Here is a 63,586-nt window from a genome sequence, read left to right on the forward strand (position 1 = left end):
ACCAGTTCGTATCTGAAAGCGTTTTTTCTTCTTCTTTCTTTCAAATCGTGATGAATTATGCAATCATAAACCACATGTTGTTGAGTGAGTCCCAGAATTCATATTCGGTCAATGCTAAGCCAGATTTAAGTTAGGAGCACCCGTTCGAGGACCTTTTCCGTGCAATTCTGTAATCGGCCGCCCACGCCTGCAGGCATTACTTCTAGTCCAACTTCATTTCAAAAGTCTATCGTTTTCTGACAGTCCCATGTAGTACAGTAGCATTTAATTCAATGATCCACAGTCGGCAATGCAGGTGTTAGTTGGAATAATCCACGGTCCTAACGAGGTGATTAACCGTCCATCTTCGTTTGCTGGATCCAAATTAATTAATTAACCGGCCAAAACCTGCCAGGAGTATCACCAATTAGTCTTCTCCCCACGTGGCGCCGCCTCATTGGCTGCAACGAGGACGCTTATCACGCGCATTCCCCGCTCTTGATTCCTCCCGAAGCATCCGCGTGAACAGAAGCCGCCCACCGGCCGTTGCCTATATAACGGACACAAATTTTGAACTGCATCTCAATTCAAACTTAATCCCCATTGCTTCGCTCTTCTTCTTCCTTCGATCCCTTTTACTCCTGCTAGCAACAGTACAACTCCTTCCCCGAACGATCAGAGAGATCACAGATTCGACATTTCTCGAGCCGATTCGACCAATCAATGTCTTTTTCTCCGTCTCTCTCGTTCCCGGCGACGCTGCTGCCGGTGAGGAGGCCTGCGGCGCCGGCGGCGGCCCGGAGTCGGACCCGGTGCGGCGCGGCGCCCGGGCCGCGGGACAGCCGGTACCACGGCGGCGCGCTGGTGGACTCGGGCATGGCGGTGCTGCGGCGGCGGATCCGGGAGGCGCGGATGGCGGAGACCAACTACGAGGCGCCGCCCGGGTGGGCCGGATGGGAGAAGCGCTACTACCCGGCTTACGTCTCCGACGTCTCCGCACTCGCCGGCGCGCTGCAGCTGCTCGCCATGGGCACCCGCCCCACCGTCGCCGCCGCCGTTGTCGCCGTACTGCTCGCCGGCGTCCCGGTCTCTGCTGCGGTCTTGCTGCATCATCTAGCGGTGGCGGCGGAGGCCGCTCTGCACCACGTTTCTTGACTGACTGGTTCGTTGATTTATTTATTCGCCGGCGATGTGTGCGGCTAATTCAATGCCTGCAATGTGTGTATAGTGTGACTGGTTCATTTGTTGGATATGTAATTCTTTGTGTTTTAGCTAATTCGGTTTAGTTCTTACACATTGTATAGAAAGGAATACTTATAATTTATCTTTGGAGCAGCAGTCGTCTGAAGTTGATGGCCAACATGTTTCATTTTGTTCTCCTGACAATCTTGTGCAAAATTAATCTATACAGACAAATTCGAGAAATTGTATTTGGCGCTGATCAGCGTGCTTGCGATATTTATTTCGCATTTTAGCTGCAAATGTTAATTTCAGTGGACTACTGAGTCCGGGGATTAAGGAGTAGCACCAAACAGTTGGTCATCTCAATTGACAATTCTCGTGCCACTTCAACAGAAGCAAACTGGATATTTTGTCAAAAGGTTTTAAGTAGCACCCGAGAATTGGATGACCAAACACTGGCAATCAGGGACCGAGAATACTTTCACAGACAAATAATTTGATGTATGGGATCAAGCCTAAAATACGAACAGGAACATAGCAGGTACTGCCAAGCCCCATACTTAAATTGGTACTGATTCCTTATTGGAAAAGGGGCATGTTTTGACGCTCCAGACGCAGAAAAAGAAAATTGATTACAAAAAAGGCGGGCTCAAACAAGTGTTCTGACTAAATATGGTACGTGGATTTAGTGCGATCTGTTGGCAAATCAGGACGCTTATTCAACTTGCTCCTTATTTTGATCTTCCTCGGAGGGCGGCAGGAGCTGCTGGTATTTTGGTCTGTTTTTCTTCAGAAGAAGGTAGGTCAGCCAGTACCAAAACATCAGGATCCTGCCCTGCGCAGCTAGTGTGTCGGCGATGCAAATTCCTCCCAGCGAAAATCTCTCCAGGGCCTGACACAAAGAAGGGTGGATCAAAACAAGGCCATTTTGTTCCAGCAGAAAGATATGAGAATGTGCATTAGCCTGACATACAGAAGTATCATTCTATTATCCTTAAGAGTATGATATGAGCCATTTCTTCATTTGCATACATCATTATTCAAATATCAACCATGATTAAACAATATTTCCTGATACTTGACGAGGTTCAATCATTCAAGGTCGTAAAACTGCCTTTTCACATGAATGGCCATACCTGTTCACCAGTTTGAATGTCGTAAGAATGCTGTTGCTCGAATTGCAGACCCTTGAACTCATTGATGCTAAGTCCTTGAAAGGCCCTGAAAATCAATGCCAAAGTACATTCAGATGTTAGCAGCCCCATAACCCTAGGAGCTAACTGTAGTATCACAAGAGTATTACCATCTGATAAGAGATGCCTTTGGGATCCAGCGAAATATGACAGGGGTATTATCAGGGTTAACATAGTATCCTCCAAAGACAATAAATACCGTCATAAGGGATGGCCCAAGAGCCATTGCAGCTTCAGTTGTAGGAGCGATTGCTCCAACAGTAAGACCCATGGCTGATGCCGCAAATGATTCAACAGTCACAATGCCACAGAACTTCGCAAATCTGAATATGTAGCATGAAACATTTGTTTAGATCACACATACGCGAAACAGTTTAAAATAATACCTTGTGGCATGCAATTGGTGCGACACAGCATCGCAAAATTTGATTTGAAGACAATACAGACCTAGAAATTGTAGGATGAAGTTTTGCCATTGGATAGAGAATGGATCCAAATATCAATGGAAATGCTGCTCCAATGGGAATCTCGGCCAACAACTTAGATGAGAGATATGGTCCTAGTGCATAAGAACCTTTTGCTCGTTCTCTGTCAACTATAGCTCGTTCTTTCGGGAAGACCCCCACTGTCTTTGTCAGCGCAGCCATTGCAGTGTTTATGGCAGCAACCTAACTCATAAGTTGCAAAGGAGAAAACCAACATCAGGAAATGCTCAAAGATTATTTAGAGAAGTTGCTTCTCGAGACAAAAATGGAAACAGTAACAAGGAAAATCAAATATCAGAAGAAAATGAGGGTGTTCCACAGATCGAGAATCTGAAGCGTGTATAATGTAGCAATTCAACTCAAGGAGTCATTACAGATGGACATATGGCCTAGTGGTGGGAGACGCACACTCATGCATGTTTAGTGGGATAGCACTAATGCCTACATTTAGCAGGGTCATGGTTACTCCAATATTTTCCTACTGGCCTGCGTTTAGCGTCGCAATGCTGACCCCAATATTTTTCCTAGCGTCTGTTGGGACTTGCACATATGTGTAGCTCTGTGCACATTGTGTATAGGTTGTCCCATGTCCGTCTTGTACTCCCAAAAGAAAAGAACTCAATGAATCATCAAAGATCCAATATATTGTACCTGAAGAAGTCCCATCCGGTCTTGTATGGAAGTTTGGGTTTTGCCCATTCGCCAGAACACTGATCCAAATATAATTGCTGATGCAACAGACATTCTTGCTCTCACTTTGTTTGTTGGTCCATCACGGAATGCCTGAAATACTTACCAGAATCAACCAATGACAGAGTGATAGTCAATCTTCAGCTATGCAACATTTAAATTTAGGCTCCCGCAATTTTTAATTTTAATTTTAGGCAACTAAGCACAGATATCTTGCATATACCCAAGCTAAGATGTGAACATATGCCAAATAACTAACCTAGCAGTTTTGAATTTTTGTTAGAATCAAGATCTTTATTTCTTGTTTACTTGTATGCTTCACAGAGCAGTTAGACATATTCACAATTTTTTTTTTGCTTGAAGCCGGAAGAACACAGTCAAACAAGCTTTAGTGACAAACCTGCATCCAAGCTCTCTTAAACAGCAGATGAAACTGTCTCCACCAACCACGTCTTCGCTTGGCAATGGATTTCTGAACAGGTTTGGCAGAAATTTCAGAGTCGTCTGCTTTTATGACTGGACTGTTGAATTCAGTAATCAAAACTTTATTAGTAAATTCATCAATGAGGTTCTCAATCCTTTTCTGTGATGACTGCACACTTTCTGCTGAGCTATAATCAGTGGAAATGAGATCAGCCAAGAACTCAGCAGGGTTCTCGTGATCTGGGCAGCGGTACCTGATGGAGTAATCAAACTCAAATTATTAGTAGTAATTGTACATGTACAGGTGCAAAATAAGCAGGACGAGATCTGGCTCAAAACTTAAGCAGTTAAAACTGGCATGGTAAATTATTCTAGCAAACAGAACCCAGTGTCCATTATTTCTAGCCTGGCAAATTTTGGATTTTAGGGCTGCACTAACAAGGATGAATATATGTGCACCAAGAACCTGAGTATGTAAACGACTAACCTATGCCTACTTATGTAACACTTATGATTAATAACTTGACGTAGTAACTTGTTACCACATAATGCTCACATGTTACCATATGTTACACTCCAGATAAATAATGCTAAAATTGTGATGCATTACCATAGCATGTTTATGACAAGGTGATCATGACACATTACTGTATCAAATACAAAGTGAGGGAGCTGCTTTGTTGTTACCAACTCCAATCCATGTCTAGGTTCAAATTAGCTCTGATCATCATACTACAGATTAAACAAGTTTAGTATACATCCAGTATATGAGAAATCACAATTCAGAGAACATCAAATGCTAAGAGTTAACAGAAATGATAATAGAATAACAACCCTAATGATGCAAAGTATGTTAGAGGTTCTTCCTTCGCAGGCCCCATGTATACGACTTCACCCTCTGACAATAGTACAATGTCATCAAACTTGCCGTAGACTGAACCTCTAGGCTGGTGTATAGAGCATATCACAGTGTGCCCATCTTCTGCAAGCTGTCTAAGAGTCTCCATGACCTTCTCTGCCTGGAATGCATCAAGGCCTAAAATAAAGTCACAAGCATATCCAAAGTTCAATAGTGTAATTTTTGGGAAATTACCGCAGCAACCCCTTAACCTTTATAAAATCAGGTAAATAAAAGAAACTGTAAAATCAGGTAAAGTACCAGTTGTAGGTTCATCCGCAAAGATGACTGAAGGACTAGCAATCAGTTCGCATGCAAGCGAGAGGCGCTTCTTTTCGCCACCACTTATTCCACGTACTTTTGCATCACCCACAATAGAATCAGCAGAGTTGACCTTTGAGCATTTGCAACAAAAAGAATAAATATACGATAATGGTACTATAGGAAGTAAATAAAATTGAATAGGGTGGCATATCAATCATGTAGATTCCCCACATCATCTGAAAAATCAGAACACATTTCTCACAAAAAATAAAAACTTAACACCCCACCCTTCTATTGATAAATCATCAATGGGTTCATGCCTAACATGTTCATTCAACTGATTTTCAGCAACACCAGTGCTTAAAAGCTCAAGTTGAGATCAAGCCAATAATGCATTGCACTAAAATCATCTGTTTAGTTTCCTCAGAACATTAAACTAAATGGTAGAACTTACCAACCCAAGGCGAAACAGAAGATCATCAACATATTTCTCCTTACTCTCGGGAGACATCGTGTCAGGAAGCTGAAGTTCAGCAGCGAGTGAGAGCGTTTCCCGCACCGTCAGCTGCGAAAAGAAAATGTCCTCTTGCCTCACAAAAGCAATCCTACAGAAGGAAACAATCATCAGATGTTGCTCTGCAAACCAGAGTAAAAATGTAATTAGACCCCATCTGGAACGATTATAGCTTACTTGTAACCGCTCTGCGACATAGGCCGGCCATTGACGTACAGATACCCAGAAAGGTGCAAGGAAGGCGATGCTGCAAGCTGCCCTGCTAGCACATTGAGCAGCGTTGTCTTGCCGGAGCCGGATGGCCCCATGAGTGCCAGCAGCCTTCCCGGTTTCGCCTCACCGGACAAATTCGACAGCAAAAACCTCGCCTGGTACAATCATGCAGCAAGTCATACACATCATCGAGTGTGGGTACTCTAAACGATTCAGACAAACTACTCTGTGCGCTAACTTAGACGACACAGAATTACGCAGCCTGTTCTGCAGTGTGCACTCACTGTCTGTCGAGTTCCACTGCCACATCGCGGGGTCAACCAGTCAATGGCCCCGGCAGGCTCCGTGTCAGTCACTCAGACTAGAAGTGCTAATTCACCAACATTCATGTATAACAAGAGAAACGAGAGGAATGCGAGGCTTCTCCGGACTCCGGGCTCGTGGCTCCGGCGAGAAAAGCAAAAGGTGACTGAAGATCGATTGACTCACCATGTCCCCGCGCTTGTTTCTGAGGGCGCAGGTGACGCGGTCCCACCGGATGGTCACCGGCCTCACGCCACCACTTCCCTCTCCGGCCTCCGCGTCGGTGCCGTCCTCGTCCTCCGCCGGCGGGAGCAGGGCGGGGCCGGGCCCCGCGACGGCGCGCACGAACAGCGCCGCGGCGAGCGCCGCCAGCAGCTGCCCCAGCCCCTTGACCTCCATCACCCGCCCGGCCGAGGAAGCCGATCGCTCCAGAAACCTTCGAGAAGGACGCGGAGTCAGTCCGGCGACGAGGAGTGAGGAGGGGGTTTAGGCTTAAGCCTTCTTCGTCTTCTTCCAGCTGGAGCTGTGTGGTGGTGGTTAGTTTGTTCACTTGTTGCGGCATCAGATGGGGGAAGAGAGCGTTGCAGACTAAAGTAGGCTACCGGGCCTCTTATCCATGGAGCCCAATACCGTATGTATCCATCCCATCGGGCCTTTGCATATATGTGGCTTGGGCCTAGGCCCACGTGGCGGCTCAGTAGCGAGAGCCCGTGACAGACAGAAACGGAAATGGGCAGTTCCGGATTGCGCGAGGCGAAGAGACAAGGCGCGTGATTCTGTGACGTCGATTTGAGGATAGCTTCAGAGACGTGGCCGTAGTGCTACGTATTAATGGCGCTTTGTCCCTTTGCCATGATCCAATTTTTAAAAAACATGCTAGTGCTACGGAAAAGGGGTGACGTGACGTAACGAAATTGGCCTGATAAAGAAAACTACTCCATGCTGCTAGGATTTGGTAGGAAAAGAAGAAACAGGATGGTCCAGTTTAGTGCTGCGCTGTGCTGAGAGAGCTGAGAGCAGTGGCAGCCAATGAAATATCAGATGGTTGGTACTAGTAGTACAGGTACTTGGTGGTGCAGGAGTTCTTTCCTCAGCTAATCTCCTAGCAAGTGCAAGAGAGAAGGGGTAGGCAGCAATGAAGGCGTATTGGTTACACTAAGCTAAGCTAAGTGACAAACACCAGCAGTTTAGAAGAACCAAGTGACACCGAAACCACCAGCAGTTCAAAAGTGATCCTTCGCTGACATTAGGGCCCAACGGAGGATAATCTCCCGAGTCCGAAACTGACACGTGGGCTAACCCCGTCCCACCTACCTACGCACCCATCTATCTTACCGCGTTCACTGACATCCATGGCCCAAAAGTCAGCGACGTGGTTCGTGGGTTAACCCATCCGACAAGTCCCCCTCTCCCCCTGACCAACGGGACCCACCCATCTCCTCCCACGCCCATCCTTCCCGCACTCTGTAGTATCTACCAACATCCCGCTGACTCTTGGGGTCCAGACTTCGTGGGGAAACATGTCAGCGGGAGCAGAATATCCCTCGTCGAGTTTTTAACCCCGCCCTGTGTTCCCGCTGGTACAAAGCGACAGGCGCTTCACGCTCTCTTCTTTCTCTCTCCGGAAATCCCCCTCTCCTCCGTGAAGGCGAGAGAGAGAGACAGAGAAACGTACCCGACGAGACAGTGCTGCTGCGCCTGCCTACCCCCACCCCCGATCTCGCCATTCCCCCGATGCGATCTCGCCTCCAAACCCTAATCCCCCCGCCGCTGCTGCTGCCCTCGCCGGATTCCCCCTAGCACGCGCGCCGGATGCGGCGCCGCTGACTGACCACGCGATCCCGTGGGGTGTGGCTAATCAAGCTCTTCGCTCCTGCTTGCTTGCTGCTGCTGTGCCCGAGCGTCCTGCTTGCTTTGCTGCTGCTGCTTGCGGAGGCCGGCGGGGAGGAGGCGATGGGGGCTGCGGACAAGTGGCTGCTCCCGCTCGTATCCGTCTCCTTCGTCTCGCTGATGCTCTTCCTCTCCGCGCTCTCGGGCTTCACGGCCTCCTCCGCGCTCTTCGCGCGCCTCCCGCCGCCCTCCTACGTGCGCCGGGGAGCCGCGGCGCCGCCGTCCTTCGCCTACCTCCTCGCGGGCGGGCGCGGGGACGGGCGGAGGCTCCTGCGGCTGCTGCTGGCCGTCTACCACCCCAGGAACCAGTACCTGCTCCACCTCTCCGCCGACGCGCCCGACTCCGAGCGCGCCGAGCTCGCCGCCGCCGTCGCGCGCTCCGCCCCCGCCGTGCGCGCCTTCGGGAACGTCGACGTCGTCGGCCGCCCCGCCGCGGGCACCCCGATGGGGTCCTCCGGCCTCGCCGCCACCCTCCGCGCCGCCGCCGCGCTGCTCCGGTTGGATTCCGAGTGGGACTGGTTCGTCACGCTCAACGCCGCCGATTACCCCCTTGTCACCCAGGACGGTAAGATTTCGAAATGTTTTGTCCCGTCCCCCCAAAATTAGCACGAAATTACTTTGGGGAAGATGCGTGGTCTTCTGCACTTCTCTGTCCGGATCTAACACAAATCTCTGCCGCATTTAATTTTGGTGTTTCCCGAAATCGCGTCTGGCTGTTTGGGAAGCGTTTTTTTGCTTCATTTGTCAAGTTGCAGAGAACCATCTTCGGTAGTTCGGTTCAGCTGTTGCTGTAGCCCCGAAACTAAAATCGTCTTCTGATGTTGATTTTTGTTTGTTTGTTTTCAAGTGTGTGTTGCTCAGTACTGTACTTCCTGTCCATTGTACATTTAGATGCATAATTATACTTGAGAGGACCGAGGCAAGGGGAAATTACCTTGTGTTTCTGCTGGTAGATTTAGTTGACTTGTGAGAGCCTGTTTGGAATGTTTTTAGCCACTAGGTACGAAAGCTGCCTTGACAGAAATATAGTAGTACTATACTAGTATATGGTTTGGTATCTTGCTGCCATCTTGTTTTCTTCAATTTCAGCAGTCCTGCCCCCTGTTGCCAAGCTCAAACCCACTGAATGACCTATCTATGTTCTTCTCGTCATATCTAATCTCCTCAATTCTGTCAACCATGAGCTATACAACTCTAGCTGTAGCTTTAATTGTTTCTGACATGTAGAAATCGGGGATTGTAGATGACATGTGACCAAATGCTAATTGACAACACCTAGCTGCACTTATATTTCATTTATGCCAAGTGTCTGGGGAAGTTATTTCTTGCAAATATGGGTGATCTTTTGGTGAAAATAGTTTAGTCATCAGACATTGCACATGATCAAATTCAATAAGCCATCAGTACAAGCCAGCTGACCACTTATGCTATCAGCTTTGTTTCCTGGGTGATGTTCATCTATGGCCTCTACCTTTAAGTCTCTTGTACCAATATGAGGAGCTTTCTCATGAAACTGCTTGCTGGGTTAGTTGAGTACCATGTTGTTACCTCTGTAATGGACTTGTCAGATCAAAAAAATACAAAATCTGCAGAAGCATAACATCGTCCAGTTGAGAAATGAATCTTGTGTGTTTCCTTGTGTCCAGAAATCCATGACTTGTGCATGAGGAAACCTTAAATTGTAAGCAAACATGACTGAGGGATCGGACAAAGAGACAACAGCCTAATTGAGTCCAGATAATACCCCCTTCTCATTTTGCTTTCGCTCAAACTTTCCAGGTCTTCCTCCCCATTTCCTAGCCTGAAATCCTCCCCCAAATCTTTGCATAAATGAACAGTCAATTGAAAGTGAAAATCATCTCTCATAGATTCATGACACACTGATGTGCAGGATTGTGCTGCTGTCACTCTACTTCTTTCCTTTTTCTTTTATTTTTATAAATAGGAGGCCTCACCCCTGGCAGTGAGAAAATTTTCGCAGCCTGTTGCTCTCTACTGACATATTTGTTCCTTAGCTTGATGTACTTAATACACTTTACCCTGTTATCTTTGCCGTAGTACAGCAAGTACCAAGTAGAATATATAATCACTATTTTCTTCATATACTCTGTTAGATCTAACGTTTTTTGTCCTGCTGAAAACGTGCGTAACATGCTACTCCCAATATCCATCTGTAGTCGTCAGATCTTGTTCCACTTGTCCTTCTTTCAATCTTTCTCTCCTAAGGGGGGCCACATTATTGATCTGTCTTTGGTTTTGATTATGTTCATGAAGTGGTTTCAACTTTCAAGAAACACCACATCGTCAATTTGGAGTTATTATAGTTTGACTCATAATGTTTACCTTTCCATTTGATGCTTTTCTCATGTGTATATGTATCTCAACCGACGAAGCTTGAGAGTTCTTGACTTTTCAGATACTTATGGTTTTTTATGTCGTCCCTTGTTGCAGACTTGATTCATGTCTTCTCCTCTGTGCCAAGGCACCTCAACTTCATTGATCACACTAGTGATATTGGATGGAAAGAGTATGTACTATCTGAACTTAGTAAGAATTTAGCTGCATTGGCATTAGTTTCACCAATATATCCTTGCAGATCTCAGAGAGTGCAGCCAGTCATAGTAGATGCTGGGATTTACTTGGCTGGGAGGAATCAGTTCTTCCAGGCCACTGAGAAACGGGCAACTCCAGATGGTTTCAAATTCTTCACAGGTATTTTGTCTTCCCTTGCACTCCATTGGCCTTTTCTTTCTCTATCAAATAGTTTCCCGCCTTATGTGTATCCAATTCTGGTAGGTTCGCCATGGGTCATTCTAAACCGGCGCTTTTTAGAGTATTGCATTTTTGGATGGGAGAACCTCCCTCGAACTCTTCTCATGTACTTCACAAACGTGATGCTGCCTCTGGAAGGGTATTTCCACTCAGTCGTATGCAACTCGGACTATCGCAATTCCACAGTGAACAATGACTTGCGGTATGTGGCGTGGGACGATCCGCCTCAGATGGAACCCCGTTTTCTAAACATGACACATTATGATGAGATAGTGGATAGTGGGCTGCCCTTTGCTAGGAAGTTTCAAGAGAATGAACATCTATTGGACAAGATTGATGAGAAAATACTCCGGCGTTGGCGTCACAGACCTGCTCCTGGTGCCTGGTGCACAGGCAGAAAGAGGTGGTTCAATGATCCATGTTCCCAGTGGAGCAACGTCAACATTGTAAGACCTGGACCCCAAGCTGAGAAGTTACAAAGATACATGAACCGGATCTTGGAAGAGTCAAAGTCAAGCAACAACTCGTGCACGCAATAGCAGCACTGAAGCGCGATGCCAGAGCTTTTCTCATTTTGCACAGAGTGGCTCTCCATACCCTCTCCAGAATTCCAGCATTTTCGCCTCCCGGAGCGAGCATTCTCGCAGCTGGGTTGTGTGCACAGGGCTAAGGCGAGAGATGTGGTTCATTCTTTCCAGAATTTTTTTTGGTAACTGCCATGGCTTCAAGGGCTCACCTGCAGCATTGTTGGGAAGCCAGGGGAGCTTCCGGTGGGGGATTTTACCCAGAGCTAGTAGGCAGTGTAATTAGTACTAGCAATCAGTTGAATGACTCGTGAGAATGTTAATAGAACTGATGGAATTTCTTGGTGCTTCCATACAGGATTGAGAAACAGAAACAGCAAAATATGAAGGGTGGGGAAATTTTGTTGGCCTTATAAGTTGCTGTTGTGGTGAATAGGTACAGATTTTTTCTTTTCTTGTTTCGTTCCTCTTGGTAAGTAAAAGCATCGAAGTGAATTTTGGAAAAGTAATAACAGGACAGAGGCGGCTACCTACCTGTTTACCGGCCTGCGGCTGCCGATAATCGCCGCCGTTCTGGACTCAGGCGGGCGCTCCACGGCGTGCAGCATGTTTTTTCCTGCGGCTAACTGAAGGGCCGGCCCATCTGAGCCGCTGGAGAGACAAATGGGCCAATCAGCAAAAGGATCGGAGTGCTGCAAGAGCTGTAACTGAAGGGCCGGCCCATCTGAGCAGCTTGAGAGACAAATGGGCCGATCAGCAAAAGGATCGGAGTATCTCTACGAGAATGTGCCATTTTGGGTTATGCTGGCCTGTTAGGTTATTTCTTTACGATATTATATCTGGGCCCGTTTCCCCGGCAGCTTTTTTCCTTTTCGTTTTTTGAACTGCTTGTCACTTCTTTTGGTTTGGACATTTGGATCCGTTGTTTTCTTTTAGTTTTGACCTTTTACTCTTTTTGCCGTTGGCACAATTCCTTCTTTTTGGCGGAGTGTTAGTTTTCTCAAAAGAGAGAAAAAAAGTGATTAAACGCATGTGCATAACTCTCAATACGTCATCGTTCTTAAGGACACATACTAGTGAGAATTCTTTCTATAATCTAACTTGATCCCCTAGGCCAATCGAGGACGCCCGTGAAAAGTTTTGTTTGGCTTTACGAAAAGTTTGCTTGGACTTATGAAGGGGTTGCTTAGAAAAGGTTGTTTAGATGTATAGTCTTGTGCACCGTGACTCTACATGCGCACTTACGCCCATGCTCGTGAAAATGTAATGGATGGAAGCCAAGGATGGAGGAAAACCCCATGAAAACCACCTTTGCAATGAAACTGGATCTATTTCGTGGACGAGGAAGTGGGTTGTGGCATCAGGTCCATGGAAAATGAGATGTTGCGTGGTGCAGGTGCAGGTGTCGAAGCATGGGAAAGTGGGTGAGTTGGGGGTCGTAGGAAACGAGAGGGTTGCGGCAGAGATTAGAGTTCTTATTAAAGTGGATATGTGAGTGGTTGTATTTTGCCACGGCTATGTAAGCATTTAAGGCTGCAAGAGCTGTAACCACGCAAAATTACTTGAGACCTGTCTAATCAATAAAAGTCCACATGCAATTTAACACATCCTAGTTCAACAATACCAAAACTAATTACACGCAGTTAGAATTAGTTTACCTTTCTTGTCCATTAGATCGCAATGCAGCGGTGGGTCCATAAACCTGCCTTTCTTCTTACTTCCCGTTGCCACCATCCGTCCTCCCTCCTCCCCCTCCACCACTATATCGCGTCGACATGCTGTATAATATTGATCCACAACCAATCTTATCATGCTCACGATTACGCCTTACTGCTCAGGCAATGACAACCCCCTTTCCCCCAACAATTGGCCATCCCTCTATAGGGAGATCATATATGTTCTTCTCCGGCGACGATGAGCACCACTGCCGAATCTAACTTCCGGGCAAGGTCAACCTCACTCATTCGCTTTTGTTGCCGCTCCCACACTTGACTATAGCTTCCTCCCATAACTGTTAAACCATGTGGCAAGGTTATCATCCTCAGCCCCACGTAGCATCCGCCGTCCAGCAAGAAGAACCACCCCCCGGCCCTCCACCCACCCAACACCCCCACGAACCCCACGGTAAGAAAGACCCCGCACCTCACTATATATGCTCCATCTAGCACAAGTCGTTCTCCACACTCCTCCCAATAAACCTATTATTATTGCCGGAAAAAGAGAAATATCCGGCACACATGCTCAAGAGGAGGAGGACGCTGATGTTCTTGGCGGTGCCTCAGGAGCTGCTGCTGCTGCTGACACACGTGCATTGCCAGGCAGTAGTAGTACTGAGGAGAAGACAGGCCAGCAAATTCAGTCTGCCGCTGCTGCTACAAATAATTGATTTTTTCCCTTGATATATAAGTGAATTTTTGGCAGTTTTGGCTTATGACTTGCTGTCAGATCAATGCCTTGCCTTGTTTAGGTTGATCATTATCAATATCAGCAATTTGACGGCTGATTGTACCTGATCCCGCCGATTAGAAAACAGTTGTTAAGGCATGCGACATTTTTATCGGCTCTGGTAGATTCCGGACCTCAAAATTCCAATTTCAATAAAAGTTCACAATGGCATCAATTTCATATCAATTGACTATTATTCTTTTGAGTATTCCATTAACACATATCATTCTTCCATTGATATATCATCGAAACTTTGTTGATATATAAATGAGGTTTCATTGGAATATATTACTTCTTTGATATGTCATCGAAAATGCAATATCAATGATATTTTTAAAATATAATTACTAATTTATTAATAGATATGTGAGTGCACTGACTTCAGTAGGCACCGCCCGGGGACCTTTTTTTTAACAGTAAAGCGAGCTAGCTTTATTACTTGGAGAATATGGGGATTACACTCTTTGTTCAGCAGAACTGAGATCTCCGACAGGGTTTGAAGAACCCACTCAGCAGATCTAGTTCCCATTCCAAATTTAGAAAGTTCATGCTCTACCCTATTACATTCTCTCTTTACATGGTGTACCCGCACACTTTAGATACATGTCAATCCGGTCCTGATGTCCTCAATGACCGAAGCCCATATGATATTGATAGCGGTGATAACTCTTCCAGATTGTCAGCCTCCTATATGATGATTATATGGATTTGTTCCACTGCTATTTTCACACCGATCGACTGAACATGCTTCTGCTTCAGGTACTACTCCTCAGCTAGACCATGGGAGGTTCTGGTACTTCCGCGGTAGTCCCGGAAAATGGCCCCAATGCTCGCCTGTCCCGTGTTATCTACATGATCAGCTGTATCCACGTTCACCTTTCCCCAGTACCCCGGGGCTTCTGTGCAGCGTGTCCCTGTGGTGTCCTTCTGTTGAGTCTGTAGGATCGAGAGTTGCCAAGATTTCTCCTTTCCCCTTCCTGTTGTCACGATATTGCCGGATTAGTGCAGCAAGAAGGATACGGTCAGGCGTTGTTGCTTGTCCTTTGCGCTTTACGATGTCATTCCTCAGGTTCCAGCATCTCCAAAAATAACAATTGGAAATGGCCTCAGGTCTCCTAGGACAGCGAGTCCATCTTTTGTCTTTTTTTGCGAGAAGAGTCCATCCATATCGGAAAGACAGAAACCAACATGAATATCTCTTCTTTGGCTTTCGCTTTCAATGAAATTTCAAAAATTAAGTGGTTTCGGTGGGACCCGAAATAATTCTCTTTCATTCAAAATAATCCAATAATTTCAGTAATACACAAAAGTTCAAATTAATTTCAAACATTTTTGTCGAAATTCTCAAATTTGGTTGATTTTAATTTTGTCAATTTCATTTGGGAATTTTGGTCATTTGGCTAAAGAAAATCGAAATGACTGAAATTCACTTATTTCCGAAACGAAAGTGAAAACTATTCTCATAAGGCTCTTGCATGAGTGCATTGGACACTGTCGCGTGATATCCGTTCTCCGGCGCCTGAAGACATACCGGGCATACATCCGTATGCTCCAGTATTTTATGTTTAAGATTATTTTACGTGTAAGATTTTGCAATGTCACGCATGAGTCAGTTGTGGGAGAGCTTTCGTTAAAAAATTCGGACCTTAGGCCGTGACAGGGTCTTATAGAGTTGGTTCCAGATCTTCCTCTCACCACTTGGAGCAGTGCTCGATGCACTCACTCGCGAGCTCCATGGTGAGCATGCCCACACTGATCTTGTATGCGCTAAGGAATGAGAACATTCCGTTCTTGTGCCGCGCCAGGAAGTCTCCTATCTGTCTCATCGGAATCCCCATCTTCAACAATGATTCGGACTCCCACCGGACAAACTCGCTAGACAACATTTCGCCGGATTAGTAAGTCTCCCGGTGCAGCTTGCCCCCTGCCATATACAACAGAGACAACCGCGCCCAACACGACAGGCCGAAGCCGTGCCCAACTCGACGCCATCGTCCCATATGAACTAGCTCGGATAGGTTGACATACTACGACTGAATCTCATCGGCCACAACAACCGCTGGCCGACTACGACTCAACTCCGAAACAAATTTCTTCTGCTGATGCTAAATGGAAAAGACTCAAACGATTAACCCCCACCAACCCCAATTATGGTAACCCACCTGTGGCCCGTCATACACTCAATCGAGCACTACAAGTAGTCTTTCTCCACCCTATACCCTCCCAATAATCCTATTTACCGGGAAAAAGAAAAGAAAAACATTCTCGGGCTGTTTCCCTGATCTCACGGGTCAACGGGATACTCGCCAGATCCAGACCATGGGCAGCACGGACAAGGTACGCACGTCTCGATCCATGCATATTTTCTCTGATTCACCGTCTAGTTTGCAATTCTCGGTGGAGTGTAGTGTATTCGTAGCTAGGTACTCGTATCTCTGTCAGATCCGTACATTCCCCTTTAGTTTACTGGCTAAGCTATCGAGATTTAGCACGCGCAGAGTGTACCTTGTGTAGAAAATTGCTCTCGTATCGTAGATTCGTATGCATATCTCCGTCAGATCTGGTAGGTCCGTAGAAAATTGCTCTAGTATCGTAGACGCCCTAAGAGCTATCGAGATTCAGATGGGGAACTGTTGTAGCGCGTGCGCGTGTTCATGGCGAACGGCGCCGGAATTGCCCTAGCTAGGAGGGTGGGCGTCCGTGGGAGGCGCCGGATTTTCCTGTAGAAGAAGAGGCCGGAGAAGGCGGCGCCGGGAGAGGGTGCCGCTGGGCCGGGTCTGGTGAGGAGATTTTAGGGTTTGGACTCTGGGCCGAAAAATTATAACTTTGTCTTGGTCGATCTATTCTGAATTTTACTTTCCGTTTTGTTTTCTGGGACAGGAGGCCGACGACGCTACGAGTGATGTGGAGTCGACGGAGGAGGAGTGCTCATGCCCGGAGCCCGAATGCGCGTTCGAGGGCGGCCCAACGCCGGTGCTCGAGCACTTGGAAGACGCCCACGCGCGGCCCATCGACGACGTGAAGTACGGTCAGCCATGGAACTTCATGCTGCCACTCTCCCGGCCATGGCACGTCGCCACCGGGCTCGGGGAAGACGACGGCACCGGCTTCTTCGTCACACAGAAGGCGGCCGAGCCCGGCGGCGGCATGTCCACGGGCGCCGTGTCGCTGATCTGCGTCAGGGATGCTGCCCGCACGGGGCCGCGGCCGCTGTACCGGTGCAAGATGACATTGGAGTCACTCAGAGGGGACAAGAAGAAGAAGAACAGGGTCACTACTCAGGCCTCGGTCTGCGACAGGATGCACCTGGAGGTGCCTCAGGAGATGATGCTGGCTCGCGAAACGCTGGCGGTCAGCATCGAAATTGAGAAGTTTCTGCCTGGTGCTGACACACATGGTGACAATGCAAGCGGGTCGGTGCCCAGGCCCAAGAGGACGAGGAAGCTGCCGGCTAGGCTTAAAAGCTGAGACTGGGTTTAGTAGCGAGACCCTTGTAATTTCTTTGCTTTGTTACCTAGCTAGGTTGCTGGCTTCTTTTAATAATTTTTCTTCCGACATATGAACCAAAGTGGACGGGAGGGATCGAGCTTACCGAAACAAGATATTCCATTGTTGAACTTGTGATGAATTCGAAGTTAGATCGATCTTGGATCTTACAGATGCATGTAGGGACGAAGATCGAAGAGAATCCATGGAAATTTTAATTGAACAATTTTGTCGCAGGGATCGATCTTTTGCATGTTTTGGCTTATTACCGGTCAACTACCAGCTCTATGTCTTGCTTAGGTTTGATCATTTGACAAGATCAGCAATTTTCACGGTTGATTGTACTGCCGCCGGTTAGAAAACAATGGCTAAGGGACGACGCAACACTTTTACCAATAAAAAAAATTTAGTTTCAATAAAATTTCAGTATGATATCAATTTCAAATTAATTGAGTATTTTTTGAAATATTATTCCGTTAACATACTGCATCATTATTCCATTGGTATACGATTGAATTTCGTTGATATATAAGTGAAATTTTGTTAGTACTCTTGTTTCCCTCTTTCTTTTCTTTATCTCTGCACACTGGATGCTAGTAATGGGAAACGTCGCCCTTAACTCGAGGCAGCGAGCTGCTACAGTGATGAAGATGTCGCCGTAGGTCGCTAAGGACGGACGGGTCGCCGGAGATGGAGGACGGGAGGAGTCGCCCGTGGCAAAGCGAGCGATTAGTTTTTTATTTTATTTTTGTGGAAAAGGAAAAGCAGACGAGGTAAAAGAAACCAAAGTTCGGAGCAATGCGACGAGTGACGAGGGATTTGACAAGCCGACGAAAAGGGTAAAGGGATCGGAACCTTACGTAGTTTTTAGATAGGTACAGATTAAAGATGAGAGAACTGGATAATTTGAGTGGTTGTATTTTTCCATGGTTATATAAGCATTTAAGGATTAATTTAGTACTGTGATGTGCTTTCCCAAAAAAACTTCTAACCACTTATGGATATAATCTCTCCGTCCCATATTAAGTGTCGAAATATTACATGTATCTAGATGCGTTGTAGTGTGTAGATATGTTCATATCTAGAAAAATTTGAGGCACTTGATATGGGCAGAGGGAGTATGTGTTAGCAAGGGTAGCAACAAAATCTTGAGACTAATCCGAACAAGCATCCACAATTTAACACATCCCATTTCAAAGAAAGAAATTAACTACATGTAGTTAGAATTTACTTTACAATTTTGAAAACAACAGTGACTGGTTGGTCCATTGGATCGAAATCTAACAGCAGGCCTATAAACTGTTAGATCAAACGTAGTTCCTGCAACTTAGCGTGAGCCTTTACACGCAATCAAGCAAGGAAAAACTAGGATTTCAGTGGAGAGGTTTCCTGCCGCAATAACCTGCAGCGTTTTCTGTCTGCTTTTTTGATTTATATAGGCTTGCGCCTGACCCGCGTCCAACACGACATGAATCCACGTCCAATACCACGCTACCCCAGATCATAGGCGATCTGAGTTTAAAACGGACTCAAAGAAAAGACCTAATGCAATACGGTTTGATTCCCGTACGCGACCTGGACTCAGGAGACCTTATACTACGGTGTCCTGATTACAATCGAAGACTCTAAAAACGAATTAAACAATTCTATGATGCACCGACTGCTTAGATCAACAATCACCCCCCTAAGCTGCGTGTGCTTCACTTCTTGCAATCATGCCGATCTTGTTCTCATCTCGAGAAATTTCATCCTTCCCAGTGGCTTTGTAAGGATGTCGGCCATCTGGTCTTCGGTTCTCACATATTCAACTTCTATCTTCCCATCTTCCACCTGCTCTCTTATATAATGAAACCGTGTTTCAATATGTTTACTTCTATCATGATGCACCGGATTCTTACACAAAGAGATTGTGGATTTGTTGTCAATCTTCAAGATTATCTTCCTTGGTTCACGATTGAGGAGATCACTGAGGAGACGCTCCAACCATACCCCTTGACAAGCTGCGGACGCTGCTGCTATGTATTCGACTTCACAAGATGAAAGGGCAACTACCTTTTGCTTCTGCGACAACCAGCTGACAATGTTTCCATCAAAGAAAAATGCCACCCCAGTTGTGCTTTTACGATCATCGACATCTCCTGCCATATCACTGTCGCTAAACCCTTCCATCCGATCAGCTTCTTTCTTTCTTCTTGCATAGTAGCAGCCTTGATCAATTGGTCCCTGCACGTACCTCAATATGTGCTTCACCGCATTCATGTGTTCTGCAGTTGGGGATTCCATGAAGCGACTCACAATGCCAACGGCATAGGCCAAATCTGGCCTAGTATTCACCAAATATCTCAAGCTACCAACAAGGCTCCTGTACATGGTTTGATCAACCAATGGTGAATCGCTTTGCTTACTTAATTTCAGCTTGGCTTCCATCGGTGCTTGTGTGGAGTTGCAATCTTCCATGCCTGACACTTCAAGAATTTTTCTAGCATAAGCTTCTTGTCCAATGAATATTCCTCCTGGTACTTGTAACACTTCAATACCAAGATAATAGCTGAGCAGCCGCCCCAAGTCACTCATACTAAATAAATCCTTCATCTGTTTCTTAAACTTTGCAATCTCCACCTCGCTTGCCCCTGTGATCACAAGATCATCCACATATACACCCACAAGTAGACGAGTTTTCCCTTCTCCTCTTTTATACACAGCATGTTCAAGCTGACTTCTCTCAAAACCTATTGACAACAATGTTTTGTCCAATTTGGCATTCCATGCCCGTGGGGCTTGACGAAGTCCATATAGTGCTTTGTGCAACCTGTACACCTTATGCTCGCTGCCATCTTCAACAAATCCAGGAGGTTGGCTCACATAAACTTCTTCTTGCAATTCACCATTCAAAAATGCAGATTTCACATCCATGTAATGCAACTTCCAACCCTCATGTGCAGCTAGAGCAATCAACAATAGCACGGTTTCCATCCTCGCAACTGGAGCAAATAGTTCATCAAAATCAATGCCTTGTTTCTGGACATAACCTTTAGCAACCAAACGTGCTTTATACTTCACCAAGTTTCCTTCTGAGTCCTTTTTTACTTTAAAGACCCACTTAAGCCCAATAGCTTGATGCCCAGCAGGAAGTGTCACCAAACTCCAAGTCTTGTTCTCTCGAATTGAGTTCATCTCTTCAGACATGGCCTGCTGCCAGCATGCCTCCGATTCTGCATCTTCAAATGTCGCTGGTTCCTCAGCCTCGAGGAGACAACGACGGCCTTTCAGTGGCCTGCGTCTAGCCGGTTTTGCAGTTACCGGTTTGGTCCTCTTGTAAATATCCTTCAGAGGTCGAAGACGTTCAGGAGTTGATCGTCGAACACGTACTGGAGGCGCTGAGGCCTCCACTTCATCGTCGGAGTCACTGGACGTGCCATCATCTGCTCCTTACATGGCACGCTCCTCAGCTTCTCTCCTTGCCGCTGCAGCTTTTTCTGCCGCGGCAGATTTACTTCCTGCCGCGGTAGAGGCTTCTCCTGCCTCACTTCCTGCGGCGGTAGACACCTTGCTTCCTCACTGATTCTCCCTGAATCCTCCCGTCCGGGTGCTGTGCTTTGCACCGACGGTGTGGGAGGCGCCTCTTGATCGTTGTTGTGGTCATGATTATGACCAGCATCATGACCTGCATCAACAACACGATCATAGGTAATATGAAATACTTCATCATACCTTACTTGGTTTGGATCATCGATCGCATCCCAGTTCCACTTCTTGTTTTCTTCAAATATCACATCACGAGAGACGACCACCTTCTTTGTCATAGGATTATATACTCGATATGCCTTCGAGTTGGTCTCGTACCCGATCATCACCATCGGTGTACTTCTATCGTCAAGCTTCGCGACATGTCCAGTCATGGTCTTCACATGCGCAATACTGCCGAACGTGCAAAGATGTCCCACTTCAGGTTTTCTTCCGCACCAAGCTTCATAAGGGGTCATGCCGTTCACACTCTTGGTTGGCGATCTGTTCAGCAAGTACACGGCCGTTGATACGGCCTCGCCCCAGAAACGTCCCGGTAAGTCTTTACTCTTCAACATACTCCGGGCCATGGCGACAATAGTTTGATTTCTTCTTTCTACCACGCCGTTTTGTTGGGGCAAATAAGGCGCTGTGAGATACCTCTTAATTCCATGCGCTTCGCAGTAAGCATTGAACTCATTTGAAGTGAATTCAACCCCCCCCCCCCGATCCGTTCGGAAGGCTTTTACTTTTGCTTCTGCTTCAACTTCTGCTGCTTTCTTGATTCTTTTAAACGCTTCCAAGGCTTGGTCCTTGCTCGTCAGTAAGGCCAACCACATGTATCTGCTAAAATCATCAACAACCAGCAGAAAGTATCTATTGCCTGCTGCCGTAGGTGGAGAGATGGGACCGCAAAGATCGCCATGTATCATCTCAAGCACCTTAATAGCACGGTAGCTGGACTCTCGTGGGAACGGTGCACGCATCTGCTTTCCCACAAGACACACATCGCATATCTGCTCCACATGTTCAATATATGGGAGCCCTCGGACCATATCCTTCTGACCGAGTTGACGAAGAGCATGAAAATTCAAGTGCCCGTATCGTGCATGCCACTTCCATGCTTCTTCTTCTATCTTTGCGATGAGACACACCGGATCACAGTGCTCCAAATTCAGTACATAGAGCCGGTTCTTGGCCCGCCTAACACGAACCAGCAACTGTCTTTGACGGTCATAGACAAGCATGTCTCCATCTTCAAGTACTATCTTGCATCCCCTCTCCGTGAGTTGACCAAGACTAATTATGTTGCTTGTCAGTCGGGGAATATAGTAAACATCTGTCAATGCCTTGTGTTCTCCCGTCTTCGTCTCAAACAACACCGTGCCCCGTCCACAGATTCGCACCATGGTTCCATCACCAAACTTCACCGTTCCACCAACGCCGGTGTTCAACTCTGAAAATTGAGCTCGACAGCCAGTCATGTGATTGCTAGCGCCCGAGTCTAGATACCAAGAATTGGCATCGTTCTTCACCCGATCCTTCCGATGAAGATGTACTTTCTTTTCCACAAGCTTCACCGTTTCTGTCACAAACTGCTGTTCCGGCACGTACTGTGCGGACGCGCGCTGCTGTACATCCTCCTGCAGCTCACAAATCTCAAGCATCAGAAGTGCAGGTTCATCATCATGATCTTCCCTTGCATATACGCTGTTTCTTTCGGCGGTTTTCTGCACTCTGACTTGAAGTGGCCGTAGATGCCACAATTGTGGCACCTAATCCTCTTTCGATCAAATTTTGGTTTAGGTTTTGTGGAGTTGTTTTCCTGGGCGCCTTGGCCCTTCTTTGCCTCTGCTGTTCCAGGGCGCTTCTCCTTCTTTACTCCACTTCCAGATCCTCCGGCTTCAACTTGCTTGGACTTGCTATTCATGCTCATCCATTGAGCTTTCGTGAGCATGAGCTGCTCACTTTCCTTCGCGTCGCCGAGGCAGACACCAACCCGTTCGTCGTGTGCTTTAAATCTACCAACGAGATCTTCCATCGTGAGTGTTTTGAGGTCAACACACTGCTCAATCGACGGACTATATGGATGTAACGAGGAGGTGCTGCCCGCAGGAAACGCCGCACCAGTGAAGCATCCTCGATCTTTTCCCCCAATTCACGTATGGAAGTTACTAGGGTTGCCACTCTCGCGGCGAATCCGTCGACCGTCTCGCTATCATTCATCTTCAAGCTTTCATAGTGCCTCATAAGCGTTTGCAGATTTGCCTCTCTGACACGCTCATGGCCTTGATGCAACGTCTTGATTGTTGCGCAAGCTTCTTTGGCTGAGCCTTTTCCGGCCAGGTGACCAAGTACATCTCTCGGTACCGCCGAGTAGATCGCGGACAGCGCCTGACGATCCTTCCGGTACTGGGCTCCGCCCTTGGTATACAGTGGACCGCCCGGGTCGACTGCATCCCAGAGCTCTTGCGCCTCCAATGCGCAGGTCATCTTCATCACCCACATGGCATAGTCACTGCGATCTAGGCGAGGGTAAGTCGCCGACGTCGATTCCTTTGACGCGCCTCCTGCTGCACCATCCGTCATGATCAGCCGATTCCTGGAGATCAAAACGAAGCTCTGATACCACTTGTTAGATCAGACGTAGTTCCTACAACTTAGCGTGAGCCTTTACACGCAATCAAGCAAGGAAAAACTAGGGTTTTGGTGGAGAGGATTCCTGCCGCAATAACCTGCAGCGTTTTCTGTTTGCTTCTTTGATTTATATAGGCTTGCGCCTGACCCGCATCCAAGACAGCGTGAATCCACGTCCAACACGATGCTAGCCCAGATCACAATCGATCTGAGTTTAAAACGGACTCAAAGAAAAGACCTAATGCAATACGGTTTGATTCCCGTAAGCGACCTGGACTCAGGAGACCTTATACTACGGTGTCCTGATTACAATCGAAGACTCTAAAAGCGAATTAAACAATTCTATGATGCACCGGCTGCTTAGATCAACATAAACCCGTCTTTCTTCTCCCTTCAAACTTCCACTCGTCTTCTTACTTCCCGCTCCCACCATATGTCCTCCCTCCTCCCCTCCGCCACTATCGTCAACCCGTCGTTGTTGGCGCACCGATGTGGAGCTTGATGCTGATCAGCGCGCCGCCAGTGACGTGGACCGCTCGTGTGGCCGGGCAGCGCCCAGATGCACGGCGACGTTAGGACGCTGGAGTAGGACCCCGGGTAGGGATGCCATCGCATACCAGGCGGTGCACGGCGGGGTGGGGTAGCTGTGTCCCACGGAAATAGCCTGACAGACACTGGATCCAAAGAAGACCTGCCCAGATCTGGCCATGGAGCACCAGACGAGGACGAGCTCGAGCAGTGGATGCCGGATCTGGATCCTGCACCAAGACAGAGGAGCAAGGACCCCGCTGCCATGACTTCCCCGGCGATTCGCATTGGAAATGGAGCAGGAGCCCCGTCGCCACCCTCCTGGTTTCTTGCACGGTTGCCAGCAGCCTTCTCCCGGGGCGCCAAGGGGAAACCAGTGGAGGGAGGCGGCGCTAGGTTTGAACCCTAGTCGCCCTCGGGACAATGACGCAAGACCGTACTATCTAAACTTAGTAAGATTTAATTGCATTGGCATTAGTCTCACCAATACATTGGTTGCAGATCTCAGAGAGTGCAGCCAGTCATGGTAGATGCTGGGATATACTTGGCTGGGAGGTCCAAATGTTGGAGGTCTAGTCCCTCATTTACTTGATGTGGTGTTGAAACGCGGGTAAGTGGGTGGACAGTTGTAGGAAAAGATGGGGTTACGGACAACAATATTTCAATTCATTAACATATATCATCATTATTCCATTGGTATATCATTGAAATTTCGTTGATATATAAGTGAAATCTTGATAATTTTGGCTTATGACCGGCTCTTCAGCTCTATGCCTTGACTTGCTTAGATAGATCATTAACAATATCGACAATTTGATGGTTGATTGTACCTGATCGATCCTGCCAGTTAGAAAAATATTGTTGAGGGACGCAACATTTTTATCGGCTCTAGTAGATACTGGACCTTAAAATTTCAATATCAATAAAATTAAGTTCAAAATGGCATATCAATTGACTATTTTTTTTTGAGTATTCCGTAACATATCATTCTTCCATTGATTTATCATTGAATTTTGCTGATATACAAATGAGGGTTTCATTGGAATATATTACTTCATTGATATTTAAAAAAATATAATTACTATTTTATTAATAGATATGTGTGCCTGGCTGATCAGTAGGCACCTGCCGGAGGCCCTTTTTTTTCACAGTAAAGCGAGCTAGCTTTATTACTTGGAGAATATGGAATTACACTCTTTGTTCAGCAGAGCTGAGATCTCCGGCAGGGTTTGAAGAACCAACTCAGTTGATCTAATTCCCATTCCAAATTTAACGAGTTCATGGTCTACCCCTATTACATGGTGCACCTGCACATTTGGATACATGTTAACCTGGTCCTGATTTCCTCAATGACCGAAGCCCATATTGATAGCGGTGATAACTCGCTAGACATCATTTCGTCGGATTAGTAAGTCTCCCGGGGCAGCTTGCCCTGCCGTTTATTCCCTTGCTTATATATAAGTTTACAACAGAGACGACCGCGCCCAACACGACAGGCCGAAGCCGTGTCCAACTCGACGCCATCCCAATCGAATTACTAGCTCGGATAGCTAGGTTGACATACTATGACTCAACCTCAACAGCCACAACAACCGCTGGCTGACCACGGCTCAACTCGGAAACAAATTCCTTCTACTAATGCTAAATAGAAATGATTCAAACGATTACAAACAGCTTTAGCTAACATCCCCCAACAATTGGCCATCCCTCTATACCTAGGGAGATCATATGTTCTCAGGCAACAGTGAGCACCACCACGACGAATCAACCTCCAAGCAAAAGGGTCAACCTCGGCTTTGCTTTTGTTGCCGCTCCCGCACCTGACTGTCACTTCCCTACCGTAAGAAACTGTTAACCCCAAGGTTGTCAGCTCCGACTACTCACTCGAGGAAGAAGAACACACGCGAGTACTGGACACAGAGATTTTTGTGCAGCAAACTCCTTGCTGCTTTTCGGTTCTCTTCCTTTTATTCCAGCGATAACAGAAAACGAGATAAACTCGCAACAACCACGACGTGATCCCTGCCATCCCAAGGATCGGGTAGTTGGGCATCTCAACGGCCTAATGCCAGAAGCTAAACGCACGGCACACACATCAGACGTGGGCTCGTGCCTAACTGAATATTGAAACAGTAAACGACAAAGTAAACAGCTAGGCTAGTGCTACTGCTACTGCGACTAAGTTTATTCAACAATTCTCCCCCATAAACTAGTTGCTGGCCAAATCCATGACCCCAGTTCTCCTTCGCAGCTCCTGGAACTTCACCTTGGCAAGTGACTTGGTCAGGATGTCTGCTAGTTGATCCTCAGTGCCAATGGACTCAACTGAGATTCTGCCATCATCAACACATTCTCGTATGAAATGAAAACGTGTCTCAATATGCTTACTCCGATCATGGAAGACTGGATTCTTGCATAACTGGATGGCAGACTTGTTGTCAATGTAGACGGTGGCGACGCCTGATTTCTCATCGAGCAATTCGCCAAGGAGTCGACCGATCCAGACGCCCTGGCACGCCGCTGTAGTTGCTGCAATGTACTCCGCCTCACAGGACGAGAGAGCTACCACTTTTTGCTTCTGCGACTGCCAGGTGATCGAATTCCCTCCAAGCATGAACAGGACACCGGTGGTGCTTTTTCTGTCATCAACATCACCCGCCATGTCCGAGTCACTATAGCCTGTCAGGTTGTTGCCGGTTGCACTGAAACTGAACACACAGCCATAACTCCTTGTGCCGGCGATGTACCTCAACAAGTGCTTGACGGCGCCATAGTGCTCTGTAGTAGGATGCTCCATAAAACGGCTCACGTACCCCACGGCGAATGCAATGTCAGGCCGCGTGTGCACGAGATACCGCAAGCTGCCCACAATACTCCGGTACAGAGTTGCATCTGTCGGAGGATTCAGACTAACCTTGCTGAGTTTCAGTCTGTGCTCCATGGGAACGTGGACAGGGTTGCAGTTCCCCATCCCTGCCTTCTCCAGAAGCTTGGTGGCATAGCCGGACTGGCAGAGCGTGATTCGGCCTGGGGTCTGCTTCACCTCGATGCCAAGGTAGTATGTCAGACGCCCCAAGTCGCTCATCTTGAAAGAGCTCTGCATCTGCTGCTTGAAGTTCTGAATGCCTTGCTGTGATGCACCGCAGACGATCAGATCATCCACATAAACCCCGAGCAGAAGCTGATCTTCACCTGAGCCGCGCACATAGATCGCATGCTCCGACGGGCAGCGCTGAAACCCAAGCGACAGCAGTGTGCAGTCCAGCTTGGCATTCCAGGCTCTTGGAGCTTGCCGCAGGCCATATAGCGCCTTCCGCAGCCTGAGCACCTTGTCTGGCGCTGCCTTGTCCACAAAGCCGATGGGCTGCACCACATACACCTCTTCCTTGAGATCGCCGTTGAGGAAAGCTGACTTGACATCAAGATGATGCATTTCAAGCTTCAGCTGCACCGCCAACGCCATGAGCACACGCACTGAATCAAGTCGTGCCACCGGCGCGAACACCTCGTCAAAATCCACACCGGCACGCTGGACATATCCCTTCGCCACGAGACGGGCCTTATGCTTGACCACATCCCCAGCGGCATTCTTCTTTAGCTTATACACCCACTTGAGCCCAATTGGCCGATGACCTGCGGGCAAATCAACAAGCTGCCAGGTACCATTTTCTTCGATGGATTTGATCTCGTCCAGCATAGCTGCGCGCCAACCATGATGTGGCTCAGCCTCAGCAAACGTCGTGGGCTCCTCCGACGCAGCAAGGTTCAGCTCGTGGTCGAGGTCGGCGTGCACGTTGTCCAGCAGACGGTACCGGCATGCTGGAGGATCGCCATCAGCAGACGTGGGCGTGACACCAGCCGGCGGCGACATGAACATGGGCGCTGGTGAGGCTGGTGTAGACGGTTCAGGCGACGAAGCCGAGGACGATGGAGTGGCAGGGCGTGGTGGCGAGGGCGGTGTCGGTGGCATGCCGATGCCCTTCGTCGGTGCTGGAGCAGCAATGCCGCTGCTGGGGGACGTGTCCGTGGAGAACTCCACGGTCAGTTCGCCCTGGCGGGCGACGTCGTCGGTACCAGCCCAGTTCTAGCTCGCCGCCTCGTCGAAGACCACATCTCGCGTCACGTGCACCCGGCGAGACACCGGGTCATACACCTTGTATGCCTTGCTGCCGGACTCGTAGCCGATGAAGACCATGCGACTGCTCTGATCGTCCAGCTTCTTGAGGTGGGGCTTGGCGCTGCGGACATGAGCAACACAACCGAAAACACGTAGGTGTTCGACTGTAGGTGCCTTACCGTGCCAGGCTTCGTATGGCGTGATGCCATCCACGGCGCGCGTGTAGGAGCGGTTCAGCACGTAGACGGCCGTCGTGACCGCCTCCCCCCAAAATGAATTCGGCATGTTCCTCGCCTTGAGCATGCTCCGCGCCATGGAGACCACCGTCTGATTCCGGCGCTCAACCACACCGTTCTGCTGCGGCGTGTACGGGGCGGAGTGGTGGCGCTTGATGCCGGCGTCGGCGCAGTAGTCGTTGAAGGCGTTCGACGTGAACTCGCCTCCGTTGTCCGTGCACAGCACCCGGAGCCTGCACCCGCTCTCCAGCTCGGCGGCGGCCTTGACGCGGCGGATGCCCGCCTCAGACTCATCCTTTGCGGTGAGAAGAACAAGCCACATGTACCTGCTAACATCATCGATGAGCAGCAGGAAATAGCGGCGTCCTCCCGGAGTTGGCGGCGAGATCGGGCCGCACAGGTCGGCGTGCACCAGCTCGAGCCGCTCCGTGGCGCGGAACTTCCCCACCTGAGGGAATGGCGAGCGGCACTGCTTGCCGGCTAGACACGCGTCGCACAGCTGATTAACATGCTTGATGTGGGGAAGCCCGCGCACCATGCCACTGCTGGACATCTTCTGCAGCGCACCAAAGTGCTGATGCCCTAACCTCTCGTGCCAGAGCCATCCAGCATCCCCGTTGCGTGCCGAGAGGCACACCGGCATCACAATCTGCAGGGACACGCGATACAGGCGGTTTGGCAGACGTGGGACCTGTGCAATGAGCTGCTCGCGCCGATCACGGATAGTCATGATGCCCGACCGGATCGCCGTCGGGCAGCCGTTCTCGTCTAGCTGTCCCAGCGAGATGATGCTGGTCTTGAGCCGGGGAATGTAGTACACGTCCCCTAGAGCCCTATGCTCGCCATTGGCCATGGCAAACATGACCGTGCCGCGCCCAAGGATGCCGACGACGGAGTTGTCCCCGAACTTGACGGAGCCGATGATGCCCTCGTCCAAATCAGCGAACATCTTGCGGTCGCCGGTCATGTGATTTGAGGCGCCCGTGTCAAGGTACCACGGCACCTCGACCGGCTCCCACTCCGGACCTAACCGGACCTTGGCGCGTTCCTCGTTGAGGTAGACCTCGCCGTGGATCATCTCCGGCTCCTCCATCACTGAAGAGACCTGCGCCATGAGCAGGGCCGGCGCGTCGTCGTCAGCCTGCACGAGGTGCGCCTCCTCGCGTTTCTTCTTGCGGCACTCGCGCGCCCAGTGCCCCATCTTGCCGCAGTAGCGGCACTGGTCGTTGTGCGTCGCACCGGAGGTGGCGGATCCACTGCCATGCTCCTCCTTGGCATCCTTGCCGCGCGTGGCGTCCGCCGTTCGCCCACGGGGCTTCTTCTGCCGGCGATTTCCGGAGGAATTGCTCCCCCCCGACCCATCGTGGTCACGTTGCCGCATGCGCGCCGTCCACTGCTCCTCGGTGAGGAGCAGCTTGCCGCCGCTGGAGTTGTCGCCGTCTTCATCGTCGTGCTCCTCAACGACTTTCAGCCGCCCCATCAGCTCGTCTAGCGACATGGTGGAGAGGTCGACGCAGCTCTCGATCGACCATGCCAGCTGCTTGTACTTCTTGGGGACGACACGGAGGAACTTGAGAAGAACCTTCTTTTCCGCAACCTCCTCGCCCACAGTCGCCATCTCGTTGACGAGGCTCTGGAGGCGCATGCCGAAGTCGTCGACCCCTTCCCCCGGCTTGAACCGGACGTCGTCGTACTACTGCCGAAGCGTTTGTGCCCGCGATTCACGAGCACGTTCTGCTCCCATGCGCAGGGTGCGGATCGCATCCCACGCATCCTTCGCCGTCTTCTTGCTGGCAAGCATGCCATGCATCTCCGGCGGCACCGAACGCAGAAGCGCCTCCATCGCATAGCGATCGTCGGTGTAGTCTGTCGTACCGGTGTCCACCGCCGTCCACAGGAACCGAGCCTGCAGGAGTACCTTCGTGAGCAGTGACCAATTGTTATAGTTAGTCTTCGTGAGCATCGGGAAAGTCGCCGATCCCAAGCCGGCGTCGCGCGCCGGGCGCGCGGCCACCAGCTGGCTGTTGTTGTTGCCGCTCCTTGCCGTCAGCTCCGCGATCCGCTTCTCCTGCTCCTCAGCCATCTCGTCAGGCGTCTTGGAGCCGCCGGCAGCATCGCTTGTCTTCGGCATGAACTTGGGCATACAACTTTGGGGCCTACGGTGGCTCTGATACCACTTGTCAGCTCCGACTACTCACTCGAGGAAGAAGAACACACGCGAGTACTGGACACAGAGATTTTTGTGCAGCAAACTCCCTGCTGCTTTTCGGTTCTCTTCCTTTTATTCCAGCGATAACAGAAAACGAGATAAACTCGCAACAACCACGACGTGATCCCTGCCATCCCAAGGATCGGGTAGTTGGGCATCTCAACGGCCTAATGCCAGAACCTAAACGCACGGCACACACATCAGACGTGGGCTCGTGCCTAACTGAATATTGAAACAGTAAACGGCAAAGTAAACAGCTAGGCTAGTGCTACTGCTACTGCGACTAAGTTTATTTAACAAAGGTAAGAAAGACACACCACTGTGTAAGTAACTGTTAAGGTAATCCAAAGGTAAGAAATAAAGACACACCACTGTGCCTGCCGTGTAGCAAGAACCCCCACCAACCCTGGTTAAGGGTAACCCACCTGTAGCCCGTTGTATACTCTCCAACGAGTACAAGTAGTCTTTCTCCACCGGTACCCCTCCCAATAATCCTATTATTGCCAGGAAAAAGAAAACATTCTCGGAGAGCTCCCTTCTCACATGGGTCAACGGGATACTCGCCCGACATCGATCCAGACCATGGGCAGCACGAACAAGGTAAGTACATGTCGTCTCGATCCTTGCATAGTTTCTCTGATTCCCCGTCTAGTTTGCCATTCTCCGTGGAGTACTGTAGTGTATATAGAAAGGGGATTCGTAGGTACCTCGATCTGTCAGATCCGTAGTTTCCCCTTTAGTTTATTGGCTAAGCAATCGAGATTTAGCGCGCGTAGAGTGTACTTTCTGTAGAAAATTGCTCCCGTATCGTAGATTCGTATGTCAGATCCGGTAGAAAATTGTTCTCGTATCGTATATTCGTACGTATCTCCATCAGATCTGGCATAACTGTAGTTTGTTCTCCAAGAGCTGTCGAGATTTAGACGGGGTGCTGTTGTAGTGTAGCGCGTGCGCGTGGGCATGGCGAATTGCGCCGGAATTGCCCTAGCTAGGAGGGTGGGCGTGTCCGTGGGAAGCGCCGGATTTGTCTGTAGAAGAAGGCGCCGGCGGCGGAGGAGGAGAAGGGCGGAGCTAGGTCGCCGCCAGGCCGGTCTGCGGCCCGGGGAGATTTTAGGGTTTGGAGACTCTGGGCCGAAAAATTATAACCTTTACGATGCCTGCAGTGGCCGTCAATCGATTTTCCCGTGCTTGCTGTTTGTCGTGTGCGTGAGTTTGAGAGCTGTAGAAGAAGAGGCCGGACGAGGTCGCTAGCTAGGTCGCCGCTGGGCCGGGTCTGCCAGGGAGATTTTAATTAGGGTTTGGACTTTGGGCCGAAAAATTATAACTTTGTCTTGGTCGAACTATCTTCCGTTTTGTTTTCTGTGACAGAAGGCTGAGGCTACGCGTGCTGTGGAGAATTCTGCTGTGGAGGAGGAGGAGGAGGACTACTCTTGCCCGGATCCCGGCTGCTTGTTCGAGGGCGACGCAAGGGTGGTGGTCGAGCACTTGGCCGACGCCCACGCGCACCCCATCTACGACGTCAAGTACGGCGAGCCCTGGAACTTCACCCTGCAGCTCTCGTGGCCATTGGACGTCATCTTCGGGGTCGGGGAGGACGACCGAAGCACCTTCTGTAAGCATAAGGTCAAATTCGAATAGGTTTATTTCTGGTTCATACCTAGTTCTAGTCGGTTTAGGAGTTGTACAGGGGAATCAACGAGTTGGTCTCCTAGTCGTATTCAGTTAGGCTGTTAGATGTTGAGTCGGACTGGCCTCTGGCCGTGTATAAGTACGGGCATACGGTGCCTTGTTATCCTAATCCCAGAAAATAAGAAAAATAAAGCAGGCTCGACACGGGCCTGTAGCCATACCAAAATCAATATTCTCCTGTGTGTGCGTGACGCGAGTAGTACTGGTACTAGCTTGCTAATCGATTTGCTTGCTGGGCAGTTTTGTACGTGTGCGTCTCGCCAGAGTTCATCGGCTGGCCGGAAAGTACTCGACGTGTGCGTTGCTTGTTGTTACTGTGTGACAGAGATTTTGGGCTGATTTCCAACATTTGGTATCAGAGCCAAGGTTAATCCGGCAAAACGGTCCCTAGTACACGGGAGCTATGCCGACGGATGCGGGGACGTCGGGAGCCGCGGCTGGAAGGAACTCAGCACCGGCGACGTTTCCAAGGCTCGATCGCAGCGACTACAGCATGTGGGCAATGAAGATGGAGGTGGCTATGGAATCTCAAGAGATCTGGGACGCAGTCGACCCTGGTGGCAACACGTACGCCAAAGGAGCGGCGAACTATCGCATTGATCGCCTGGCGTTGGCGGCCATCCATGCGGCTGTGCCGAACGATGTGCTACAACACCTGAAGGGAAAGAAATCTGCGAAGGATGCATGGGATACGATCAAGACCCTACATCAAGGACACGAGCGTGTCCGGGAGGCAAACCTTCAAACCTTGCTGAAGAATTATGAGAGTTTGAAGATGGGAGAAGACGAGGCGGTCGACGCGTTCGCAGCGCGTGTAAGGACGCTCGTTAACGGGATCCGCGACCTAGGCGAGACACTCTCCGAGATCTCCGTGGTTAGGCGGTTCCTACGCGCGGCATCACCAAAGTATATCCAGATCGTAACCTCAATCGAGCAGTGTGTCGATCTGAAGACCCTCACGGTGGAGGACTTGGTGGGGCGCTACAAGGCGCACGATGAACGACTCCGGATGGTGTTTGGAGACGGCAAAGATGACGAGCATCTGATGATGACCCGTGCGCAGTGGTTTGCTATGGCCGCAAGGAAAACTGGCGATTCGTCATCGTCCAGTGGAAGAAGAGATCAAGCTAAAGGAGGAGGTCGAGCACAAGCAAAGAAAGCTCCTCAAGGTACCGAGGAGAAAGGTGCGGCCCCCAAGAAAAAGTTTGATCGCAAGAAGGTTAGGTGCCACAACTGTGGAATATACGGGCACTTCAAGTCAGAGTGCCGAAAGCCACAGAAAGAGAAAGCATATATGGCCAGGGAAGAAGATGATGATCCGGCGCTGCTGATGGTAGAGATGTGCGAGCTGATGGAAGAAGGTCAAGAGGAAGTCATCGAGGAGAAGTCTGAGTCCGTAACCTTGTTGAAAAGAAAGTCTACCTACATGATAAAGCAAGAGTGAAGGCGGGCAATGTGTGGTACCTTGACACGGGCGCTAGCAATCACATGACTGGCGACAAAACCCAATTCGCAGAGCTTAACCTAGCCGTGGGTGGCTCGGTGCGTTTTGGAGATGGTTCCACAGTGGCGATACAAGGGCGAGGCACAGTTCTTTTCGAGACAAGATTTGGCGATCACAAGGTACTAACCGACGTATATTATATCCCCAAGCTGAAAAGCAATATAATCAGTCTTGGTCAACTCGAGGAAAGGGGATGTAAAATCGTGTTAGAGGATGGGTACCTGTGGGGCTACGACCGACAACGCAAGCTACTGATGAAGGTCAAGAGGGCAAAGAATCGCTTGTATATTCTTGACCTAGACAGAACAGAGCCGATCTGTTTGCTAGCTGGTCTTGATGATCCAGCATGGAGGTGGCACGCTCGCTATGGGCACTTGAATTTTCACTCGCTTCGACAACTCGGCCAGAAGGACATGGTGGTTGGGATGCCGACGGTGGATCATGTTGAACAAGTGTGCGATGGATGCCTAGTAGGGAAGCAACGGCGAGCGCCGTTTCCCAGAGAAGCAAAGTACCGGGCAGAGAAGGTACTAGATTTGTTTCACGGTGATCTGTGTGGCCCAGTTTCACCTGCAACCCCAGCCGGCAATCGCTATTTTCTACTTGTGGTAGATGACTACAGTCGGTACATGTGGGTTGTGCTGCTTAAAACGAAAGCTCAAGCGTTTCAAGCATTCAAGACGATCAAGATTGCTGTTGAAGTAGAAGCAGAGGCAAAGTTGAAGGCTTTCCGGACTGACCGAGGAGGAGAATTCATCTCACATGAGTTTGCTGCATATTGTGAGGAACATGGCATCAAGCGTTTTCTGACAGCCCCATACACACCGCAGCAAAACGGTGTTGTTGAAAGAAGGAACCAAACCGTGGTAGCAATGGCTCGAAGCATGATGAAGAGCAAAGGCTTGCCGGGGAGGTTTTGGGGAGAAGCGGTGACTACAGCGGTATACTTGCTAAACCGTGCACCGACAAAAAGTGTCATTGGCATGACACCCTATGAAGCTTGGTGTGGAAGAAAACCTTCGGTCGATCACCTTCGTACTTTTGGGTGCATGGCACATGTGAAGAATGTTTCTGGACATGTGGGAAAGCTGGAAGATCGGAGTAAGCCGATGATCTTGATGGGTTATGAAGCAGGCTTGAAGGGACACTCGAAGGCTTATCGTGTGTACGATCCACGAACAAGAAAAGTTCACGTGGCACGCGACGTCGTCTTTGAAGAAGAGAGGGCATGGGATTGGTCCTCAAACAAAGAAGAGAATCAACAAAATTCGGATGATATGTTTGTTGTATCTTACCCTGTCCCTGAGCATGCAGGTCATAACCGTGGAGAAGGCCACGACCATGACGCAGGTGGCGAAGATCCACCAGGAACGCCACCGGGCCACGGCGCTACACCGGTGTTCAGCTTCAGTAGAGCACCGGCCTCATCCTCTGCCACGGCAGGATCCGCGGCAGGAACAGCGGCAGGAATCCCTCCCGCGGCAGGATCCGCGGCAGAAAATTCTGCCACGGCAGAAATCGCGGCAGGAAGATCTGCGTCTGCCACGACGCGAGAAACGGCAGAAAATCCCTCTGCCGCGGCAGGAGCGAGTGAAGGGGAGGATGCAGCAGCCGGCGGAGACGCTGAAACTTCTACCGCGGCAGCAACCTCTCAAAGGGCATCGACGATGGTACGATCGCCGGTGCAGACTCGGTCACGGACTCGACGACCTACGCCCGAACGACTTAGACCTCTATCGGAGTTGTACCCTTCTCCAAAGAAGATGATCCGCAAGACGAAGACGGTCAAGATGAAGCGCACAACGAAGGAAAGGTGCTTGTTAAGTACCGAAGAACCAACCTCGTTTGAAGAAGCTAGCGAGAAAGAAAGTTGGCGCATGGCAATGGAGGAGGAGATGGGATCAATCCAAGATAACAAGACATGGAGCTTGGTTGATCTCCCTGCAGGGCATAAACCCATAGGCCTCAAGTGGGTATTCAAAGTGAAGAAAGACTCCAATGGCAATGTGGTAAAGCACAAAGCACGCTTGGTAGCAAAGGGCTATGTGCAGCAACAAGGCGTTGATTTTGAGGAAGTGTTCGCTCCAGTCGCAAGGATGGAATCGGTACGGTTGTTGATTGCTTTGGCCGCTCAAGAATCCTGGAAGCTACATCATATGGATGTGAAATCAGCATTCTTGAACGGTGACCTACAAGAAGAAGTATATGTACAACAACCTCCAGGTTTCGTCGAAGGGGGGGCGGAACATAAGGTGTTGCGACTGCACAAGGCATTGTATGGGCTACGGCAAGCACCGAGGGCATGGAACACCAAGCTGGATGCTACACTGGTGTCCCTCGGATTTGAGAAGAGTCCATTGGAGCATGCTATGTACAAACGAGGTGAAGGGAAGGAACGGCTCCTAGTTGGAGTATATGTTGATGATCTGTTGATCACGGGTGCAGATGAGAGGGAGATTGCAAGATTTAAGAAGCAGATGCTAGATCTTTTCAAGATGAGTGACCTTGGTTTGTTGAGCTACTACCTCGGGATAGAAGTATGTCAGCGAGGAGACTCAATAACTTTGTGTCAAGAAGCTTATGCGAGGAAAATCCTTGAGAAGTGCGGCATGGAAGACTGCAATGCTACCTCAGCACCGATGGAAGCAAGGCATAAATTGAGCAAACACAGCGAAGCAGATCCTGTTGAAAGTACCGAATATAGAAGTATTGTGGGAAGTCTGAGATACTTGGTGAATACAAGGCCAGATTTGGCATACTCGGTTGGGATCGTTAGTCGATTCATGGAGAACCCCACAACGGAACACTTTGCAGCGGTGAAGATGATTTTGCGGTACATCAAAGGAACCCTGAATTATGGGTGTGTTTACTCAAAGAAGAAAGAGGAGAAGACACAACTAGTCGGGTACAGTGACAGTGATATGGCCGGCGACGTTGATGACCGTAAAAGTACTTCGGGCATGGCGTTTTTCCTAGGTGGAAATATTGTGAGCTGGATGTCACAGAAGCAGAAGGTTGTGGCTCTATCCTCGTGTGAAGCTGAATACATTGCAGCAGCTACCGCAGCATGCCAGGGAGTGTGGCTAGAGCGATTGCTTGCTGATCTACTAAACCGAGAACCAGAAAAGTTTGAGTTGAAGATCGACAACAAGTCCACTATATCTCTGTGTAAGAATCCGGTGTTTCATGATAGAAGTAAACATATCGACACCCGGTTTCATTACATACGAGGATGCGTGGAAGAAGGCAAGCTTGATGTTGATTATATCAGTACAGATGAACAACTGGCCGACATATTGACGAAGTCCCTCGGAAGACTGAAGTTTCAGGAGATGAGGAAGAAGATCGACGTCGACGTTATCAAGTAGAAGTTCGTTTTGATCTTAGGGGGAGAATGTAAGCATAAGGTCAAATTCGAATAGGTTTATTTCTGGTTCATACCTAGTTCTAGTCGGTTTAGGAGTTGTACAGGGGAATCAACGAGTTGGTCTCCTAGTCGTATTCAGTTAGGCTGTTAGATGTTGAGTCGGACTGGCCTCTGGCCGTGTATAAGTACGGGCATACGGTGCCTTGTTATCCTAATCCCAGAAAATAAGAAAAATAAAGCAGGCTCGACACGGGCCTGTAGCCATACCAAAATCAATATTCTCCTGTGTGTGCGTGACGCGAGTAGTACTGGTACTAGCTTGCTAATCGATTTGCTTGCTGGGCAGTTTTGTACGTGTGCGTCTCGCCAGAGTTCATCGGCTGGCCGGAAAGTACTCGACGTGTGCGTTGCTTGTTGTTACTGCGTGACAGAGATTTTGGGCTGATTTCCAACACCTTCTTTGTCCTGCTGCAGGAGGCCGCGCCCAGCGCGGCCAGGAGCGTCTCGCTGCACGTCTGCGTCAGGGACCCGCAGCCGCAGCAGTACCGGTGCAAGATGACGCTGGAGGACGACAACAACAACAACAAGGTCACTACTGAGCCCGCGGTCTGCGACAGGGTGCTGCAGCTGGAGGTGCCTCAGGAGATAATGCTGTCTGGCGCCGAAACGCTGTCTGTCAGCGTCCAGATCGAGCAGCTTCTGTATGCTGCTGACAATGCAGGCGGCTCGGTGCGCAGGCCCAAGAGGACGAGGAGGCTGCCCGCCAGGCTTGCAAGCGGAGACTGGGTTTACTGAGACCCTTGTTGTTGTATTGCTGGCTTCTTGTAATAATTTAATTGTCTTCCGACTTCTATGAACCGAGAACTAGCTGTGAGGGTGGATGGGAGGGATCAGCTTACCGAAATAAGATACTCCATTGTTGTTGATCTTGTGATGAATTTGTAGTGAGATCTTGGATCTTACAAATGCATGCAGGGATGAAGAATAAGTAAGTCGACTAATCCGATGTGTTTTGTGTGGGCCGTGGAGTGCATCCTGGCAGCCTAACAGCCGTGCTCATTCAGGCGTGCGGCTGCACTAAGATGTACTAGTGATAATATTGGATGGAAAGAGTACCTACTACTATATGAGTAAGAATTAGCTAGTTGCATTGGCATTAGTCTCACCAATATATCGGTTTGCAGATCTCAGATAGTGCACCGGTTGTAGGAGATGCTGTGATATACTTGGCTAGGAGGAATCAGTTGTTCCATGCTGGCAATCCTCCTTGCTAGGGCATAGGAGTAGGTCCATGTTGGAGGTTTAGTCCCTTATTTAGTTGAGAAAGTCGTTAACACATGAAACTGATTTTATGTATCTTTGAGCAACTTTCGGGCATTTTCACTAGAGTGAGATTTCTGCTTCGCTAAGGCCGACGAAGAGGAAGGCCAGTGTAAGAAATTGTTTGGATGAGAATCTGGCTTCTCTTCCTTTTCGGTATTTGGGTATCCCAATTCACTTTCGAACTCTTTTCAGCAAAGAGTGGAAGGCGGTAGAAAATTGTTTCAAAAGGAACCTGGGACGCTGGGAATGCAAGCTGCTCTCATACGAGGATTGACTTGTCTTGATTAATTCAGTTCTTACTAGCCTGCCATTTTGAAACGATTTTTCCTTGATATATAAGTGAATTTTTGACAGTTTTGGCTTATGACAGTCTGCCAGCTCTATGCCTTGCCTTGCTTAGGTTGATCATTATCAATTCAGCAATTTGACGGTTGATTGTACCTGATCCTGCCGGTTAGAAAACAGTTGTTAAGGGACGCGACATTTTTCTCGGCTCTGGTAGATACCAGACCTCAAACTTTCAATTTCAATAAAAGTTCACAATGGCATCAATTTCATATCAATTGACTATTATTGTTTTGAGTATTCCATTAACATATCATTCTTCCATTGATATATCATTGAAATTTCGTTCATATATATAAGAGGTTTCATTGGAATATATTCTTCATTGATATGTCCTGGAAATTCTAATATCAATGATATTTTTAAAATATCATTACTACTTTATTAGTAGATTAATAGATATGAGAGTGCACCGCCGGAGACCTTTTTTTACAGTAAAGCGAGCTAGCTTTATTACTTGGAGAATATGGGATTACATTCTTTGTTTAGCAGAGCTGAGATCTCCCACAGGGTTTGAAGAACCCACTAAGCAGATCTAGTTCCCATTCCAAATTTAGAAAGTTCATGGTCTACCCTATTACATTCACTCTTTACATGATGCACCCGCACAGTTTAGATAAATGTCAATCCGGTCCTGATTTCCTCAATTGCCCAAGCCGGCCCATATGATATTGATAGCGCGGTGATAACTCTTCCAGATTGTTAGCCTGCAATATGATGAGCATATGGATTTGTTCCACTGCTATTTTCACACCGATCGACCAAACATGCTTCTGCTTCAGCTACCACTCCTCAGCTAGACCATGGGATGGTTCTGGTACTTCTGCGCAGTCCTGGAAAATGGCCCCAATGCTCGCCTCTCCCGTATCTGCATGATTAGCTGTATCCACGTTCACCTTTCCCCAGTACCCCAGGGCTTTTGTGACTATGACGCCGTGCTGTCCTTCTGTTGAGTCTGTAGGATGGAGAGTTGCCAAGATTTCTCCTTTCCCCTTCCTGTTGTAACGACATTGCTGGATTAGTGTAGCAAGAAGGATACCGAGTCAGCCGTTGTTGCTTATCCTTTGCGCTTTACGATGTCATTCCTCAGGTGCCAGCGTCTCCAAAATAACGATAGGAAATGGACTCGGGTTGTGAGATCGAGATAGGCAATCAGAGGGGGGGTGAATGATTGCGCGGAAGCAAATTAAAACTTTTCCCGAAAGTTCAAACCCTAAATCACCTTTCTGTCCGTGATAGTAAAACAGCTGTAACTTTTGATTGGATGAACCAAAAAATACGTATGAGTATGGAAAAGAAGGGTATTAAAATTATCTAACCAACCCAAGAAGAATCAGCTCAATCGGACTTACCAATCAAAAGATATGATCAAAATAGTAACAGCTGACAGAAAGTTACGAGGATTAATCTAAAACCAATTTCGAGGAATAACAAGAAAGATGAATTAATCGCAATCTTCTCTTGATCTCGTGATAAACCTGCAGCAAAGTATTATGAACTTGTGATGAACCTGCACCAAAGTATTAGAAAGATCTAGCACGAAGATTTCATGAAGATCCGAGAAGAACAGAGATGACACCGCCAACGAATCTCTTTATTGCAACGATGTCGATCGATTACAAAAGATGCAACCATGCATTCAAGAACTCTCCAAAAATTGATCTAGATCCAAAGCTTTGAGTTCCCTCACGTCCTTGCTAAAACCCTAGCTAGGATGCCCTCTATTTATAAGGGAAAATTCGCAACTCTAAACCGAATCCGAATCCAACACGGACTCCTCTGTCCCGGTCAGTATTTTGTCCGTGAGGCCCGCATACGACCTCGGATTGAGATGACTCTAAAAGCAAAGTTGTTCGTCTCGACGACGTGCACAACTTTCATGTGGATCACTTTTCCATCCGACGCCATCTTAATGACGCTACTGTTTAATCTTTAAACAGCTCTCATCCGGCCACGGCTGGACCTACATATCTTCACCTTGATGTCACTTCATGCCATCAACTCTTCTTGTGATGTCTTCAAAACTCGACCATCACGTATCGAATATCTCCAATACCGTACATCTCCGGTATAAACAACATACGACAAACCGGTGCCCTCCCGGATCATCGTAGCCTTCACTTCCATTGTTCCTTCGCACGAACGTCCCGCATGACCTTGATCCTCGACCTCAGCTTCTCCCAAGCTTTGTCTCTCGATCCCGTCATCGACCACGTTCTTCTAGCTCTGGCAACACCTGAAAGCGAACACACAAATAACCAGTACGAGCACAAGTCCATGACTTGACTCAGGGTAAATTTCACACAACTCACGTCATGTTTTCACATAAGAAACTAATGGATCAGCACACCACTAGTAAAGCACTAAGTCCAAACAAGATACATGTCATCACTTAAATATCCATATTATCCAAAGTATCCACATCAATGTTTCATCTAAAACACTTGCCAATGTTACACATCACATATGATTTCACACGGGTCTCCTACGACAAAGAGTCCATCTTTTTCTTTTTTTGCGAGAAGAGTCTATCCATATCAGAAAGACAAAAACCAACATGAACATCTCTTTTATGGCTTTCGCTTTCAATGAAATTTAAAAAATTCAGTGGTTTCAGTGGGGCCCGAAATAATTCTCTTTCATTCAAAATAATTCAATAATTTCAGTAATACACAAAAGTTCAAATTAATTTCAGACTTTTTTTTGTTGAAATTTTCAAATTTGGTTGATTTAAATATTATCAAATTCATTTGCGAATTTTGGTCACTTGGCTAAAGAAAATTGAAATTACTGAAATTCACTTATTTCCGAAACAAAAGTGAAAATTATTCTCATAAGTCTCTTGCATGAGTGCATTGGACGACTGTCACGTGATATCCGTTCTCCGGCGCCTGACAACTTATCAGGCATACATCCGTATGCTCCAGTATTTTAAGTTTAAGATTCCGCGATGTCGTGAGTCGATCAGTTGTGTGAGAGCTTTCATTCAAAAATTCGGACCTTTGGCCGTGACAGGGTCTTATAGAGTTGGTTCCAGATCTTCCTCTCACCACCTGGAGCAGTGCTCGAAGCACTCACTCGCGAGATCAGTGGTGAGCGTGCCCACCCGATCTTGTATGCACTCTCGAATGAGAACATTCCGTTCTTGTGCTGCGCTATGAGCTATGTGCTGCTGCTCCAGATTTCCGTTGTGTATTGCTGTTCCAGATTTCCTGCGCTAGTCAATTTGGTGGGAATTGCCTGCCGAAGCCTCTCAATGTCTAGTTGATACGGGGAAGCCTCTGATTGTTTTTCAATTTCAGTGATGGATTTGAGAAATGGATGGATGAACACTTCTCTTTTTGTTTATGGTGACTATGAATTTTCTGATTGCATAAAGAAAATATATTTGTGTTCTTCGATTACAATTTCACGCCAGTCATAAAAAAAATAAGCTCAAGGTCCATAAACTGTTTAGTAGAGGAGACAAATTTCTAGTCAGCTTCCCCACACCGAAGCTCCTAGGAACAGCTAAGCTGAGACTAGCTTATGCACAAGCTGAAACTGTCTAGAAGGGGGGCTGTATGCGCTCTCGAATGAGAACATTCCATTAATTCTTGTGCCGCTCTAGGAAGTCCTCTATCTGCCTCATCGGAATCCCCATCTTCAACAATGCTTTGACCTCTCTGTCATGGACGAGCAAGTGTCATATCAATTTTTCATCCAACGTGCCTCTCCAAGATGATTAGGCCACTCACATATGTTTGCATATTCCATGTTTTCTTCTCAATGGGTGCTATATTCCGTTCATGCGCTACCCACCGGTGTCTCCAAATTTTCACCGAAGAGCCATCTCCTATCCTCCATACGATCCCTTCCTTCAACTACTCCAGGTAGTACATAATTCCTTTCCATGGTAGACGTATCAATTAGGAACGCCGTGTCCAACAATGAACCATTTTGATAATACTTTGTTTTCATCACTCACACACATAGACTGTCCGGAAAGATCAGTACGTAGACGCCACGCCTGGCGGGCAACCAAGTTGATAATACTTTTTACTAGTGCTTCTTTAATTTCCTTGATTCGCTAGAACTTGTCTTCCTTCATGCGCCCTTCTTGTGTGAGTAACCCTAGATTTTTTTTCCCAAGTGCGACTACTGGACCTCCATTTCTTTTTTGATACCATCTCGGACTCCCACCCGACAAACTCGCTAGACAACATTTCGTCGGATTACTATGTCTCCCGGTGCAACTTGCCCTGCCGTTTATTCCCTTGCTCATATATAAGTTTACAACAGAGACGACCGCGCCCAACACAGGCAGAAAGCCGTGTCCGATCCAACTCGACGCCATCCCATACGAACTAGCTCGGATAGGTTGACATACTACGACTCAATCTCAACAGCCACAACAACCGCTGGCTGACTACGACTCAACTCGGAAACAAATTCCTTGTGCTGACGCTAAGAAAAGACTCGTAACTATTACAAATCAACAGCTTAAGCTAACATTCCCCAACAATTGGCCATCCCTCTAGCTATACCTAGGGAGATCATATGTTCTCTGGCAACAGTGCGCACCACCACCACGAATCAACCTCCAAGCAAAAGGCCAATTAACCTCGGTTTTGCTTTTGTTGCCGCTCCCGCACCTGACTGTAACTTCCTACGGTAAGTAACTGTTAACCCCAAGGTAAGAAAGACAGTACCCCTGTGTCTGCCGTCGCAAAATAGCCAATTAACAAGGTAACCTACGTCTGTAGCCAGTCATATATACACTGCATCGAGCACAAGTAGTCTTTCTCCACTCCTCCCAATACAGTAGTCCTATTATTACCAGGAAGGAGAAAGAAAGCATTCTCTCACGGGTCAACGGGATACTCGCCGGCCAGATCCAGACCATGGGCAACACGGAGGTACATCACGTCTCAATCCATGCATAGTTTCTCTGATTCCCCGTCTCCGTGGAGTGTAGTGTGTATAGAAAGGGGATTCGCAGGTATATCTCTGTCAGATCCGTACATCCCCCTTTAGTTTACTGGCTAAGCTATCGAGATTTGGCGCCCGTAGAGTGTACTTTCTGTAGAAAATTGCTCTCGTATCGTAGATTCGTATGTCAGAATGTCAGATCCGGTAGAAAATTGTTCTCGTATTATTGTTGTTTCGTACGTATCTCCGTCAGATCTGGCATACCTCTAGTTTATTCTCTAAGAGCTAGCTGTCGAGATTTAGACGGGGTGCTGTTGTAGCGCGTGCGCGTGGGCATGGCGAACGGCGCCGGAGTTGCCCTAACTAGGAGCTAGCGCGCGGGCGTCCTAGGGAGGCGCCAGATTTGTCTGTAGAAGAAGAGGCCGGAGGAGGCGGCGCCGGTGTAGGAGGAGAGGGCGGATCTAGCTAGGTCGCCGCTGGGCCGGGTCTGCCAGGGAGATTTTAGGGTTTGGACTCTGGGCCGAAAAATTGTAACTTTGTCTTGGCCGATCTATTCTGAATCACTTTCCGTTTTTTCTTTCTGGGACAGAACGCTGACGCTACGGCTGCTGTGGAGAATGCTGCTGTGGAGACGGAGGAGGAGGATTTCTGCTATTGCCCAAAGCCCGGCTGCTTGTTCGAGGGCGGCCCAACGGCGGTGGTGGTCGAGCACTTGACCGACGCCCACGCGCACCCCATCTACGACGTGGTCACGTACGGCCAGCCATGGAACTTCACCCTGCAACTCTCGTGGCCATGGGACGTCGTCTTCGGTGTCGGGGAAGACGAACGCTGCGCCTTCTTTGTCCTGCTGCAGGAGCAGGAGGCCGCGCCGGGCGGCAGCGGCGCGTCCAATGTGAGCGTCTCGCTGAAGGTCTGCGTCAGGGAGGAGGAGGATGCTGACTACGTGGGGCCGCAGCCGCTGTACCGGTGCAAGATGACGCTGGAGGACAAGATCACTGCTCAGCCCGCGTTCCGCGAGAGGGTGCACCTGGACGTGCCTCAGGACATGATTCTGTCCGGCGGCGAAACTCTGGCTGTTAGCATCCGGATTGATCAGTTTCTGCCGGCACCCAGGCCCAAGAGGGCGAGGAGGCTGCCCGCCAGGCTTGCAAGCGGAGACTGGGTTTACTGAGACCCTTGTTGTTGTATTGCTGGCTTTCTTGTAATAATTTAATTGTCTTCCTGTTGGAAATCAGCCCAAATCCTCTCTCGCAAGCAACAACGATTGATTCCGGCCAGACGCGCACGTACAGCAGTAACGCTATGCAAATCGACTAGCAAAGCAGAGCAGTACTCACGTCAAACCACACACGCACGGGAAAACAGATTGGAGTTTGTGGATAGCAAAAGGCTCGTGTCAAGCCTTGCCTTTCTCTTTTTTTTTCTAGGTTTAACGTTTACAGAGCGTACATGCCTATATATACGCGGCAACCTGCAAACCGAATCTTACTATGTAACTAAATACGAACTGGACTAAGAGATCAACTTATAATCCGTTGAATCCCTTTACAAATTCTAAACCGATTCAACAACATTGATCTAAACCAGAAAGTGACTCTAATTCGGATCGATCTTAACTTACACTTCCGACTTCTGTGAACCGAGAACTAGCTGTGAGGGTGGATGGGAGGGATCAGCTTACCGAAATAAGATACTCCATTGTTGTTGATCTTGTGATGAATTTGTAGTGAGATCTTGGATCTTACAAATGCATGCAGGGATGAAGAATAATTTTGATTGAACAATTTTGTCGACAGGATCTTTTGCGTGTTTTGGCTTATGACGAGCCGACTATCAGCTCTATGCATTGTTTATAGGTTGATCATTTCAGAAGATTGGCAATCTTCACAGTTGAATGTACTGCCGCCGGTTAGAAAACAAGGGCTAAGGGACGCAACACTTTTACCAATCAAAATTTCAGGATGATGTCAATTTTCAAATTGATTGAGAATTTTTTGAAATATTATTTTGTTAACATACTCATCATTATTCCAATTGTATATGAGAGAATTTTGTTAGTACACTTGATTCCCTCTTTCTTATGCTAGAGTATGTGCCGTGCTCATTCAGTTGCATTTTTTTTGCGGGGATCATTCAGTTGCATTTGCAGATCTCGGAGGGTGCAGCCAGTCATAGTAGATGCTGGGTTCCAGTTCAAAAAATAGTAGATGCTGGGATATACTTGGCTGGGAGGAATAGTTCTTCGATGCTGGCAATCCTCCTTGACAGGGCAAAGGAGGAGGTCCATGTTAGAGGTCTAATCCCTCATTTAGTTGAGAAAGCCGTTAATTAATACATGAAGCTGATTTTATGTATCTTTGAGCAAAACTTTCCGGTATTTTCACAAGAGTGAGTCTGCTTCGGTAAGGTCAACGAAGAGGAAGGCCAGTGTAAGAAATTGTTCTGAAGAGAATCTGGCTCTCTCTTCCTTTTCGATATTTGGGTATCTCAATTTACTTTCGAACTCTTCGATCTCAACAAAGAGTGGAAAACGTTAAAAAAATTCATTTCGAAAGGAAGTTGGGATGCTGGGAATGCAAGCTGCTCTCATACAGGGATTGACTTCTCTTGAATAATTCAGTTCTTACTAGCCTGCCATCAATGTTTATCCTGTCTTTTCTCGAAATTCTGGTAGCAGTAGTTCGGAAAAGACTTGACTTTTATAGGTCTAAATTCTTTTTGGCAAAGTGATGAATACAAATGCAAATGTCACTACACTAAGTGGAATATTATTTGCCGACCTAAAGATCAAGGGGCTTGGGAGTTGAAATTTCAGAAATTAAAAATAATTGTTTACTCAACAAATGGCTGTTTAAGCTTCATAACGAGTGGTTGTATTTTTTTCCGCAGTTATATAAGCATTTAAGGCATCATTTGGTGTTGTGGTGCTTTCCGAAAAATATATTTCTCGCCGGCTTATGGGTGGAACTGTTCGGGGATTGGTGATGTTGTGATGGCTACATCACCATGCATCTCTTTGTGAGCCTCACGGTTCATACTGCATCATCCGAATGCAAATGATCTTTTGGTTTTTGGGTGCAACCGATTGGAGACTGTCATTCTCCAAATGGTTTGGCGAGCCAGTAATAGGCAAGTAGGAGTGTTTTCCTTTTTAGCTTGTTGTCATTTTGAGTTGTAGTTCTGGATATTTGCATGATGTTTGATTCTTAAATACTATGCATCTAACGATGCAGAGGACGGGGGACTCCCTCCTTTTCGAAAAAAAATATATGGATGTAAGTGTTAGTTAGAACGGAGATGTAACAACAAATCTTACTTGAGATCTATCTGACCTGCCAGATTCCACAAGTTAACATACCTCAGTTCAACAATCGAAATTAATTACACGTAGTTAGAATTACTCTACCTTTCCTGCTCCTTTTTGCCGGGGACACAAGTTCTTTTCGGCGGCATGTAATAATCAACGAGTGTGATTCTTCTCAAAAGAGAAAGACTAAGTGCATAAATCGATCTGATTACATCCTCATCCATATTGAGATACATATTGGTGAAAATGTAATGGAACTAGGGACAGATGAAAAACTCCGCAAAAAACGCCTTTACAATTAAACTGGATTTGTTTCGTGGAAGAGGGAGTGAGTCGGGGCATCAGGTGCATGGAAAATGAACAAGGCGACATGCCGAGGGTGTCGAAGCGCGGGAAAGTGGGCGGACAGTTGCAGGAAAAGAGGGGGTTAGGGAAAATATTCGAGTTCTTAATTACTACTCCCTCCATTCCAAAAAGGAGGGCGCATAACCTCTTGCAGCCAAACCAATGCAGTGCAAAGTTATCTCATTTGGACCTGTTTGCCCTTTGAGTAGTACTCTGTGCGTAAGCAATCTCCTCTGGCTGTGGGCTGCTGTCGCTATCACTAGTCAGCTCCTTGCATGCAAACAATTCGGAAGAATTTGCATTGGGCCCACCACTACGCTGCTTGTTGCTTGCCCAAGTCCACTCAGCTTCCACCTCCTTGCATGCGGTGTGGACAGAACTGTTTGCTCATTGGACGGACGACCAGCAAGAAATTTTTTGGAGGAAACGAATTTTCGGCAGTAGACTGATTAGTACCGCCAACGAAATTGAAATTTGAAAACTGGTCATGTCCTACGCTCCATCTTCCATTCTGCTCATCCTTTGCTCCATCTTCCATGCGCTAGCATGAGCTGAAAATCCAATTCTGCTCACCACTCACTCTGTTTTCTTCTCTGCTTTCCTTCATGACCGACTTGGATCTTAACCAACCGATCAACTGGGATGGGGTAGAAAAGTATGAGGGTGAAGTTGAGGATTTGAGTTCTGATTTGGAGTGGGATACTGACGAAGAACGAGAAGGAGAGGACGCCGCCGCCGGCCGCAGCAGCCCACGGATTGAGCTCGCCGGACACGGGAATGAAGTTCTCGGCGTCGCCGGCCGCGGCAGCCCACCGCTCGACCTCGCCGGCCGCGGGAATGGAGTTCTCGGCGTCGCCGGCCGCGGCAGCCCACTGCTCGAGCTCACCGAACGCGGCGACGGACTCGGACTCGCCGGCCGTGGGAATGGAGTGGACGACGTCGCCGGCCGCGGCAGCCCACGGCTGGAGCACGCTGGGCACGGCGATGGACGGCTCGAGCATGCTGGACGCGGTGGCGATCATCAAGCGGAGCAGCACCTCGGCGAGCCTCATTCTGGACGCAGCAACGGAATTCATGGCGCACGGCTCGAGCTCAACGGCAGCAGAAGCTTCTCGCCTGGCTCAAGCTCGGGCATGCTGGAACGCGCTGGCAGCGGCAGCGCGCGGCTCGTGCTTGCCGGCCGCGGCTTAATGCCCGATCGCCGCGGGCGTGGACGCACCCGGCTGGGACTCACTGCTAGTCGCAGACGCGGTGTACCAGCCAATGAAGTCCTGGTACACGCCGAAGAGGTGCACGCGAGCGAATACGGCCACGCCGACGAGCAGCGCACCGGAGATCATGGCGACGCCGACGACCATGGTGACCATGCAGACGACCAGCATGCCAGAGATCAAGGCGACGCCGAGGACCATGGCCATGCAGACGACGAGCACGGAGGAGATCACGGCTACGCCGACGACCATGGCCATGCAGACGAGGAGCACACCCACCATGATGGCCATGCAGACGAGGAGCACGCCCATCACGATGGCCATGCAGAAGAGGAGCACGCCCATCACGATGGCCATGCAGACGACGAGCAGGCCCATCACCAGCAGCAGCATCTCCGTAAGTTTTTTTTTTCTCTTTTGCAATGCGCATCTGTTGTACACGCATCGATTATGCTTGTGGTGTTTTATTGTTGATTTTGCCATTAAAAGTTGCTAAAGCTAATTCTTTTCCTCCCTTTTTCTTCAATTGTAGATGTCGGCACAATGGTCAATCAAAGGAGAAAATACAGCAATGAAGAGAGACAAACACTTTATGCGGCAATGCTTGGTAGAACATCTCTTCATGTTTTGAATAAAGGTGTTACTCAGGCTGTTCTCTTGAATTTGATGTACCTAGACAGACTGTGCAGAGGATCTGGACTGATGGACAACGTGGTGGTGTTGAAGGAGTCAATAGCAAGAAGCCGAAGAATTATGGTTGCAAAAGAATTGCATTCGATGCCGATGCCATCAAAGAGATCCCGCCATCTAAGAGAACTACCCTCAAGGATCTGGCCAATGAATTGCATATGGCAAAGGCCACTTTGTTTAGGCGGCTGAAGGAGGGCAGATTTAGGTGGTACACTAATGCGATCAAGCCGACTATCACCGAAGAAAAAAAGAAAGCTAGGGTTCGGTATGCACTGTCCATGTTAGACCCACAGGGCTTACCTCATGAGCCTAAATTTCTGGACATGTACAACACCATTTATATTGATGAGAAATGATTCTATCGCACAAAGTGAACCCAGAAATTTTACTTGGCAAATGACGAGGAGGATCCATTGAGAACCACGCAGAGCAAGCACTTCATCGAGAAGGTTATGTTTCTTGCAGCCGTTGCTAGACCAAGATTTGATGCAGAAAAAAACATTACATTCGATGGGAAGATTGGCATCTTTCCATTTGTGACCGAGAAGCCAGCTGAAAGGAGTAGTGTGAATCGACCGAAAGGTACTATGGAAACTAAGGTGTTGCCGACGGTCACCAAGGAGGTTAGTCGTGATTACCTGGTGAACAAAGTATTGCCAGCTATCAAGGAGAAGTGGCCCGAAGAAGATCGTGGTAGGCCAATCATCATTCAACAAGATAATGCAAAAACTCACATTTCAGTCCATGATCCAGAGTTTGTAGCAGCAGCCACCTCCGATGGGTTTGACATTCAGCTTACATGTCAGCCACCCAACTCTCCTGATACCAACATTCTAGACTTGGGTTTATTTGCTGCACTTCAGTCTTTGTTCCAAAAGTCATCTCCAAGATCTCTCAAGGACATAGTCACAAAGGTAATTCAAGCTTGGGATGAATATCCGGTTGTCAGGAGCAACCGTGTCTTTTTAACCCATCAAACATGCATGCGAGAGATCATGAGGTTGAAAGGAGAACACAAGTACAAGATCCCGCATATCGGCAAACAAGCTATGGAGAGACTTGGTGCACTTCCAGCTGGGCTGCACTGTGAACCCACTATTGTGAGTGAGGCTACAGAGTTCCTAAATGGGACTACACAGGAGTAGTACCAGTACTCTGTCCTTGGTTTGATGTTTTGTACAGCATGCTGTTTCACTACAATGTGTAAAGCTTTTGCTAGGAATTTCAAAGTGTCGCAAGTAGTGTTTCTATCAAAAATTTGTAGTCGGTCTTTTATCTCTAGCTATCTTGGTTATCTTGGTTTGTTTGGAAAGAACAGTTTAAGCATGGAACAACAACAAAATACTCCCAGTTTTGGAACAAATCTTACACAAACATACACTTTGCCGAATCAACATCCTATGCAAGCATCAAGCCTTGCAAAAACAAGAACAACAACAAAATACTCCCCAGTTTCAATGCTCCACACATAAAGTATTACTTCTTCACTTTCATGTGACACATTTTCCAGTAATCAGGTAGATAAATTTTCATCAAAGGCCAATAAATATCTTTAGTGTTTTCATCGTAAGTATCAGGTGCGTACGCCAATTCGTAGTCCTCGCTGTTCATGGTATCGGGAGCTTCTTCCTTGCAGCAATCAGCAACTCCAGGTTCTGCAGCCACACACTGGTCCTTGTTTGCCTTGCCTGTGTCCATGGACGCGCACTGGACGGCCATGACATCGCGCACGCCGCTGCCATCGCCCATGTCACCGCGGCTGCAAGCTCTGTCTCTAAGCATGCCACCACCATCGCCTCCGCACCCACGCACACAGCAGAGATGGCGAGCTCCGTCATCGCTTGAGTCCACGGGCACGCACTGGATGCGCTCGCGAAGCTGGGAGTTGCACGACCTGCCGTGCACGCCGCGGCCGTGGTCGTGGCCGAGCCCACGCGTGCCGTCGTCGTGGCCGTGGCCGAGCTTGCCGCACGTGTGTCCAAGTCCACGCGCCGTGCCGCCGTGCATGTCCCCGCTGAGTCCGCACACGCCGTCATCGAGACCGCACGCACGGCCCTCGCTGTGCTGGTCGCTTTCTTCTTGGCTCTCCCCCCAAATTGAAAGATCCTGGTATTCAACATCGTCGGTCTCGTCGTCGGAGTGGTCGCCAGGCATGTCGAAGCCAACGGCAAGCAGAGCTGACTCGTCCTCCACAGACGAAAGACAAGCTCTCTTCGATTTCTCATCAAACATCTCGATTTTTCTTTTTGATTTCATCTCGTCTTGGTGTTCTTCTCTTGCAGTTGGAGGCGGAGGCAGCAAGGTGCAGTGGAGGAGGAGCAGGAGGAGTAGTATTCGGGAGGAGAAGAGAAAAGGGGGAAGAATCTGCATGCAGAGTAAAACAAGAAGGCAATAAAGTGATCAGACGGGTGGGTAGTTGAGTGGACAGAAAGTAGGGACTCTTTGGTCAGGTGGGAGGAGAAAAGAGGAGCGCGTCCTCCTTTTCGGAACATCGCGCGAAATGTTACGCGCCCTCCTTTTCGGAACGGAGGGAGTAGCATTTTGCACATGCGCTGCCACGCCCGCTGTGCTCTGTTCGTATTGTCAGCAATTCTCCACATGTTTGAAGAGATAGTTTTTGGCATGTGCATTTCTATGGACAATAAAATAGAACACATGTTTAAAGAGATATTCAGAAATCCGTGTGTGTTGCTACGAAAAACAATCTATACAACTAAAAACCAATCTCTACCTAATACTCCCTCCATTTCACAAAGAATGGCGCACACGCTTTTCGAGATCGAACTTTGACCAACGTTTAGACCAATTGTATGTAGATTATATGTTACAAATTTTATATCGTTGGAAAGATTTTTAAAATACGAATCTAATGATATAATTTTTGTAACACATAAGCCTCAAATCATTAGTCTAATTATTGGTCAAAGCAAAATTTTGAAATACGTGCGTGCCATTCTTTGTGAAATTGAGGGAGTATATATAAAACAAGAAATGCTTCAGTCATCCTCCGAAAACCCCCGCAGGTGACATATGCATCAAACTACTTCTTTCTCTTTTTTTAGAGTAAACGTACAGTGCCTTGTGCTGGCCATGGCACGCGCCTCTGCCAGCAGGTGGTGAAAAGTTGAAAACTGAAATCTGCCGCCGGGGAGGCTGGCTTAACGGGAGGTGTAGCCGGCGACATTGGCTGGGCGAGTCGGCCATGCTGGGCCACAGCGGCTCTAGCACCATGTACATGGCTGTCGGCGTACAGCTCCCTGCCGTCCACCGTGAATTTCAGATTTGCAGCAGAAAATTTCGAGACTTTGAAGCATCATTGTAATTCGTGCCACCCAAACAGAAGCGGACGCACTTTGAAGCGCCATATATAGGAGATCTCGAATTGTCAACGTCCATAAATCTGACACACTGCTCAATAAATGTTACAAGCTGAATATAGCACAGAGTGGCATATGCAGAAACCGGCGTACCACCGAATTTTCTTATAGGTCACCGCGAATCGCTGTGCCAAGCGGCTGCCACCCGTGCAGCGAAATCATCCAAAGACTCGCTCTCGCCCATCCTCAGACTCTCATAATTCCGCAGATTTGCCTCCTTGACATCCCTGATGCAGGGTCCTGATTGTGTCCCAAACTTCCTTTGCCGATCCCTTGCAGGCGATATATGTCCTAGCACATCCCTCGATACCACTTTGTAGGAAATCAGACCGACCTGGGCAGCTTCTTCGTCTGCCTAGCTGTGCTTTGCCTGCAGCGATATGAGGCTAGCCCTAATTATCGATGGAAAAAAAACAGAAACAAACGATATGTGAAGCTGGCACAAGTTAGATCTCCAATATATAGACTTATTGCTTGTCAGATTACAAAATTACAAAATCTGGAGAAATGTAACAACGTCCAGTTGAGAAATGAATCTTTTTTGTGTTTCCCTGTGTCCAGAAATTTATATGCGCCCCGTGCATGAGGAAACCTTATTAAATTCTAAGCAAACATTACTGAGGGATCGGGCCAAGAGACAACGTACGGCGTTATTGAGTCCGGAGAATACCCCATTCTTATTTTGCTTTCTCTCAAAGTCACCAAGTCTTCCTCCTAATTATAATTTCGTAGTCTGAAATCATCCCCTAAATCTTTACAGAAATGCAACAGTCACTTGAAAGTGAAAATCATCTCGATTCATGACACATGCACTGACATGAATCAAACACAGAAATGCAACAGTCACTTGAAATTGTGCTGCTGTAACTCTACTTTCCTCCCGTGACTGTTAACCCCAAGGTAAGAAAGACCCCTGCGTGTCTGCCGTCCAGCAACCCACACAACACCCCTACCAAACCCAAGGTAACGTAACCGGTAACCCAGTGGCCTGTAACCCGTTATACACTCCGTGGAGAGCACAAGTAGTCTTTCTCCACCGTACCCCTCCCAATAATCCTATTATTACCCGGAAAAGGAAACATTCTCGGGGTGCTCCCCTCTCTCACGGGTCAACGGGATACTTGCCAGACCCAGACCATGGGCAGCACGGACAAGGTATGTACATCTCGTCTCGATCCAAGCATAGTTTCTTTGATTGATTCCCCTTCTAGTTTACCAATCTCGATGGAGTGTAGTGTATGTATATAGAAAGGGGATTAGTAGGTACTCGTATCTCTGTTAGATCCGTAGTTTCCCCTTTTAGTTTATTGGCTAAGGAATCGAGTTTTAGCGCGCATAGAGTGGTAGTTTCTGTAGAAAATTGCTCTCGTACCGTACATTCGTGTGTATCTCTGTCAGATCTGGCCGGTATAACTGTTGTTTATTCTCTACAAGAGCTATCGAGATTTAGATGGGGTACTCTTGTAGCGCGTGCTTGTGGGCATGGCAAACGGCGCCGGATTTGCCCTAGCTAGGAGCCTAGGAGGGCGCCGGATTTGCCTGTAGATCGAAGAAGAGGCCGGAGGAGGCGCACCGGCGGCGGAGGAGGAGAAGGGCGGAGCTAGCTAGGTCGCCGCTGGGCCTGGTCCGCCAGAGAGATTTTAATTAGGGTTTGGATTCTGGGCCGAAAAATTATAACTTTGTCTTGGCCGATCTATTCTGAATTACACTCCCTTTTTTCTTTCTTTGACAGAAGGCTGACGCTCCGAGTGCTGTGGAGAACTGCGCGTGCCCGGAGCCCGGCTGCTTGTTCGAGGGCTCTTGTTCCAGGGCGCTGGTCCAGCACTTGGCCGACGCCCACGCGCGGCCCATCTACGCCGTCAGGTACGGCCAGCCATGGAACTTCACCATGTCACTCTCGCGGCCATGGGACGTCGCCTTCGGGGTCGGCGAGGACGGCCGCAGCGCCTTCTTCGTCGTCCTGCAGGCGGCGGCGCCCGGCGGCGGCGCGTTCATGAGCGTCTCGCTGCAGGTCTGCGTCAGGGATCAGGCTGCCTGCGGCGTACAGGGGTCGCAGATGTTGTACAGGAGCAAGATGACGTTGGAGTCACTCAGCGGGGACAAGAAGAAAAGGGTCGCTACTCAGCCCGCGGTCTGCGACAGGGTGCACATGGAGGTGCCTCAGGAGATGGTGCTGTCCGGAGAAACGATCGCGGTCAGCATCCAGATTGACCAGGTTCTGCAAGTGGGTTGGTAAGCTGAGACTGGGTTTAGTGACAATGCAAGCGGGTCGGTAAGCTGAGACTGGGTTTATTAGTGAGTGTGAGACCCTTGTAAGGTTGCTGGCTTCTTGTAATAATTTGTCTTCCGACTTATGAACCGAGAACTGGACGGATATATAGCTGTGAGGGTGGATGGGAGAGAGCTTACCGAAATAAGATATTCAATTGTTGATCTTTGCGATGAATTCATAGTTAGATCTTGGATCTTACAAATGCATGCAGGGATGAAGAATAAGAGAATCCATTGAAATTTTAGTTGAAAATTTTGTCGACGGGATCGATCTTTTGCATGTTTTGGCTTATGACGGGCCGAGTATCAGCTCTATGCATTTGAAAAGATTGGCAATTTGCATAGTTGACTGTACTGCCACCGGTTAGAAAACAATGGCTAAGAGGGACGCAATACTTCTACCAATCAAAATTTCAGTTTCAATAAAATTTCAGTATGATATTAATTTCAAATTAATTGAGTATTTTTTTGAAATATTATTTCGTTAACATACTGCATTGATCATTATTCCATCATTATACGATTGAATTTCGTTGATATATAAGTGAAATTTTGTTAGTACTTTTGTTTCCCTCTTTCTTTTTACCACTGCGCACCACTAGCCACATCACATGCTCAAAGTATTCCGTCAAAGCCACGAGAGAATGCCACCCACTGCCTCGCCGTGGAGTGCATCCTCGCGATCGGCAGCCTAACAGCCGTGCTCATTCAGAGCTTGCAGCTGCACTGAGATATACTAGCTATATTGGATGGAAAGAGTACCTACTATCTGAACTTAATTAGTAAGAATTAGCTAGTTGAAGGAGCGCAACCGGAGAATTTTTGGCGGGAAAGCTCTCCCTGCGCTTGATGTTGCTCACCTCATTTGGGAGGAGATCCAAAGTAGATCCACGGAGTGCTCCACCGACCCAGGAGATTAGGCCCTGTCTGGGAGGCTCCTTTTTATTTTTCTCCTCCCTCTCTATTCCAAGGGACCTTGCTTAGGAGTCCCTCATTTTAGTTTGGGGTAATTTCCATCTTTTAATATGCAGATGATACAATCATTTTTATGGAACATGAGTTAGAGAAAGCCGTTAACATGAATCTGATTTTATGTATCTTTGAGCAACTTTCGGGCTTGAAGTTAAATTTCACAAGAGTGAGATTTCTGCTTCATTAAGGCCAACAAAGAGGAAGGCCATTATAAGAAATTGTTCGGATGCGAATCTGGCTCTCTATTCCATTTTGATATTTGGGCATCCCAATTCACTTTCGAACTCTTCTTAAGAAAGAATTGAAGGGCAGTAGAAAATCGTTTCGAAAGGAAGCTGGGATGCTGGAAGAGCAAGCTGCTGATCTCATATATACAGATTGACTTGTCTTGATTAATTCAGTTTTTTGATATAAAAACTGTAAGGGAAACGGATACAACATAATTGTGAGCACCAGGATTTGAACCCTGGTGGCTGAATCAAGAGGTGTTCTTGATTAATTGACTAGTCTGCCATAATGTTTATGCTGTTATTTTCTCGAAATTCCTGTAGGCCGGTTCAGGAAAGACTTGGCTTTACAGCTCTAGATTTTCTTTGGCAAAGTGATGAACACAAACACAAATATCGCCACACTAAGTGGATATGCTGACCTAAAGATCAAGCGAGGAGGTTGAAGTTTTAGAAATAAAGAAAATAAATGAGCAAAGGATTGTTTAAGCTTTCTAATGAGTGGTTGTATTTTTTTCTGCAGTTATGTAAGCATTTAATTTGGAATCGCTGGATCGATTTAGTTTTTAACAATACGGGAGTTGATCATATATTTATTCCAGGATGTTCACAAGGCTACGCATTGGATCCGCTTATGGTCCTACCCGCTTCTGTGGACCAGTGGGGCTCTATGGCCTCTAGGTGCAGCCGACTAGTGGAGATGGCCGCACGGGCTTTGTTCAGCCAGGGGTGATGGCGGTCGCCTAAACGAATCATCAATGTTTAGCCACTTTATGATACTCGTTTTCCGTTTGCTGATTTTTGCATCAACCTTGTGTGAAACTTGATAACAAACTGGTTATTTAAGGACATTGCAATAAAATGGGTATGTGCATCAATCAATGTAGAGGCCAGGGTGATTCCCCTTTTCAAAAAAATGTTCTTCCAGGCCAATGAGTAACAGGCAACTCCATATGGTTTCAAATTATTCACGGGTATTTTTTTTCTACCCTTGTAATTCATTGGCCTTTTCTTTCTCTATCAAAATAGTTCTCGCCTTATGAAATTATTCACAGTTACTTTTCCTCAAAAGAGAAAACATGACTAAGCGCATGGGCATAACTCTCGCTACATAGTCCTTTTTAAGGCACGCATGCTCGTGAGGGGCGGACCTAAAGTGCAAGGCACACAATTTTTTATACCTAAATTTGTGTTATCACATATTATATATAGCTTAAATGTCTCAAATAAAATATTTTTTATCGTGTGTCCTGTGCACCCTGCTGGCTCTACATGGGTACGCCGCTTCTCGTGAAAGTGTGGCTGGAAGCTAAGGACAGATGAAAACTCGATAAGAATCACATTACAATGAAACTAGATCTATTTGACGGACGAGGATGTGGGTTGTTGCATTACATCAATTAAAAATGAGATGTCACATGTCAAAGCGCGAAAAAGTGGATGGGTGGGCGGTCGTAGGAAAAGAGAGAGGTCTATGGCAGATATTAGAGTTCTTATTAAAGGGGGGAGAAGTGTATAATTGAGTGGTTGTATTTTTTTTCACTTTTATGTAAGGATTTACATTTGGTGTTGTGGTGATGCTTTCTGGAAAAACATATTTCTCATCACTTATGGATGCACGTATTAGTCATAAACGGAGCCATAATAACAATTCTTACTTTTTCCAGAAAGCATCACCAGTTCTTTTGGCGGCATGCAATAATCAACGAGTGTTATTACTCTCAGAAGGGTAAAATGACTTAATTAGTGCATAACTCAATCTCGTTACATCCTTATATATCCTTATAGGGACATGTACTCGTGAAAATGTAATTGACACTAGGGACAAACTGAAAAACTCCATGAAAATCACCTTAATTACAATTAATGAAAGTGGATTTGTTTCCTGGAAGAGGGGGTGGATTGTGGCATCGGGTTCATGAAAAAGGACTTGTCGGAGGCCAACATGTTGGGGGTGTCGAAGTGCAGGGAAGTGGGTGAACGGTTGCAGGAAAAAGAGGGGGTTAGGGAAGAGATTCGAGATTTCGAGTTCTTATGAAGTGTAGAGAAGTGGATAATTTAGTTGATGTATTTTTCCATGGTCATGTAAGCATTTAATGCTTCATTTGGTGTTGTGATGTGTTTTCCAGAAGAAAGTTATTTCTCACCACTCATGGATGTAACACGGCATAAATTTCTTTTATATACGGAGACATAACAACAAAATCTTGAGATTTATCTGACTAGTGAGAGTCCACAGTTTAACACAATATCCCATTTCAAGAAACGAAATTAATCACACATAGTTAGAATTTAGTCTACCGTTCCCGATTTTCAAAAACAATAGTGACTAGTTGATCCACTGGATCGAAATCGAACGGAGGGCCTAAACCCGCCTTTCTTCTTCCTTCAAATGTCCACTCGTCTTCTTACTTCCCGCTCCCACCGTCATTCTTCCCTCCACTCCCCTCCACCACTATCATGTCCACCATCATCTAGTACTGGTCCACAACCCATCTTACTAGATTTGATTCGCCTTCTTTAAATAAAAGGGGCATGTTCCTGATTATACATATGTAATCTGTAAAAATTTATTATGGTTAATATAGCACAGTAGTAGCCTCTCCTACTGTTTTCAGTATATAAAAAAACATATTACCGCTCCCCGTCCCTTTCCCCCCAACAATTGGCCATCCCTATATACCTAGGGATCATATGTTCTTCTCTGGCGACAGTGAGCAGCTCCAACAGGAGTCGTAACCTCTGAGCAACAAGGTCGATCACCCTCGGCTTCGCTTTTGTCGCTGCATCTAACTGCAGCTTCTTCTCGCACTTTTAACCCATGTGGCAAAGGTCATTCTCGTCCGTTCTACCTCGCATCTGATATATATGGAGCAACACTTAATACCTAATTAATACCCCCAGCAACGGACCAAACCCTCCAAAGTAAGAAAGACCCACCTGTGACCTGTAGCCCGTTGTCCCTATAAAAAACCTATTAGTACCGGAGAAAGGAAACATTCTCCGAGTGCTTCCCTCAAGGGTCAAGGGGACTCGCCAGATCCAGACCATGGGCACGATCGACAAGGTATGTAGAATCACGTCTCGATCCATGCATATATAGTTCCTTTGCTCTGATCTGCAAAGTGTAGTGTATATAGAAAATTGGTCATTTCGTAGATTCGTATGTATCCCTGTCAGATCTGGCGAGATCGTACGTACTGGCTCTTCGCTATGACTGGTCTGGGGAAAACTGAGTTGGGTCTAGCTTGGTCGATCTCTCCATCTAACTTCGCATTTTCTTTTTCTGGACGCAGAAGGCTGACGCGCTCTGCTGGTGCCCGGAGCGCGGCTGCGCGTTCCGGGGCTCCCCGCTGCTGCTGATCAGCCACTTGGCAATGGCTCACTTGGCGATCCAGGGTGTCCCCATCTTTGCCGTCACGTACGGCGTGCCCTCGACGCTCATCCTGCCACTCTCCCAGGCGTGGCACGCCGTGGTCGGGATGGGCAACAGCTGCTTGTTCCTGATCTCGCTGGCCAAGCGTGTCCACTTCACGGCCGTGTCGCTGATCTACGTCAGGCCGAACGCGGCGCCGGCGCCGCGGCCGGTGTACCGTTGCACGCTCACGGTGGAGTCACCCGACGACGAGGACACTTATGTTGAGATGACTTCCATGGTGAGCACCAGCGCTCTTCCTGGCGGCCTGCCGGTGCCTGGGGACGGGACGCCGTACCTGAAGCTGACTCCGGACCTGATTCCGTCTGACGGAACGCTAGAGATCGGCGTCCTTATTCATCAGCTTCAGGCTGCCCCTGCTGCTTGATGCACCACCACACATGTCGGCCCGGACGAATTACAAGAGACTCCATTTTATTTTAATTGTACAATTTTAATTGATGGTCGATTGTACTCGATCCCGCTGATGGCTAAGGGACGCGGCGTTTTTATCGGCTCCGGTAGATGCCGGACCTCAAGATTTCGATTTCAATAAAAATTCACAATGGCATCAATTTCATATCAATTGGCTATATTGTTTTTTAGTATCATTTCATTAAATATCATTCTTCTATATAAATGAGATTTAATTAGCGTATATTAATTACTTCATTGATATTGCATTGAAATTTCAATATCAATTAATGATATTTGTTAAAATATTATTACTACTTCCTCTGTCTAACAAAAAATGTTTCAAATTTGTCAAATTTTGGATGTATTTAGACATGACTTAGTGTATAAATGCATTCAAATTTATTCAAACTTGAGACATCCTTTGTTGGACGGAGGGAGTATATTTTATTAATATTATGTAAGTGGACTGGCTTCAGTATGCACCGGCCGGAGATCTTTTTTATTTATATAGAAGAGTGATCTTGCTTTGATACTTAGCGAATATGGGATTACACTCATGGTTTAACAGAGCTGAGATGTCCGCAGGGGTTTGAAGAACCCACTCTGCGATCTAGTTCTCATTCCAAATTTAGCAAGTTCATGGGCTACCCTCTCCCCCCGGTGATTAATTGCCTTAAAAAAGAAATACAAAAACCAATCCGTCCCCCTGTATATAGGCGAGAGCACTGTCCTCCGGTAGCATCGATCTAGTCTGCACACATCTATTCTTGCAAGGCTTTCGCGGGAGTGTATTGGACTGCCACGTGTTGGAAATCAGCCCAAAATCTCTGTCACGCAGTAACAACAAGCAACGCACACGTCGAGTACTTTCCGGCCAGCCGATGAACTCTGGCGAGACGCACACGTACAAAACTGCCCAGCAAGCAAATCGATTAGCAAGCTAGTACCAGTACTACTCGCGTCACGCACACACAGGAGAATATTGATTTTGGTATGGCTACAGGCCCGTGTCGAGCCTGCTTTATTTTTCTTATTTTCTGGGATTAGGATAACAAGGCACCGTATGCCCGTACTTATACACGGCCAGAGGCCAGTCCGACTCAACATCTAACAGCCTAACTGAGTACGACTAGGAGACCAACTCGTTGATTCCCCTGTACAACTCCTAAACCGACTAGAACTAGGTATGAACCAGAAATAAACCTATTCGAATTTGACCTTATGCTTACATTCTCCCCCTAAGATCAAAACGAACTTCTACTTGATAACGTCGACGCCGATCTTCTTCCTCATCTCCTGAAACTTCAGTCTTCCGAGGGACTTCGTCAATATGTCGGCCAGTTGTTCATCTGTACTGATATAATCAACATCAAGCTTGCCTTCTTCCACGCATCCTCGTATGTAATGAAACCGGGTGTCGATATGTTTACTTCTATCATGAAACACCGGATTCTTACACAGAGATATAGTGGACTTGTTGTCGATCTTCAACTCAAACTTTTCTGGTTCTCGGTTTAGTAGATCAGCAAGCAATCGCTCTAGCCACACTCCCTGGCATGCTGCTGCAATGTATTCAGCTTCACACGAGGATAGAGCCACAACCTTCTGCTTCTGTGACATCCAGCTCACAATATTTCCACCTAGGAAAAACGCCATGCCCGAAGTACTTTTACGGTCATCAACGTCGCCGGCCATATCACTGTCACTGTACCCGACTAGTTGTGTCTTCTCCTCTTTCTTCTTTGAGTAAACACACCCATAATTCAGGGTTCCTTTGATGTACCGCAAAATCATCTTCACCGCTGCAAAGTGTTCCGTTGTGGGGTTCTCCATGAATCGACTAACGATCCCAACCGAGTATGCCAAATCTGGCCTTGTATTCACCAAGTATCTCAGACTTCCCACAATACTTCTATATTCGGTACTTTCAACAGGATCTGCTTCGCTGTGTTTGCTCAATTTATGCCTTGCTTCCATCGGTGCTGAGGTAGCATTGCAGTCTTCCATGCCGCACTTCTCAAGGATTTTCCTCGCATAAGCTTCTTGACACAAAGTTATTGAGTCTCCTCGCTGACATACTTCTATCCCGAGGTAGTAGCTCAACAAACCAAGGTCACTCATCTTGAAAAGATCTAGCATCTGCTTCTTAAATCTTGCAATCTCCCTCTCATCTGCACCCGTGATCAACAGATCATCAACATATACTCCAACTAGGAGCCGTTCCTTCCCTTCACCTCGTTTGTACATAGCATGCTCCAATGGACTCTTCTCAAATCCGAGGGACACCAGTGTAGCATCCAGCTTGGTGTTCCATGCCCTCGGTGCTTGCCGTAGCCCATACAATGCCTTGTGCAGTCGCAACACCTTATGTTCCGCCCCCCCTTCGACGAAACCTGGAGGTTGTTGTACATATACTTCTTCTTGTAGGTCACTGTTCAAGAATGCTGATTTCACATCCATATGATGTAGCTTCCAGGATTCTTGAGCGGCCAAAGCAATCAACAACCGTACCGATTCCATCCTTGCGACTGGAGCGAACACTTCCTCAAAATCAACGCCTTGTTGCTGCACATAGCCCTTTGCTACCAAGCGTGCTTTGTGCTTTACCACATTGCCATTGGAGTCTTTCTTCACTTTGAATACCCACTTGAGGCCTATGGGTTTATGCCCTGCAGGGAGATCAACCAAGCTCCATGTCTTGTTATCTTGGATTGATCCCATCTCCTCCTCCATTGCCTTGCGCCAACTTTCTTTCTCGCTAGTTTCTTCAAACGAGGTTGGTTCTTCGGTACTTAACAAGCACCTTTCCTTCGTTGTGCGCTTCATCTTGACCGTCTTCGTCTTGCGGATCATCTTCTTTGGAGAAGGGTACAACTCCGATAGAGGTCTAAGTCGTTCGGGCGTAGGTCGTCGAGTCCGTGACCGAGTCTGCACCGGCGATCGTACCATCGTCGATGCCCTTTGAGAGGTTGCTGCCGCGGTAGAAGTTTCAGCGTCTCCGCCGGCTGCTGCATCCTCCCCTTCACTCGCTCCTGCCGCGGCAGAGGGATTTTCTGCCGTTTCTTGCGTCGTGGCAGACGCAGATCTTCCTGCCGCGATTTCTGCCGTGGCAGAATTTTCTGCCGCGGATCCTGCCGCGGGAGGGATTCCTGCCGCTGTTCCTGCCGCGGATCCTGCCGTGGCAGAGGATGAGGCCGGTGCTCTACTGAAGCTGAACACCGGTGTAGCGCCATGGCCCGGTGGCGTTCCTGGTGGATCTTCGCCACCTGCGTCATGGTCGTGGCCTTCTCCACGGTTATGACCTGCATGCTCAGAGATAGGGTAAGATACAACAAACATATCATCCGAATTTTGTTGATTCTCTTCTTTGTTTGAGGACCAATCCCATGCCCTCTCTTCTTCAAAGACGACGTCGCGTGCCACGTGAACTTTTCTTGTTCGTGGATCGTACACACGATAAGCCTTCGAGTGTCCCTTCAAGCCTGCTTCATAACCCATCAAGATCATCGGCTTACTCCGATCTTCCAGCTTTCCCACATGTCCAGAAACATTCTTCACATGTGCCATGCACCCAAAAGTACGAAGGTGATCGACCGAAGGTTTTCTTCCACACCAAGCTTCATACGGTGTCATGCCAATGACACTTTTCGTCGGTGCACGGTTTAGCAAGTATACCGCTGTAGTCACCGCTTCTCCCCAAAACCTCCCCGGCAAGCCTTT

General features: G+C 47.9%; 8 protein-coding genes across 11 annotated transcripts; 7 read left to right on the forward strand and 1 right to left on the reverse strand.

Annotated features, from left to right (window-relative positions):
- Positions 1-536: 536 nt before the first annotated feature.
- LOC100832762 lies at positions 537-1,404 on the forward strand. Its single transcript, XM_003567712.4, has one exon. It carries the CDS (start codon positions 703-705, stop codon positions 1,132-1,134), a length of 432 nt encoding a protein of 143 aa, XP_003567760.1. The 5' UTR covers positions 537-702; the 3' UTR covers positions 1,135-1,404.
- A 172-nt stretch (positions 1,405-1,576) lies between these two features.
- On the reverse strand, positions 1,577-6,685 carry LOC100834790 (ABC transporter G family member 7). The gene is made up of 11 exons (XM_003567718.4): positions 6,331-6,685; positions 5,806-5,996; positions 5,569-5,719; positions 5,112-5,244; positions 4,787-4,988; positions 3,930-4,206; positions 3,491-3,622; positions 2,802-3,022; positions 2,465-2,677; positions 2,298-2,382; positions 1,577-2,053 (listed from the first exon to the last, which is right to left on the reverse strand). The coding sequence occupies exons 1-11, from the start codon at positions 6,541-6,543 to the stop codon at positions 1,877-1,879; spliced, it is 1,995 nt and encodes a 664-aa protein (XP_003567766.1). The 5' UTR covers positions 6,544-6,685; the 3' UTR covers positions 1,577-1,876.
- Positions 6,686-7,746: 1,061 nt separating this feature from the next.
- LOC100836553 (beta-glucuronosyltransferase GlcAT14A) lies at positions 7,747-11,746 on the forward strand. Its single transcript, XM_003567723.4, has 4 exons — positions 7,747-8,599; positions 10,486-10,561; positions 10,631-10,746; positions 10,831-11,746. Exons 1-4 carry the CDS (start codon positions 8,098-8,100, stop codon positions 11,343-11,345), a joined length of 1,209 nt encoding a protein of 402 aa, XP_003567771.1. The 5' UTR covers positions 7,747-8,097; the 3' UTR covers positions 11,346-11,746.
- A 4,348-nt stretch (positions 11,747-16,094) lies between these two features.
- LOC104582993 lies at positions 16,095-17,243 on the forward strand. Its single transcript, XM_010234633.1, has 2 exons — positions 16,095-16,112; positions 16,656-17,243. Exons 1-2 carry the CDS (start codon positions 16,095-16,097, stop codon positions 17,241-17,243), a joined length of 606 nt encoding a protein of 201 aa, XP_010232935.1.
- Positions 17,244-30,694: 13,451 nt separating this feature from the next.
- On the forward strand, positions 30,695-38,053 carry LOC100821484. Of its 4 annotated transcripts, none has more exons than XM_024458230.1 (3): positions 30,907-31,092; positions 31,864-32,115; positions 37,527-38,053. In XM_024458230.1, the coding sequence occupies exons 1-3, from the start codon at positions 31,036-31,038 to the stop codon at positions 37,845-37,847; spliced, it is 630 nt and encodes a 209-aa protein (XP_024313998.1). In that variant the 5' UTR covers positions 30,907-31,035; the 3' UTR covers positions 37,848-38,053. The 4 variants fall into 4 exon arrangements, with proteins under 4 accessions (XP_024313997.1, XP_024313996.1, XP_024313998.1 ...); XM_010232087.3 differs by having other exon boundaries at positions 30,909-31,092; positions 31,861-32,115; XM_024458229.1 differs by lacking the exon at positions 37,527-38,053 and having other exon boundaries at positions 30,695-31,092; positions 31,864-33,714.
- A 10,987-nt stretch (positions 38,054-49,040) lies between these two features.
- LOC100821796 lies at positions 49,041-50,332 on the forward strand. The gene is made up of 3 exons (XM_010234634.1): positions 49,041-49,094; positions 49,178-49,447; positions 49,568-50,332. The coding sequence occupies exons 1-3, from the start codon at positions 49,041-49,043 to the stop codon at positions 50,330-50,332; spliced, it is 1,089 nt and encodes a 362-aa protein (XP_010232936.1).
- Positions 50,333-53,701: 3,369 nt separating this feature from the next.
- On the forward strand, positions 53,702-54,800 carry LOC104582994. Its single transcript, XM_010234635.1, has 2 exons — positions 53,702-53,719; positions 54,297-54,800. The coding sequence occupies exons 1-2, from the start codon at positions 53,702-53,704 to the stop codon at positions 54,798-54,800; spliced, it is 522 nt and encodes a 173-aa protein (XP_010232937.1).
- Positions 54,801-59,083: 4,283 nt separating this feature from the next.
- On the forward strand, positions 59,084-59,837 carry LOC104582995. Its single transcript, XM_010234636.2, has 2 exons — positions 59,084-59,101; positions 59,331-59,837. The coding sequence occupies exons 1-2, from the start codon at positions 59,084-59,086 to the stop codon at positions 59,835-59,837; spliced, it is 525 nt and encodes a 174-aa protein (XP_010232938.2).
- Positions 59,838-63,586: the final 3,749 nt, after the last annotated feature.

Source organism: Brachypodium distachyon, chromosome 2 (genome assembly GCF_000005505.3).
Source record: "Brachypodium distachyon strain Bd21 chromosome 2, Brachypodium_distachyon_v3.0, whole genome shotgun sequence".
Taxonomy (NCBI): Eukaryota; Viridiplantae; Streptophyta; class Magnoliopsida; order Poales; family Poaceae; genus Brachypodium; species Brachypodium distachyon.

Coding starts and splice junctions, on each gene's coding strand:
- LOC100821484 (XM_024458229.1), top strand. CDS start 32,585: ATGCCGACGGATGCGGGGACGTCGGGAGCCGCGGCTGGAAGGAACTCA.
- LOC100821796 (XM_010234634.1), top strand. CDS start 49,041: ATGGTCAATCAAAGGAGAAAATACAGCAATGAAGAGAGACAAACACTT. Junction 49,095..49,177: donor AGAGACAAACACTTTATGCG/GCAATGCTTGGT, acceptor GTACCTAGACAG/ACTGTGCAGAGGATCTGGAC. Junction 49,448..49,567: donor AAGAAAAAAAGAAAGCTAGG/GTTCGGTATGCA, acceptor AAGTGAACCCAG/AAATTTTACTTGGCAAATGA.
- LOC100834790 (XM_003567718.4), bottom strand. CDS start 6,543: ATGGAGGTCAAGGGGCTGGGGCAGCTGCTGGCGGCGCTCGCCGCGGCG. Junction 5,997..6,330: donor GAAACAAGCGCGGGGACATG/GTGAGTCAATCG, acceptor TGATTGTACCAG/GCGAGGTTTTTGCTGTCGAA. Junction 2,054..2,297: donor ACATTCAAACTGGTGAACAG/GTATGGCCATTC, acceptor TCTTTGTGTCAG/GCCCTGGAGAGATTTTCGCT.
- LOC100832762 (XM_003567712.4), top strand. CDS start 703: ATGTCTTTTTCTCCGTCTCTCTCGTTCCCGGCGACGCTGCTGCCGGTG.
- LOC100836553 (XM_003567723.4), top strand. CDS start 8,098: ATGGGGGCTGCGGACAAGTGGCTGCTCCCGCTCGTATCCGTCTCCTTC. Junction 8,600..10,485: donor CCCCCTTGTCACCCAGGACG/GTAAGATTTCGA, acceptor CCCTTGTTGCAG/ACTTGATTCATGTCTTCTCC. Junction 10,747..10,830: donor TGGTTTCAAATTCTTCACAG/GTATTTTGTCTT, acceptor CAATTCTGGTAG/GTTCGCCATGGGTCATTCTA.